Genomic DNA, 50,716 nt, shown 5'->3' with positions numbered 1-50,716 from the left:
CACACTTATGTTCATGGGCTCCCCATTAAGATAGTTACTGACTCTCTGGTGGAGGCCCTTAAGAACCGTAATGCTTCCACCAAGTTTGCCAGGTGGTCCATGTTTTTGGAAAATTACGATTATACCAAATGTTGGTATAATCGTAACCACTCACTCTCTCCGCTTGGTGACGCACAGACGTGGTTTTGATCGCTCCTGCTTATTCCAATGTTTTAACGCGGCTTGATGAATCGCCCTGTGGCTGGCAAAATTTTATCGCTTGTGACTTTTGCACACATTTGCTTTGCGATATCACTCGTTGTGTGCCTGCTTTCCAGTGTAACAGTGTTATCATAATGACTATCTGTGCAATTTGCTCTACGACAATTAATCCAAATGGTGATCCATTACACTTGTTGTGTTCGAGGGTATGTGGCCGTTTGTTCCATGCTCACTGTGCCGGTGTCTCTGAATCCACGGTAAGTGAATTGTTGGCAGATTGTGGTCTGTGCTGGCTATGCAAATAATGTGATGCCTTGCGTAAATCGAAAAAGCCTGTATTGTTTCCGGAGATTGAGATCACCTTGGTCAAATCAATGGATGGCATTTTCTCGTCTCTAGGAAACGCCATTAACTCGATAAGAGCGGATCTGCTTCACCGTCTTAAGCAGGATCTATTTAGTGAGAGTGCCTCGTTTGATTCTGCATATGGTAAGAGAGACGCACGATGCCCTCTCCGAACATCACTACCCCTCGATCTACCATCTTGTCACCTCCCTCCGGCTCCCTGGCCGGCAGTGCCTCCTGCGCCTGCAATGCAACAAGGAACGGGGTCGGGGAGTACATATGATCCAGTATTTGTGGCTCCAAGGCCACAGTCATTGTCGTGGATTTTTATGTCGCGCTTCGACACATCTGTAACGGATAAGCATGTCATTACCATAGTTGCTAATCGACTTGCGCTTGCTCCATCGGACGTTGTGGTGCGTCGTCTCGTAAAACTTGGCGCCAACGTTGAAACGATGTCATTCGTATCGTTTAAGGTCGGTGTACCTTCCAGCAAGCGCGAAGAAGCTCTCTCTCCGGCCACTTGGCCTCCGTCTCTCGTGTTCCGAGAGTTCATCGATTACCAAAATCGTCATCTCCCTGTAGTGTCAGTGAACGACACGCTTACAGATGAGTCGGCCAAAAATATCGATAGTGCAAGCAACACTAACACCGTTAAATCTATCGTCGCCCGATTGGATGCTCCCGTAAACAATCCATCTAACTTCGGCTCTCTGAGTACACCACGCTTGGCCAGCATGCCTTCTCAGAGTGCTTCTCTGCCTTCGGCTCTCTCTCATCCACTGAGTGACACCTGTTCCGAGCCTACTTCCGTGCTTCCTGCTCTTCAATCAACCTCGTCGATTCCGTCATCGTCTTCATCGGTGTTCATTCCTGCGAGAACGACTGGATCCTCTCAAAAACCTTCGGATCGGTCGCCTCCAGACAACCTGCCTGCCCTTGTTAAGCGTACCCGTGGTGATCACGCCAGACAACCGCCGTTGTCAAATGAACCAAATGAATAGCTAAGTATTTACTATCAGAACACTCGTGGGTTACGATCAAAATGTACTGATTTGAGGCTAGCGGCAGATGCTGCTGATTTTAATGTGATTGTTTTCACTGAAACCTGGGCTGATGATTCTTTACCCAATAGTATGCTCTTTAGTAGTGATAAATTTATCGTTTACCGTTGTGATCGTAACATAAATAATAGTTCTCGTACTCGCGGTGGCGGTGTTTTCATTGCTGTTTCGACCAGTTTAGCATCAGCGCCTATTTCTGTAAATGCCGCGCCGCTTGAGTGTGTGTGGGTTGTGATTAAAAATGAGTGCTTTAATATATATATATAGGTGTTATCTATGTCCCACCCTACTTAGCAGCTGATATGCGTACGTTTGAAAAACTTTTAGAATGCGTTCACGATGTCAAAGCCCGCTTGCGTAACAAGGATCAACTTATTCTTCTTGGTAATTTTAATCAAACTTCTCTGCAGCGGATACATTCTGTTAATTTAACGACACCTTTCCAGCACTATACACCTCATAATGCGTTGCTATGTCATGCACCTTTTGTCGATTTATTCAACGTTATGGAATTTTGTCAACTAAACAATATTCCAAACCATAATGGTCGTGTGCTTGACCTTATACTATTGTTTTATCTTACAGGGTTTCCCACGATTTATTGGTCGGTTCCCATCAATTTTTGGTGGGTTCCCATATTTTTTTGGTGCGTTCCCACGATTTTTGGCCGTTTCCCAGAATTTTTTGGTCCGATTGTATTGATATCAAATCTGAAAATACCAATAAATTATAGGAACGAACCAAAAATCTATGAGATACGACCAAAAATCGTGGGAACGCACCAAAAAATCATGGAAACTGACCAATAAATCGTGGGAAACCCTGTAACTTCACGCCGTGTTCCGTTTATGAGGCAGATCTTCCTCTTGTAAAAATTGATGACCTCCATCCTCCGTTTGTTTTTGAAATTGAATATCTATCCACTGCCAACTTACCTGTTTCTGTGCAAAGTGTTAATCTTAGTCCTATTAATAATTAAAAGAAGGCTGACTATGCTAGGCTGTAATTTTGTCCTCTATTGATTGGTCATTTTTGTTTGAATGTACGTCCATCAATGAGGCTGTAACACAGTTCAATGCTATCCTTATCACTACCTTAAACTCCTGTTCTCCTCTCTTCAGACCACCTCCTTCCCCTCCATGGTCCGACCGCCATCTGCGCTCTCTACTTAGGGATCGAAATCGGGCTACACGTGCTTACCGGACTTGGCGTTCACCGTACACGCGTAGGTTATTTAAATATGCAGCATCCGCTTACAGATCATATAACAGATATCGCCATAAATTATATGTTTGGGTCTTCAATCTCGTTTCCGTTCAAACCCTCGAGCATTTTGGAATTACATAAACTCTATGAGAAACAATAATGGTGATGTGCTTGCTACGTGCCCGAATGACATTCGTTCGCTTTTTGCTGATCATTTCTCGAGTGTCTATGAAAATGGTTTAAATAACTCTGCAAGCTTGGAGGCCAGTCTTTCATTCACCCCTTTCAATGTCCTGAATGTTGAATTTGTTTCTGTAAGCACTGCTTCTGTTTTACGTGCGTTAGGTAACCTTAAACCATCCTCAGTGCCGGGTCCCGATGGTATTCCTGCTGCTTTACTCTTTCATTGTCGTGAAGCACTAGCCCTTCCTGTTTCTTTCTTTTTTAATCTTTCTTTGTCCACGGCTACTTTTCCGAATATTTGGAAACAAGCATGGATCAGGCCAGTTTTTAAAAAGGGTGATCGTGGTTGCGTCTCTAATTGTCGTGGCATATCTATTTTATCGGCGTTCAGCAAAGTCTTTGAATCTGTTATTCGTTTACCTCTAATGGAAATGGTGAAATCGTGGATCATTCCAAATCAACATGGCTTTATGGCTGGCCGCTCCACCACTACTAATCTTATGGAATTTGTTTCCTCAGCACTCTTAAATCTGGACTCTGGCATGCAGGTTGATGCTGTGTATACCGATTTCAAAGCTGCCTTTGATAAAATACCCCATTCTCTGCTCATTGCTAAATTCAAGAAACTTGGCTTCTCTCCTTTCTTTCTTGAATGGCTACAATCATTTCTATCGAATCGTTTTTGCTGTGTTAAATTGAATGACGGTTTTTCTTATGAGTTTCATTGTTTGTCGGGTGTACCCCAGGATAGTGTCTTTAGTCTTTTACTTTTTATTTTATTTGTCAATGATGTCTGCTCTGTTCTTCCATCCGATTCTTTCCTTATGTTTGCAGATGATTTAAAAATATTTTGTCCTATCACTGACTCTAATTCATGTGTCTCTTCAATGTCTGTTAGACTCCTTCTCCTTTTGGTGTTCTGCTAACTTTCTCTCCCTGTGTATCGATAAATGTGCTTGTATATCTTTCTCTCGGAGCTTAAATGTGTTGTCTCATAATTATTCAATAAACTCTGTTGTATTAAATCGTGTTAATTTCATTCGTGATCTTGGGGTTCACCTTGATGCAAAGCTGTCATTCAATCATCATATTGAGCGTACCATTAAACATGCCAATAGTTTACTAGGAATGATTTGTGCTATGGCAAATGATTTGCGTGACCCTATATGCCTTAAAGCCTTTTTCTGTAGCTTAGTCCGCCCTATTTTAGAATATGCTAGCATTGTGTGGTGCCCAATCAGCTCGGTATGGATTGAAAGGGTTGAAAGTGTTCAACGCAGATTCACCCGTATTGCCATTAGGCGTCTTTTAGGGCAATCGGGTGCTTCTCTTCTCCCTTATGAAGTCCGATGCCTTATGCTTGGATTGATGACACTGCATGATCGTCGCTCTGCTTCTCAAGCTTTGCTTATCAGTGGTTTGCTTCGGAACGAGATTGATTGTCCTTCACTTCTTAACAGAATACCGCTGTACGCGCCTGCTCGCTTTCTTCGACGCCGCGATTTCCTTCAAATCCCGTCGAGAAGAACGCTGTATGGCACCAATGATCCATTTTTTCGATCCCTCCATCGCTTCAACAGTGCCTCTGGTGTGTTTGATTTTCATATTCCCCCTCAATCCCTTCGCCCCCTCTTCCTTCAGTTCTTTGACTCCCTTGTTGTTTCCCCATCCTAATTCTTTCATCTTACTTGTGTTGGCTGTGTTACAAATTACTTGCTGTCTAGTATATGTTTGTCTAGTTAGATTTAAGTATTTGTTTGTTATCATTAATTTTAAGTTTTAGTCAGTAAGTTTCCCTATATTTAGCCCTCAGAGGCAGATATTTGTATTGTAATAAATAAATAAATAAATAAATAAATGTCATCGCTCAAGCACTTCTATGCCCCATGTCGACGCACTGAGTCGCACCGAAGCTGTGGGTGCTATCGGTGAGAATGACCTTGACTTCCAGCTTCAAGAAGCTCAGACGCGTGACCCATCTATCGAAGCTCTTAAACATCGGTTAGAATCAGAAGAAGTTGACGGATTGCATCAAGATGGGCTGGTCTATCGCGACATACCTGATGGTCAACCTCAATTGTATGTCCCTTCGGAAATGGTCGACAATGTTATTAGACACACTCATGAACGAATTGGCCACCTGGGCATAAAAAAAACCTTCAGCAAAATCAGTCAGCATTGCTGGTTCCCCCATATGAAGCCCATTATTGACAAATTCATTAAGAACTTCCTCAAGTGCATTGTTTATTCTGCACCTTCTGCACCTATTCTGCATCATACTAATGCCCGGAACGTGTACAGCATCCCTAAAGAATCCTTACCGCGCGGCTACACGAGGTGAAATATGGAGCGAAATGAATTATTTGACAGTTAAAGCTAAAGGGTTGAGGGAAATACAACATCCGCTTTCGAAAATTACTTAAAAAGAGTATCTTCTTCAGCGGAACATTTACAAATGGGGAGAAATGATGAACTATTGGCTGAAAATTAACGAAATACTTAATATCGAAGTTTTTTAATGGATTTAGTTGCGATTTTGTACACGTTATTTGTTTACATTGCACATCAGCTGGTTGCTGTGATGCGTTATTTGGCAGATACACTCAGTCCAAAAAGTATTCGTCTAGCTGAATATTTTACAGAAAAAGGCGTATTATGGCCGCAATATGCATGGGGTGGTAAAAGTAGTCATGGGGTTTGATAAAGGGACCATCAATATACATGTTTTGCTAAAAATAAGCATTTAAATAGTGCAATAGCAACCAACATACATAAAAAACTAAAAAAAAAGTCGTTTGAGGGGCGCGCAAAAAGTATTCGTCCATCAGACGTTTGGCATAATATGCGTAAGAAAACAAACGTTATGGAATCAAAAAATGTCCTGATCGTGTTTCTTATTGCATTTATGACTATTGGTGACTATTTGCACAACGCAAGAACTGATTTGAACCTTTAAAAAGGCGTATTTTTGATCCACTTATCCTACAAGACTTGTTCCAATTATTCTCTGGTAGAAATATTGCATTTCCGGACTACGTGGCCAAGTTCCATTGAAAAAATGGCAACTGATATCATATTGAGAGTCTACTAAATCATTTTCATCAGTTTGGTTTCAGCTGGTTTGGCGTTTCGGGCAAATGACAATGCCCTGTATGTTCTCCAGCTCGACTGTTCTTGAAACATGTGATACATTTTAAGTAAAATTTCTCAGAACTAGGACTCAAAGTACTTAAAACCTGCCTTAATATTTTTCCCCATCTCGTCTCCTATCATTTTGAATCATTTTTCTAGCTCACCTTTCCTCACTGAGTCCTAGTATCATGACACCATGGTGCTACCGTTACACGAAATTTTGATGTTGCATCTTAGTAGACTGTTTTCGCTATGGTAGACGTCGGCCGTATGACCTTGGCGATTTAAACATGTTTTAAAATGTTAGTAGAGCCTAATTTGAAATAAATTCCTGAATTATTTGATGCACCTTAACAGATTTGGCCACTTTCTGTGTATGGTATTATTCAAACAAAACATGTTTGTAACAACTCACTCATTCAAGCTATTACATGACCAGCTACGATGAAATGCAGCATGACCCATCAACCAAATGTGACCCATCTCTTTTCCTGATCTTATTGGCCATCACAAAATGCATTGATTCCTTGGTAAATTTTTTTTTGGACATTAAACCGCTTCTTTCGTTAGATTAACCGTCAAGAATGGCTGCTTACATGGCAGTTTGTAACACAATTAGTGTCAGAAAAATGGCCAAACTCTGATCAAATGAAGGAACGAGGCCTCCCACACCTTTTGTAACCTTCAAAAATGAGAAGGATAGGTTATGCATAAGTTAAAGATACGATTTCGCCAACATGCTCCATTCATTTAACTTCCCCGCCTATAGTGCCTCTCTGGCCGCTTGAAGTGCAATTGAAACAACAGAAATGCATTATTTTAGAAGGAAGTCACCAAAAGATTGATAATAATAAATTTAATTCACGTCTACGTAGTGTTTGTCTAGCGTAAATAATTAAAAAGCTAGATGGACGAATACTTTTTGCGCGCCCATCAAACGACTTTTTTTAGTTTTTTATGTATTTTGGTTACTATTGCACTATTTTAATGCTTATTTTTTAGCAAATCATGTGTATTGATGGTCCATTTATTAAACCCCATGATTACTTTTACCACCCCATGCCTATTGCGGCTATAATTCGCCTTTTTCTGCAAAATATTCAGCTAGACGAATACTTTTTGGACTGACTGTATTTCAAATACTTCATTTCGCACCTGTCAAATAGTTCATTTTGCTGTATATTTCACCTCGTGTAGCCGCGTGGTTACTCTTCGATACCATCCATATCGACCATTTAGGTCCGCTCCCTAGTTCTCCCTTACGCAAGAAGTACATACACCTGTGGACATAAAAATAGGAACTTTTTTTCTGACCGAAAGACATAGTTCTTTTCAGCATTATTTGGTAGCCCTGAAAAGAGCTGTTTAAGTGGTGGTTGGGAGGTGGTGTTGCGGTGTTCCACAGAGCGAAAACATATTCTAACGGTCAATGTGTTGACCATTATTTTCTTACTGCATTACTGCCTAGCAGCGAGTAGCCATATCTAGGATGAGCTTCTTGCAGGTTTCTGAAGGTATGCGTTTCCACATTTCCTCGCAGCGTACCCATAGGTTATCCGCTGAGGATGCATGCTGGTTCTTGAGCTTGTCCTTAAGATTCGACCACAGATTTTCAATCGGATTGAGATCAGGACTCAACGCAGGCCACGGTAGAACTTGCACATCCTGGCCAAATAACATCTAACTGTTCGTGATGTGTGCTTTGAGTCGTTATCATGCTGAAAGATGTAATGCTCTTCGTCGCCGAATGTTTGTCGAGCGTATGGCAACATCTTACGACTAAGTATTTTTCTGTACCCTTCCGAGTCCAGTGTCCCGATAATACGGACCAAAGGATCCGGGCCGTGCCAGGAGAAGCAACCCCGCCCCATTACGTGACAGCCTCCATGACTTATGGTTTTTATCGTGTTTTTCGGATGATACGCCTGATTTGGAAGGCGCCAGACGTATTTTATGCCGTCCGAACCACCCAGATTGATACTGGACTCATCCGAAAAAAAATGAAAGGGTTCGCCCTGACCTTTTCAACAATCTGCGCGTCAACGTTAGCCGTAGTTTTTCGCGGACGACCGGTCGACTTACCCGTAGCCTCGCTACGAATGGCGTTGTCCACAAACGTCCGCCAACGGCCGAACGCCTTGCAGATTGTCTTTATTGGGACGTTCTCACGAAGCTCCCAAACTCTCAAAAATGGGAGTATATAAGGCAAAAATAGGCGATTGCAACTTCAGTACGCCTCGCACTCTTACCGATCTAGCGCATGCATTGAGCCAAAAACAAAAAACACACATTTTTTTCCTATTTTTATGTCCAACGGTGTACTTGTTGTATCGATGCTTTCACTAAATCAACCAAACTTTACCAAACCTCCTCAACTAATGCAAAAGAAGTGTGTTCTGCCCTTTCCCAATATATGTCTTACCACAGCCACCCTAGGCGGATTGTTAGCGATCGAGCTACTTGTTTCACCTCAACCTTGTCTGAGGACTTTTTGGAATCGCATAACATTAGCCTTGTCCTCAACGCCACCGGATCCCCACAAGCCAATGGACAGGTGGAACGGGTGAACCGTGTGTTGCGTCCTATCCTTAGCAAACTATCTAATGCTCCAGACCAGACCGATTGGATATCCAAGTTGCGGTCAGCCGAAGACGCTTTAAATAATACCGTCCACACATCTACGAACTTCTGCCCCTCTGTCCTACTCTTTGGTGTTGAGCAATACAGTAACGTCTAGACGAGTTAGCTGAATACCTAGATGAGAAATTCGGCCTCTAGGGACTTGGAAGCCATCCGGGCTAAAGCGTTAGAAAACATAGAAGAGTCTCAACGGAAGAACGAGTAATACTTTAGCAAAATGCACAAACCACCACAGTGGCTATAAGTTACACTGATACGACCGATAGTGGTAATTAGAAGCTCAATCCTAAATTCAGGGTACGTCCGTACGTCATCGTCTAATAACATATCTCATCTGAAAACGTATATTGGGCCACAAGCAATTTAATAACACAGACAATATAGTAGGGTGGCAGAGCTATGATGAGCAAACGAGTCACAGAACTGTAGGAAGAGGGAGCAAAGAGATTGAGGGAGGATATGAAAGTCAAACACGTCAGAGGCACTGTTGAAGCGATGAAGGGATTGAATAAACGCCCGCTGCGCAAAGCGATCGAAAAATTCTCAACCTCTCGCTCAATGTAGCTAGAGAGCAAGAACCAATATTGATAAAGCAAGGTGAAAAGATGGAGAAGAGGGGAAGGAGGGGAGAAAGAGAACGTGGGTGTGAACTATTTTTCGGCCACTATCATTTTTGCGCCATCACGGTCATGTACCGGAGCTTTTTTGTCAGAAAGAGATAAACACATACTGCGCGCTCTCTCGAACGACCGTAAACGCTTCGATAGATCAAGAGCTTCGATCGATTCTTCGGACGTTTCTGCTCGTTTTCTCGATCGGTTTCGGCGGAAAGCGAGCTAGAAAGCGAGCTCAAAAACTGCTCGATTTTGTTGTGCGGGCGGATCGTTGGAATGGTATAGCGTTCTTCTCGACAGAATTAGTAGAAATTCGTGGCTTCAGAAAGTGAGCGGTTATGTACAGTGTAATTCTATTAAGTAATGAAGGACAGTCAATCTCATTCCGAAGCAAACCACTAATAAGCAAAGCTTGAGAAGCAGATCGATTGATCGTTGGGGTCATTAAACCAAGCATACGACACCGAACTTCATATGGGGGAAGAGTAGCACCCGATTGCCCCAAGAGCCACCTAACGGCAATTCAGATGAATCTGCGTTGAACGCTTTCAACCCTGTTAATTCATGCCAGACTAACTGGGTACCAAAAATGCTCGCGTATTCTAAAGTAGGTTGGACTAAGCTACAGTAAAGGGCTTTGAGGCAATAGGGTAACGCACATTATGCATCATCAATGATTCCGACCCGCAAGTGCAACGGGTGTGCTAGATCGGAGTCGGAAACAAATCCGACCCTAGGAAGTAAGGACTTCGGGTTCACCCGAATGAATAGTAGTTGTAAGAAAGCATAAGTGACTCCGACCCGTTGGTGCAGCGAGTTTGGATCAGGTCAAAGAACCTACTTACCCGACCCGTACTCGATGCACCAATGGGTCGTAATCGTTTATGCTTTCTCGCATCTACTGGAATCGTTGCACCTAATACTTCTATTTACAACTTTCAAGTCGACCCGCACAACTCCGGGTGGCTTGGGATGGCTCCGACCCGGTAAGTTCCAGTTGCCCCGATTATCACAAGTGTGTGTATGGAAGAACGTGCGTGAGTTGTCGGATCGCTGACCAAGGAGTAGGAGAATGAGATAAAAGTGAGGGATAGCGATTAGACCACACGTGCAGAGAACTAAGGAATTAATGTTTAACGAGTCCGTTGTAACAATAATAATTGCAAATAAACTTCAAATTAAACTTAAAATATATTTGTGGCTTAGTTATTGGGTTATTGTCAGTAAATTTTGCCGTGTACAGTAAGGGATCATTGAAAAGATTACGCCGCACTTTTTGTAACAATAAAAACTAGTTGTTTTTCGGTAGCATGTATCAAATACGATTTTCCTCTATAAAGTTGACAAAATGCTATTTTCATAACTTTCGTCACAACAATTTACGCAATCACGAAATATTATATAAATAAACACTATAAACACTAACACCGCACCCTGCATCCCTACCGAAAGTACCTGCTTGATCAGCCTTTATCTGCCGTGGAAAGTGTTAAGGTCTGTCGTCATGTATTTAAAATAAGAGGTGGAAGAATGCACGCGAATAAGTTAACACATATAAAAACGTTTATTCACTATCATATTTGGAGGCGCGCCGGAGAGAGAGTGATCCTTCGGGGATCACGTCATAAGCCCGAACCTAACGGCATCTCACGAGATGCGTGCACTCATCAGTGAGAGCCGTGATGCATACAGGTTGGCTCACTAAGGCAAAATATTCACCATAACATCTCCCTCCTTAAAACGTTCGGTACACATCGAACCGACTGGGCGGTCTTCTGTTGCGAGAAGAGCGACGTGGTCCATGTTCCGAATCGATTGTTTGATCCGTTCTGCGGGATGTAGCTCTTCTTCGGGGACATTTGATGAGTGTTGGACGGCTACTCTCAATATTAAAATTACTAGATGGTACAACACAGGATGACACAGGCGCTGGCGGTGAGGACGGTTTATCAGCTTCTAGCTGGCCCGATGATGCAGGTACAGTAGGTGACCGCTTAACGGAGAGTTTAAATTTGTGAGAAAAATGAACATTTGCTGTGAATTTCCCTTCGTAAGATTCCGGATGTTTCATATTTTGACCTTTATGTGTTTTTTAAATGAGAATAACTCCAGTTAACGAACTTCCACTTAAAAAAAAAACTCCAGTAACACATCCAGTTAGCGGTCACCTACTGTACTGGTGACGGATTAAAGTGCCAAGCATCGAATAACAGATCCAAAGGTAGTGGTGAATGGGCCCGTGTTGTGTCCTTAAACGAACCGTCGCTGATACGCCGACGTAGCTGATTAATGTGTCGACGGAACGTCTTCCCCTCAGCAGTCCGAACCAGGTAAATGTATCTGCCTTGCCGATCGACCACCGTAGCAGTGACCCATTTCCAATCGTTCAGGCGGTACTCCTTAGCATAGATCGACTCACCGGGATTCAGCTCACGAACTCGTAGACCAGCACTCGGTTGTGTAGCTTGACGTGGCGGCAATAACAGCTCTAGCAAAGTCCTGGGACGCCTGCCTAGCATAATCTCGGCAGGAGTTTTCGAATTATTCAGCTGAGCGTTCGGGGTGGCCCGATAGGTCTGCAAGAAGGTGTCCAGAGCTTCTCGTAACGTGAGACCATCGGTTGACATCTTCCTCAAAGCGCGCTTAAAGGTGTCGACAAACCTTTCAGCCTGCCCGTTGGATTGCGGGTGATACGGCGCTGTCCTGATGTGCTCAACCCCATTTTGCCTACAAAAAGATTCAAAATCTGTGCTAGTGAATTGTGGACCATTATCCGACACAAGTGTTACTGGGTTGCCAAAACGAGCAAATATGTTACGCAGTATACTTATCGTTGCCGTTGTTGTTGTACTGCTCGTTGGAATCACTTCTGGCCACTTCGAGAACGAATCGACAATCACCAGGTACCATTCCCCGCTGAGAGGTCCCGCGTAATCGACATGAATGCGGAACCACGGACCTCGTGCTTCTGGCCATAAAAATAACTTCTGGCCATGGCTTTCATCCTATTTATTCCTGGGTGCCCGAGATGAACCTGTTTCAAGCAGGTGCGTTGCAATACTTTGGGGATTACCACCCTCTCTCTAAATAGGAGACACCCGTCGATTGCTGTAAGCGAATCTTTTCTGTCATGGAAGCGCGACAGTTCTCCTTCATAAGCTGCATTATTTGGCCATCCATGTTGAACGTATTGAAGGACTTTGGATAATAATCTGTCGGCTATGGTTTCTCTACTTATGTCGATAAATTAACTGGAACATGCTGAATAGCGCTAGTTACCAATGATTCAACTTCCGCCTCTAATGTAACACATGCTATCACTGAATCTTCGTCTGGCTTGGCGTGTGTGTGTATCAGGCGGGAAAGAAGGTCAGCGTTGCCAAACTGATCGGTGCGAACGTATTCTATTTCAAAATCATATGCCAGTAGGGTAAGAGCGAAACGTTGCAACCGATTGGCTGTAAATTGGGGATCCCTTTTTTCGACCCAAATATTCGCAAAAGCGACCGATGATCCGTTTGTAATAAAAACTTTCTGCCTAATATCATCTTATGAAATTTTTTTATCGTAAAAATTATGGCCAAGCCCTCGCGATCAATCTGGCTGTATGCTTTTTCTGCCGCTGTGAGGGCGCGCGAATCATGCTGGACCACCCGAATAGATCCGTCAGGATACTTATGGCTTATTGTCGCCCCGAGGCCAACTGATGATGCGTCGGCAGATACGATGATTGCTTGTCTAGGATCGTAATGTGTTAGTAGCAAATCGGAAGCCAATATCGTCTTGAAGCTCTCAAAAGCTTTTCTGCATTCCGACGTCCAGCGAAATTCGACTCCGGCCTTTAACAAATCGTCCAATGGATAGCGCAAATTTCTCATGTTGGGTACAAACCGACCGTTATAGTTTATGGCCCCTAAAAACGATCTTACTTCGGTTAAATTGGTTAGCTCCGGTAACTTGCGAATAGCTTCAACCTTCTGCGCATCAGGCCGTAATCCATGGCTGTCGATAATGTGGCCCAAATATTTAATTTAGTTAACCCTGAAGTGGCATTTTTCCGCTCGCAGTGTGAACCCGTAGTTCTGAATCCGATTCGATTACTCCATTGTTCGGTACAAGGGTCACTAACAATACTGCCATATTCTAACACAGATCGAACGTAGGCACAGTAGATGGTTTTTATGGTCATAGGATTACGGAAACCTTGCGTTGATCGAATAATCCAACCCAGTAGTTGGTTCCCTCTAGACACTATATTCTCTAGGTGATCGTTAAATGTTAAACGTGTGTCGAGAATGATCCTAAGGTCGCGGAATGTATCGGTGCGTTCAACGGATATGTTATCGATCTGGTAGTTAAATCGTGTGCAAGACCGAGAACGGTAAAAAGACAAAACACGACATTTTTCGATACATAGCACCATTGCATTATCACGGCACCATATGCTAAACAGGTTGATGGCATGTTGAAGATTGATGCAGTCATTGGTATCGTTGATAGGAGCGAACAGCTTAACGTCATCGGCAAACAGAAGAAAACGGTGTTTAGCTAGCAATTGCCCTACATTGTTTGTATAAAGAATGAAGAGCAGCGGGCCCAAATTGCTGCCTTGAGGCACCCCTGAGGTGCCAAGCACCTCTCTAGATGTATGATCGTTTACCTTGATCTTGTATGAGCGTTCTGTGAGGTAGGAATGCAACCACTTAACTATTTGTTCCGAAAACCCTAATTTGTGCAATTTGGCGATTAGAATGTCGTGTGAGATGAGGTCGAAAGCAGCTTTGAGATCGGTGTAAATAGCATCCACTTGACCTCCGGAGTCGAGATTACGTTTGCAGAAACTAACGAATTCAGTGAGGTTCGTTAATGTTGAACGTTTGGGTACGAACCCGTGTTGGTTATCCATAATATAATTCGATGTAGCGGAGAGCATAGGGCTGTAAAGCAGAAGCTCAAAAGCTTTTGACACCTCACAAAGTGATGTGATACCGCGATAGTTTGAAGCACATGAGCGATCCCCTTTTTTAAATATTGGTACCATCAACGAGGTCTTCCATAAGCGTGGGAAAATACCGGAACTCAATGACGTGTTGTATATGTTTGTTAATATAGGTGCTAGGGATTGATAGCATTTACTGATGATGAAACTCGGAATGCCATCGGGACCAGAAGCTGTAGATGGTTTAAGGCTTTTGAGGCACTTTTCTACTGTGCGTATATCAAACGTAGGAATGGTGTAATCAATCATGTTTAGAGGTGTGTAAGATGTGGCCCTTGAGATCACCGTTTGATCTACAATTGGGCAGTGGCGGGTCAAGCCTCTCCGAGGCCCTAGGCGTTTTGGTAGACGGGGCCCCTTCACCAAATCCATTGCGGGAGGGGGGGGGGGGGGATGGTGTACGAATCATACACTACAAATTTATAAGTTTGCTACAGTTACAGTTTTTACTGAAAGCTATTGAGTAATACATCGTACTGAATATCAGTAAAACAAATTACTGAAAATTTAGCTATTTATTCTGCCAAAACGACATGTCTGAGTTTCAAAGGAAAATATACTGCGATGCCTACTTGCTCGTGATGAACAAAAATTTGATTTGGTAACCGCTTACAGACACCCCGATAAATTTTAGGTGCGTATTCGGCTTGCGGGATTAACGTTTTGGTTGAGAAAAATCTTCACACCACTTTGCTGTTCTTGCTGAAATTTCATGATTACCGTGAGTGCATACCAAATCAACAAACTTGTTTCGACAAAATACAGTTCACATCTGTATAAAACTTTATGAAACAGAGATGAACATGAGCAGAAATGACTGCCACCCTGCGCATCAATAAAAACCTCAATATCAATACTTTTTTTGCCAATTTTGAATTGATATCAATGACTAAACAATCAGTAATATCAGAAAGGCTTTGTGGTATGTTAAAATTTTGAGTACTGTGGATACTGTTTCGAAGCGGACTTTCGACACTTGATTGTCTAGGCGATCATAAAAACCTGTAGGACGTTAGAGTTTAGAAGGCTTACCTTGGGTAGGAGGACATAAGTAAACTCCTCAAATGAGAAGTCGATAGATGATGGATGGGCTTAGTCCTATCCTGACAATCCGAACAAATCTGACCTGCCATGATCGTTGTTGTTGGTTTTATCTATACTCAAAAGAAGTTAAAGGTCGGAAAGTTATCGTTTTCGCTAAGCTAGTTACGTTTGTCTTTTATGAACAAGAACGATGGTTCTAAACGATATTTTCTTTCCTACTTTACAGTTTCCATCTCGTGTTTCATAATACGGACGATTTGATTTAAAATCGTCATCGTGAGCATAACATGAAGTTACAATGAATACTGAAGTACCGTCTTTCTTCGAATTACGGCCACTTCATTTTCAATCGGTCAGAGCGATAACTTCTTGCACGCGGGAAAAACAATATTTTCATTCGAAAGTAACTGGAAATACCTTGTATTGCAGTATGTTTGTCTCAAGTAATCCACGGACCACAGGTTGGAGACCACTGCTTTAGATCAGCGGCTTTCTGAATGATCGAGCGGTGAGGGCCAGGAGAATCCATTTGTTTTACACATACATTATTATATTATTACAGTTAATACACAAAATGATATGATATTTATGTTATTAAACAATGCGATTGGTTATTGGTTTTCTTACATTATTATATCATCCAAGCAAGTTTCAAATTCATTTTATTAAATTACAATAACCAAAATTGATTGTAAAGATTCTTCAATTAAGAGTCTGCAGCATAGTGTGCAAAAGTCATAAAAAGTTCAAAACAATTAAGCAAAATCGCAATATCGCTTCTTAATGTACCCTTCCTTCCATGTTTCAAATTGTTTTCTAGGATATATCTGAAGATGGTACAAAATAGTTAACAGCTGAAAAATTATCGAGACAAACGTACAATCGTTCAGTAATATTATGAGGCCACGGACAAGTAAGACCAGGTCAGACAAATTGATAGCGCATTTCTTTAAAATAAAGCTCCTAGAAAATCGTTGCATCCTTAAAAGCAAAAGCGTGCAACCATTGTTCTCGTAAAATCAACAGTCAGGTTTTTATGGAATCATTCGTTTCTATTTTCTAATTTCTCGTCAAATTTGACCATATTGATTGGTCCGACAATCCATGTTATGGTGATCAAATTTGGAATAGTTCAACGATATGAATTGTCATATTAAAATATGTTCAGTTAATTTTTAATAAATAGGATCTTCCTATCATTCCGCTTTCCGTCGAAATCGCTTTCCGTCGACCCTTCCAAATTTGGCCCAAACCCTTCAACAGCTTGCCTTTCCACCATCACTTCGTCCAGTCCACAATTTTGACTGGGCCCCAAAGGTTAGCCGGGGCACGAGTTCTTAGTTTTTGCGCGATAACATAGACACAGGCCAAATTAAAAAACTCACACATCGACATCGGAATCGATTCTTGAATGAAAACTCAACAGATAAAAGAGCGTGCTTGGTGTCAGCCAATTTTTCTTGCTTATTTCTACGGCTACGAACCGTTGTGTTGAGATCGGTTTCGGAGCCTTTTAATGTCGTATGTGCATGTAGTTTGCGTGAGGCATCTCTTGTGACGGATTTCGCTTTACCCAACTCGCGCGTAACGTTCATGGAATGCATCCAACGCTTTGGGCCAACGATGATGAAATGATATTGTTTTGAGCTGTGGGCATGTATCGCAGCGTTCTACGCTTCCAACTAAGGTGCACATGTTAAACAAAAATATTGCATATGTTAAAAAGGCAAATGTGCTTCTGATAAGTAAAATAAATATGCTTCTGATAGGCCTGGTAGTAATAGTAAATCTGATAGTAAACATAACCCTCGGGGGGAAAATGGGGGTATATTGGGTTGACTACATCAAATTGAAACGACTAACTACTTTCTTTTTAAAATTAAACCAATTATTAAATTATTTTTATTTGGTATTACGCCAAACCAACTAAAAACTTTATTGCACGAGCCAAAACTACCACCAAACCACCTGATAACCGTTACCAAAGTGCCGCGTCTTTTTTTCGCCATCGCGCCGCAAAACCGCTCGATCATCGTACCGCTTCGTCCGATCGCTCGCTCTCTCGGTTTTTTGGTTCGCTCGTTCTCCTCTCGCAACTATCCGCAATATTTATTCTCACGGCCGCCCCTTTAGCCGCAGCTACACGTAGCCTTATCGAAAACGGATCGTAGCGGGCAAGGTCGCTACATGTCATTACACTTTTTTTTTCGAAAGCAAGAAAATTTGCATATGTGCCTTCTATTTCAAGCCTGCTGCCTGCATATTATCAATTCGTTCAATTATCCTACCACTTCCGTCGCATAAACGTGTACCGTGCACCAGCAATCGCTTTGTCTCTTATAAAGGATTTCTTGCTTCTTGGCTTATTAGCATCTCTCGCAACCTAAGTATACGGATCGAACAACCTGCTTCGCTGTGCTTATTGTTTCGTCTTATTGTTTTAGGTGCTGTCTAATAATTTGCCGTGTGCTCGTTCAATCCTCTGCTAAGAGCAACCTCTGGGGGAGCATTTGATCAACTCTGTCCTATCAACTTCATCCGCTCAACCGCACCAGATCAACCTTTTAATTGAACATCGAATATTATGCCGCTATGCCATCAATTCGCTTGCTTGCTTTTCGCTTCCATCCGTGCGTGTAGCGTTCTACCCGTGCGTGTAAAGTGTATGTGTGTGTGTACAGTGGTGATGTGTGATGTGTGCCTCAAAGTGTTAGCCTGCTTAACGTTTTTTTTTTTTTTTTTTTTTTTTTTTTTTTTTTTTTTTTTTTTTTTTTTTTTTTTTCGAAATCCTTATTCACTAATTTTACAATTTTTTTTCTTATGGATATGCATAAAAATTAATATAATAAGCTTATAAATTGATAACATCCTAATTTTAAACCCGTTCAGCTAAATTTGCATTATTATAAAAATGTTGATGCATATCCATTTACATTATTTTTCTTACCCTAATTTTTACTTTTGCTTAAAGTAGCCCTAGCTATGCCCTATTCTCAATCTGCTCCGTTTTCCCTAATCTGCCTAATCTAAACTTAACCCTAGTGCAGGGCATTTCCTCCTTTTGCACGTGCCTTATCCCGGGCAGACTCGGTATTTTTTTTTTTATCTATTCTATTTTTTTTTATTTTTTTTTTTATTCATTAAACCTCTTCAACCTGTTGTTGTGGACCTTCTCTAGCCTTTTCCCATTTCTTATTACACATGTCTGATCGCTTGGTATTTCCACCACCTCATACGGTCCTCTCCAAATACCTTGCAACTTTTGCCCTACACCCGTTTGATTGTTCCGGACCAGCACCATTTCCCCCCACATGGGTTGCCACTCATTAGCGTTCTGGTCGTACTTTTCTTTTCTTTGTGTTTCGATTGTATAAGATTTTCCCTAGCAATCAAGTGCATCTCTTTTAGTTTTGTTTGCATTTCTTCACAAAAATCGGAGTACAATCTTTTCCTCTCGTTTTGATTATAAATTGATGTGGGCAATCTAGCTTTCCTCCCGAAAACCAACTCATATGGAGTGTACCCTGTCGAAGTGTTTATACACGTATTGTATTCCATAGCGAAATATGGTAATACTTTATCCCAAGATTTATAATTTTTCCCGACAAATTGTCTTAAATATATTTTTAATTCTCTATTGGCTCTTTCAACTATATTTCCTTGAGGGTGGTATGCAGAAGTATTGATTTTTTTAATTTTTAGTAGTTTACATACATCTTTCATGACCTGGCTCATAAAATTTGTGCCCTGGTCTGTTACTAATTCTATAGGAACCCCTACAAGGCAAATAACCTCCTCTACAAAGGCTTTGGCTACTGTTGTTGCCTCTTGATTTCCCATGGGTGTTACAATAAGATATCTGGAGAGATCATCTTGGATAACCAATCCATATTTGTTTCCTTTCTCCGATTCTGGTAAAATCACAATATCCATGTATACTTTTTCAAAAGGATATTTTGAGGTGGTTGTGATTTGCATAGGAATTTTGTTGCATCTTCCTATCTTATTGAGCTGGCACGATTTACAACTTCTTACGTACCCTTCGATATCCTTGTCCATCCCCTTCCAAAAGAATAAGTCCTTAATCCTTCTTTTCATTCTTCTGGTTCCTAAGTGGCCTCCTAATGGAGCATCGTGAAACTCCTGAAGAACGGTGTTAATTTCAGATCTTTCTATTTCCACTTTATCATCACCTGGTGTGTAATTTTGAAATTTTAATTTTGCTTTTTCTTTTAAATTGTTCAATTTGTCCCTCCTCTGTTTTTCTTGTTCGCTTGTTTCCCTTTCTAAATCCATTTTCATTAAATCTTCCCAGTGATTTGCCTGTTTGGTATCCATCATAGTTTGCCCACCGATACTTTCCTCTATTTCGTTATTTGAAATAAGGGTTTTCTTGATTTGTTGGCGTGTGATGACTGCTACCGTTTTAATTTGTCCATCTTCTTGTATTTCCCTCAGTTTAATTTGAGGAAGCCTTGATAAAAAATCGGCAACCACATTCTCCTTCCCTTTTCTATACCTTATTTCACATTCTAATCCCTGGAGCCTTAATCGCAATCGTGATAAAATTGGAGAATTTTCTTTGAGTCTCCATATTGACACTAGTGGTCTATGATCAGTGTATATGATAAACTTCTGTCCATAGACATAATGTTTAAAGTGCTCTACGGCCCACACGATCGCCAAGAGCTCCTTCTCGATTGGGTGGTATCGTTTCTCTGCTCCCACAAGAGTTTTGCTAGCATAAGAAATTGGCCTTTCAATGGTTTTCTCATTTGAAAGGACTGCTCCGAGAGCGTAATCACTAGCATCAGTGGTGATTACAAAAACATCATTATAGTTAGGACGTAATAATAAAGGCTCAGAAGTAAGAAGTTGTTTTAATTTTTCAAATGCTTGCTGACAGCCTTCATTCCAAACAAAATTTGTATTTTTCTTTAATAATTCATGCAATGGTTTGCGAATATTGGAAACGTTTGGAAGAAATTTCCCATAAAAATTAATGGTTCCCAAAAACGAACGTAGCTCCTTGAGAGTTTTTGGTATCGGCATATTTAAGATAGATTTAACATTAGCTAATGTAGGTTTAATCCCTTCCTCATTTATAGTGTGGCCCAAATAGTTTATTTGTTTATGAAGAATTTTACATTTTGATGGTTCAATCTTGAGGTTGTGCTGTTTTAATCCGTTTAGAACTTTCTCCAAATTGAGATTATGTTCCTCTTCTGATTCCCCAAACACTACAATATCGTCCAAGTACACGAATGCCTTAACGGGTTGTATAGCGTAAAGAACAGTGTTCATAAGTTTCTGAAAAGTTGAAGGACTATTTTTCAAACCCATTGGCATTCTTAAAAACTCATAATGTCCTTTAGACGTTGAAAATGCTGTTTTCGCAGCGTCTTTACGTGCTATCGGTATTTGGAAAAACCCGGATTTTAGATCAATTGTGGAAAAATATTTACTTTGGCCAATGTTATCCATTATATCATCTATCCGAGGAATTGGATAAATGAAAGGCTTTGTAATTAAATTAAGAGCTCGAAAATCAACAACAATCCGGTATTTTCGTTCCCCATCAACATCAGATTTTTTCGGTATGCACATCACGGGAGCATTCCAAGGGCTCTTACTAGGTCTTATAATTTGTTGCTTTAACATTTCCTCTATATGTAACTCCATAATCGTATTTAATGCTGCCGGAAATCTATATTGGCGTTTGTAAATGGGAATATTAGAGTTTGTTTCTATTTCATGTGAAGCTGCATCTGTATATGTTAAATTATCCCCTGGCAAATAAAATATATTTTTAAAATCATTAATGATATTTTTTATATCTTTCGCTGTAGTCTGTTCTAAATGATCAAGACTAATTTTTCTCAACAATTCCACATATCTTTCAGAACCTATCAGTTGTATTTCCTTACTTGTTTCAACTACATCACAATCTATTTCTTGTTTCTCAATATGTGGAAGTAGTTCGAAATCTTCTGGTGGGGAAGCTAAATCGCATTCAATGCTATCAATAGGTAATTTTTCAATATTACTCTCATTGACCTCTCCGTTAACTGGACTTTTTAAGGATATGCTTTGAAAGTATTTATCGACTTTTACTGTGTATTGCTTTAGAAATTCTGCCCCCAAAATTCCTGGGACATTAAGTGTTTTAATTATATAAAATTTTATTGGGTATGTTGACCTACCAATATGTAAGTTAATTAGAATTGAACCTACTGTGTCGGATACTATTCCATCAAAACTAGCAAATTTTATATTATCATTATAATCTATTGAAGATGCCCCAAGCTCTTTTGCCAATTCCAAACTTAGAAAGTTAAAGCAGGCTCCAGTATCAATTAAATAATAAATTTCTTTTGCTCCCATACATTTCGATAAAATTTTGGCCATTAATTTACCGTCTTTAATATAATCGATATTAAGCAATTCACTCTCTTCTACAAAATCGCTACATAAACCGTTATCATATTTATTCTGATGTTCTTGACATGAACCGAAGAAGAATATATTATTTTGGTTTGTAGGAACACTAGTGTTTTTATTAAGATTGACTAGTGTTCCTTGTTTTAGTTTTTTTTATTCACAGTCGGATTATCGGATTGTTGATGATTGTGTGAGCTGTTAGAGTTATTGTAGAGGTTGTTTTGAGAAGGCCCTTGTGTAAAATTATTTTGAGGTATTGTGTTTTGTGTGTTATTGTTTCTATATGGTGTAAAGTATCTTCTCGGGCGTGAATAATTGTTATTAAAATTAGGAGGATTAGTATTATATGTTGTACTGTTGTGTTGGGGTATCCCAAAATTATTAAAATGTGAATGGTTTAAGCTACTGTTACCATTATCGCAGCGTTTTCTACTATCAGTGCTACAATCTACATTAGGAGCAGTTTGGTTATTTGGATAGGTGTAATTATAGCTGTTTTGGCACGGGTTCATGGAACTCTCATTGTTGTAAGTTTCGAAAAATTGCGTGCGGTTTAATCTTTCCTCGATCTTTCGGATATGTTCGATTTGCACTACCTCTTCCTGGAGATATTCCAAAAGTTCATCAAAACTGAGATGCTTATTGGTTCTCGCAAGAGTTTTTAATTCCGGGTTCTTTAAACCAGCCAAGAAATGTATTTTTAAGTTTTTAAGTGCGTATGAATCTTCCGTATTTGCTCTATCGTTATTAATAATATGTTCTTTAAGTTTCATCACTCTTTCTTTGTATATGGAAAAAGGTTCATTGACCTCTTGTTGCAGCGTCTCGACTTGCTGGAAAATGGCTTCCAAGCTAAACTTTTCTCCAAACACTTTTATCAGATTCATTTTAACACTGTTCCACGAATCATCCAAAATTCGATTAAAAGAACCCGCAGCCTCTCCCTTCAATTTGAACATTACCGTTCGTATAAGGTCTTCTTCTGATTCCCCTTCAGGAATTTGTTTCGCAAAATACTCTATTTGATATAGAAAACCGTCCAGATCTTTTGCTGTTCCGTGATATTCCGGAATGTAAAGCATTGCTTTCTCTATCGGAAATTCGTACGCCATACTTGAAATTGTACCGTTTAACGCTCTCTCGATTTCGACACTTTGGTTAAGAAGCTCTGCTTTGAGGATCTGGAGGCGTTCTTTATAACTATATTCCTGATTCATACAGGATTCGCTAACAGTTGTGGAGTTTAAGTTGTATGTAGGTTGGAATGCACAAATATTAGTTAAGCTACCTGTATTAATTTGAATTGCTCTATTTCTAAGTGCTAACACCCTATTGTTCATCACCTTACGCCCGAAAATAAAATGAAGGATTTGGGAATAAATTACAAAGAGAAAGATCGTACAAACTATCTTAACTATTTATGTATTTTTTTCTAATTATATTTAAAACGAATTAATAAAAGATTCAAAAGAACTTATGTGTAGTATTATTCACTATAATTTAATATCACTCACTATAACGCTGCTATTTTCCGCCACCACTTACCCAAAAAAAAATTTCACCAGCTACTCCCGTTTTTTGCACACCAGTCAGAAATGTTACCTGCGCTAAAAATTTTGCGCTTTTCCGCTGTCACCACATGAAACGACTAACTACTTTCTTTTTAAAATTAAACCAATTATTAAATTATTTTTATTTGGTATTACGCCAAACCAACTAAAAACTTTATTGCACGAGCCAAAACTACCACCAAACCACCTGATAACCGTTACCAAAGTGCCGCGTCTTTTTTTCGCCATCGCGCCGCAAAACCGCTCGATCATCGTACCGCTTCGTCCGATCGCTCGCTCTCTCGGTTTTTTGGTTCGCTCGTTCTCCTCTCGCAACTATCCGCAATATTTATTCTCACGGCCGCCCCTTTAGCCGCAGCTACACGTAGCCTTATCGAAAACGGATCGTAGCGGGCAAGGTCGCTACAAAATGGAAGGGGCCCCTCAATCGACGGAATCATCAACGGGGCCCCCAAATGGCCGAGGCAATGGAGATTGTTCTTCGTATTATGGCTGTATGTAGATGCATCTGTAACGGTTTTGGTCTTATTGTATTCGCAAAAATTGAAATACAGGCAGTCCCCGAGATACACGGTACCTCTTATACGCGGATTCGGAGATACGCGGTTTTCCAAATTTGACAGTTCTTTGAGCAAATTGTACTGATTTGACACATCCATTGTGAAATACCAAATAATTTCCGTATTAAATGAATGTAAAATACTATTTTAAAAGGTTTACAATTGTTCAATTCAGTAGAAACATATCAAATAATTAATTTGGTGGCGAAAACCACCCCGTACTTGCAAAATTGCACGAAAATTAGTGATATTTTGGCTGGAAATCCCGAGATTCGACTTACGCGGAAATTCGAGATACGCGGTATTTTGCGGTCATTTTCGGTCCCCATTAACCGTGTATCTCGGGGACCGCCTGTAGTCGATAAAAACCATATATAAATGAACATGGTCCATAGGTTCCTTGAGTATTTTTATACCTTTTCCCCCTTCCTTCTAACTGAAACCTTTCCCATTTCCCCTTCTCTTCGGTCCACAAACTTGATGTGTTCGATTAGGGCCAAGAATGAAAATTTTAGTTTTTGCATTAAAAGACACACACAATCCACTATCCCAGGCCAGGAATGTGAATACCATTTTTCGTGTGAAACAGCCGTCTGCTTTTGACACAAAATCGCCAAGCGGTAACAGGGGCCCCGTATACAAGAACAGGACGGTTCATCCCAGCCAAGAGTGCACACAATGACATCGATTTAACCATTTCTCGAATGAAACCTCAACCCACTGAAGCACCGTTGACCAAACGACCTTCCTAGACTTTTTAAAGCAACGCGAGCTTGGTGTCAATTTTTCCTGCTAATTTCTCCGGCTACGAGCCGGTGTATTGAAATTTTGTTTAGGGGCCTTTAAATTTTTGTCTGTGTATGATTTGTGATTGTGGCTGTTTCAAGGGGTTTTCTATGTGGTTTAACGCAACGCTGTTCTGCGTTCCGTGCATTGGATTTTAGCAGCAAGTGTCTCCGCGTTTTTTTGGTGAGCTCGTGCACGGACCATCCACACTAAGACACCAAATGGACGGGGCCCCTTATTGATGGGGCCCCTTATAGACGGGGCCCCTTATTGATGGGGCCTCCTTACCGACGGGGGCCCTTACCGACGGGGCCCCTTCATCGAAGAGTTCACATAATCGTTGATGCCCCGTAAACCACCTTTGAGTTTTGGCTTCAGTATAGCTGTAACGGTTTTTTATTTTGTCTTCTCACAAAAAGTTGTATGTAAATAGTGATAAAACATCATTTTAATATTAACATGGCCCAGTTCCTTTTTGGACATATAAATACCACCCCTTCCCGATTTCCCCTATTTGTCAGTTGACCACAAAAGTTGAGTAGGGGAAGTCGGGGTTGGTTCGACACTGCGGGTTCGACACCTTGCCGTTTTTGTATTTATAGAACTTTTTGAAGACAAAAAACTTATAAATATTATTTATGTCAACTGTTTCGAATATTTGAGTCACATTTCACTGATCAGAAACCTGTCAATTGTCAAAAAACAACAAAATAAACACATGGTGGTTCTGATTGACAGCCGATGTAAGTTTTTACTTCTGGGACTTAAGGCATTGTGGCGTTATTTCAACAAAATTATAGTTTCCGTATTAATAGTATTGTTTTATAACAATTTTTATATTAAACTATATAATATAAAATGTCACTAAAACTTGTGCGGCCAATGGGGGTAAATTCGACACCCCACTTGGTAGTAGTGTAATGCTTATTTATAGCATGTTAACTTTTTTATATCGTAATTTGAAAGTGCATGTATTTTATACAGATGTCCCTTAACGATGTACGACAAACGTAACAATCAAGCTGAACAAACACGCAATTATAAATACCGTAGAAGCTTTAAAATTCAAGATGTCAATAAACCTAGGAAGTTATAATTATGGAATTTAGCTTTTATTCTCTCACAGAACGTTTGCCAAACTCGGACTCAAAACATGTACTTTGTATATGGTTTAGGCTTATGAAAATTAATATTGTTATGGCTTTGACCGTATTTTAGACTGAATTTAGGCCGGGTAGGCTTAACTGAAGAAAAACATAGTCGCTGGTTTGGAATCACATTGACCGATGTTCGCCTTTTGGCTTTCGAGTTGGCAGAGAAAAATAAAATTGAACAATTTTCGATTTTATAAATAAAGAAAAAGATTACTGGAAGATAGCTGCCAGGTTAATTTTTAAAGGAATCTTAACCAATCATTCCGTAAACCAGATGCTATCGCCGCAGCTTCTACTATATCGAGTATGGTCCGATGCTATTTGTAATGAAAATTTTGTTCTTGCTTGTAACTTCATTTTTTTCGTGTATTTCAATAATGTTTTGTGTCAATTTTTCATAAAATTGGTACGAAATACTTTGTTGAACTTCAATGAAAACTAAAAGCCATCAGAGTTTGTTATTTTAAAAGCTAAAACCAATGTGTCGAAATCACCCCCAAGGTGTCGATTTTACCCCATCATGGTGTCGAACTTACCCGCACTGCAGTCGTGACGTAACAAAAAACACACTTTTTTATTTTTATCAAAATGTTATCAAAATCAATCCAGGAACCTTAGTTTCTCTTGAGATGGTGCATAATACATCAAAAAGCTTTTTCGATGTCTACTAGTAAGTTTACATTGGCAAAAGCATTGTAATCAGGGGAAAACCTTAAGGTGTCGAAACTACCCCCAGTTCCCCTAGGACCCCGCGTGAAAATTTAAGGTTTTTCGTTAAAAGCAGGCACGCTCCACGATCTCAGGCTTGAGATGTGAATACCATTTTTCGCGTGAAAACAGCTGTCTGTTTTCGGCACACATCTGCAAAACAAGTATAGGGGCCTCAGACAAGCGCAGGCACGTTTCATCCCAGCCAAATTGAAAAGCGCACACATCGATATCGATGAAATCGTTTCTCGAATGAAACCTCTACCCATTGGAGCACCGTTGCTTGCTTGATGTTTGTCAATTTTTCCTGCTAATTTTACCGCCTACGAGCCGGTGTATTGATATTGTGTTTCGGGGCCTTTAAATTTTTGTTTGGGTGTGTTGTATGCTTGTGTTGTGTAACGGGTTTTCGGTGGTAGTTAAACGCAGCGTTCTGTGCATTCCATTTTAGCAGCAAGTTGCTCTGCGTGGTTTTGGGTTTGGGTGCTCGTGCACAGGCCACCCACACCAGCAAAAATTGATGGTTTCTCGCTCTGTCCAATACTTTGCGACAACGATGATGAGGTATTGATTTGAGCTGTGCGCGCGTGTCGCAGCGTTCTTCGCTTGCGACTTTGATGCAAGTATTGGTAGATTTCTTAGATCATTTAATGTGCTGCTTTGAGTAGTATGGGGCCCCGGTATTCCGGTTCGGGGCCCTCGACAAAATACAGTGAGTGAAGCGATGGGAAAAATGCATTAATTAAAAATGAGTCTTTTTGAAATAGATGGTAAAAGTCCCTTCAAGGGGGGGGGGGGAGAATCGATACGAAGCCGAACATCCACAATGACGGGGCCCCCTAGATCGCCGGGGCCCCTGGCGGCCGCCCAGTCCGCCCACCGTTTAACGCGCCACTGCAATTGGGGTGGAGAAGGCATCGGAAAATCGTTCAGCAAAAATGTTGCAAATATCTTCAGGTGACGTGCCCACGGAATCATTATATTTGATTGTGCTTGGAACTACGTTTGAGCGTCGTCTGCTGTCGATGAAGCGCCAAAATTTTCGGGGATGTCGGAGAAGGTACCTTTCGATTGAAGATATATATTGCTTATATCTTGATCGGTTATACTGACGGTATGCATGTATAGCGTTGTTACGATTTTCCCTAGTGATATTACTTCTCAAAAACGGTGTCGACTAATGGCTTTGTTTTTGGCTCGTTTGAGGATGATAAGCCTGTTATTACTCCATGCTGGAGAGCGTTTCTGGTGCATAATTGGCGTACATGATTGTAGAGCATCTTTCATGAAAATCGTGAAAGCATGAACAGCGTCGTCAACAGACGGAAAGTTGGAGCAGTTAAAAGTAGAACCGAATAGAAATATTCTTTCCTCCAGTTCGACGATATTAGCCTTTGAGTAATTTAATCGTTGCTGATATGTGTTGCTTGGATGGGAGCTAGACGCATGATGATCATAGTGACGTATTGACCATTCGAGTGCAGGATGATAATTATCGAGCTTGAGCAGGGCCGCTTCGGATTTAGATACGGCAGAACAGATCTCAGCGGCGTTGGAGTTAGCAAAAATTAGGTCGAGTTGTCGGTCCATGGAGTTTCTAACGTTGCTTAATTCATAAAGGCCGTTTGCTGCCATACCATCGATGAAAATATGATTATTTCGAGACTTAGATGACGGTTTATAGTGCATGAAAGTGGAGCGCAATGGTACATCCTCGACATCGGCTGGATTGAGTTTGGACCACGTAATGTCCCATTTGTTAAAATCTCCAGCGACCGGCAGAAGATCGTTATCTCTCATGCGTGATGAAATTTCGCGTATACTTTCCAGATGTTTGTTAACAATTATGTCGTTATATGCGTTGTACGGTGGAATATACATGGCACCGATATAAACAAAAATATTGCCCAATCGAATTTTGACCCACAACTGTTCCATAGTTCGATCCGTCGGTGTAATTTCGCAAGATGAGAGAGAGCGAGAGCAGGCTATTAGAACACCACCACCGATGGAGAAAGTGCTGTTAGTGGTGGTTCTATCGCATCGGTAAATAGAATAGCGATCGTCGTTGAGTAACTCATTGTTTATGTTATTGTTCAACCAGGTTTCAGTTAATATTACGATTTTGTATTCAGTTTCTGAAAGTACTAGTCTAAGATCATTCAGTTTTTTACGCAAGCCTCGAACATTTTGGTAATACATTGGTAGGTATGTTGTTGTTGTGTTGTTGATATTCAATTGCTATTCATCTGACGGACCGGCTTCCGCAGAATCATCAGTCCGTTTAGTGTTAACTCGTCGCGGTCTTTTTTTAGGAGCGGCTAAGCATTCAGGAGGAGATCTGATAGGTGTAGTGGTGACAAGCATTCGCTCGTTGAGATCCTGCTGTGGTTCAGTTGTAAACAAACCTGCATCTGTAGTGGTCATAGCAGGAGAAGAAATCGGACTAGGCTGCGAGTGCATATCTGTAGTGGTGTTTGATATCGGAGCGCTTATTCCGGACCGTGAGAGTGGATTGTGATAGCTGTCTGCAGCGAGTGGCAGGGTGATCGTGTGTGAGTTGATGTATCGAGTTAGTATCGGTGACGGCGCGTGTATTGGGATTGTTATTGTTGTTGTTCCGGTAGTCACGAAACTCTCGGTATGTTAGAGCGGAGGGCCATGTCTCAGGTGATAGAGCCTTACTGCATAAAAGTGGCCGGTATGCCCACTTTGAATGAGATGAATGAGAGTGTACTTGTGTTAGCGCCGAATTTCGTCAGGCGGTGAACAAACACATCCCGCTTGTCAAGCGCTAAACGTACCTGCACCATATGAGAAATTTGCTCAGTGGTAACTGATGGGGCGAAACGTGTAAAGAAAAGCCACATACGCGTATTAGTGTGTGGAATGATATCCAGTGTATCTGAAGCAAGCGGTGATCCCGATCCTCTTAGTAGTGGTGTTTGCAGGTTGTTAAGTGGTGTTTTGTTGATGTAGGATGTCGGTTTGATTGCACTTACACTAAGTGAGGTCGCCAAAGATGGAAACTGTGTTTGTGTTGGTGTAATGGTATCGGGAATATTGTTAATTACTGAGTTAAACAATTCGGGGTATGATGTTGCTGGATTGCGATGAATGGGTTGTTGAGCGGGTAAATCGGTAGAGGTTTGTGATGAAAGCAAAAAGGAACGCATCTCATCCTTCAGCACTTCGAGGAGATCGCATTTAATAACGGCAGTGATTTGTTTTGGCAGCTCACTATGGAGGCTCGCTTTAAGGTCGGCAATGCTGGACGATAAGTCGACAGTGGTGTGGGTGTAAGGGGTAGACGACCTAAGCACAGCCGAACGCGGATCTCTATGAAACTTTACACAAGCTTTACATGCCCAAAAAAGTTGTGCACAGGACTCTATACTAGCGGACAGTTCCTCAGAGAGTCCACTGCATGTGAAATGAAACTCGGCATTGCACCAACCCTGGCATTTCACAATTCGATCAGCAGGTACGATGTCGTTGGCACAAGCGGCGCAGATACCGGCCATTGTAAAATGGTACAGCAATAGTTGAAATGGGGTATTGATTGTAGAGCAGGAAAAATGATTGTAGGTGATTGCAGATGAGCAATTTCCGACTGTTAATGAAAACCAGGTCTTGAAGCAGTCAGCACTAGCAAGCAAGTTGCGTTATGGATAAGTTTTCACTGAATAATTTTATAAAATATCGGAGCGCAAAGAATTATCGACCAGTCACTATGACGTTTGACGTTTGAGCATTATGTCCATCAATTGCTGAAAGGCTGGTGGAGCTATCTTAATGCCAGGTGGAAGTCGGTTGTACGTATAGAGCCCTCGATGCGTATTTATGGTCAAAAAATGACGGTATTCTGGATCAATTTCCACTTGCAAAAATGCATCTGACAGGTCTATTTTGCTAAAGACCTTGCAATTTGCCAGCCTTGCAAAAATGTCCTCTGGTACAGGTAACGGGTAGTCGTGGGGGAATAACGCAGCATTAAGTCCCGTCGAATAGTCGCCGCAAATACGAACAAGTCCGTTTGCTTTGCGCACGACGACCACTGGAGCTGCCCATTCTGCAGTAGTTACAGGAGTGATGACATTCAACTCCTCAAGACGGTCGAGCTCACGACTCACGGTTACCTCCATCGCGTAAGCTACTGGGCGGCTAGGTCTAAAAACAGGACGAACATTATCCCGCAAGGTAAATTTTATACTCGCCTTTGTACAGAGTCCTGTTCCCGTAAACACCTTGGGAAATAGCTGCTGGAACGATTGCTGTCCTGCTACTGCAACGTGATTTCAGAACACATCCATCGGCACCGACCAGAGGGAGAAAACATCAATCAAATCGGCTCCCAGTAGTAGTAGGTTTGCTGCTCCGCATACGCTGAGTGTCGCCTGCCTCGTCTAGCTACCAACACTAACAGCACAGCTGAATTCACCATCCAATACCAGTGTAGCTCCCGATGCAGTTTTAGCTGTGACGGTTGACAGTGTTAACGGCGGGCTGCCAATTTTTCTCCACGTACAGCGGTCGATGACACTGATTCCGAAGCTGTGTCTAGCTGCAATCGAACAGCTGTTCCGTTGAGAGCGATGGACACGAATCTGCGGCGCTCTCGTATGCTTCGGACGTTGACCGTTACTACACGAGTGTTGATATTCCGTTGCCGAACATTGAACCGCTTCTTCATGCTCGCTGTGTTGCAGTGCCCCTCACGATGACCATATCTCCCACAGTCGAGACACTTGTGCGAACGGTAAGTGCACTCACGCACCCAGTGCATGTCACTACACAACCAACATGGCTTCGCTGGCTTGCTTGTTGATGAACACACAGCATCGTTTGCACGGAACGGTCGTTTGGTACGGTACGGCGTGAACCACTTGTAATTAGTTTGCTGCGCTGCTTTCTCATGCGATCTTTTCTCTCCGCTGTGTACTGCGAAAACACGTTCACTCGTCTCTCCGGCTATCATAGCGCTGTCTCCTTTCACACTTGTAATACGCTGACACTCTGCGGATAATTGTTCAAGCGTAACGTCGTTCCGCTCCTCTATGCGCGCAAGGAGTCTAGTTCGCAGGTCATTGTCAGCCTCATCTTTGAGCCCACACACCAGCATTAGGCACTTGAAGGTCTCTTCGTTCATGCTCGCAAACTGGAACTCGACGCATGCTCGGTTTACCCGACAGGAGAACGCGATCAAATCTTCCGTGCGCTTTTTACAAATCTGGAGGCATCTGTAGCGCTTACTAAGGAGAGATTCTCTACACCAAAAAAGTGCTGTCAGCTTATCGACGGTTTCCTCAAACGATAAATCACGTGGTGAGCGGGGTAAAATATAGCTTATATAACGGGCATGTTCTGGTGTTCCCAACTTACGCACTAAAAGCCTTACCTTAGCCTCATCGCCTAGCCGCGAAGCGTCTTTGGCAAACAGGTCCTCGTAGTGTGTGAACCAAGCTTCGAAAGTAACACCAGATTCAGCTTCATACCGGAACTCTGCAATGCTATTGGCCAAAGCATTGAGTATAAGTTCTGGGTTACTAGGGACGGCGGGCTGGTACTGCTGTGCGGGTTGTTGCTGGGCTTGCGGCGCGAATTGCTGCTGTTGCAACATTTGCGAAATTAACTGTTGCTGTTGCTGCAATTGCTGTTGCAGCAAGTGCAAGGTTTGGTCCAGGACGGCGTTATCCAGAGGTTGTTGACCCATCTGGCCATTTTGTACGGATGGCAATGGTGCTGACTGCGATGGCGCTGGTTGCGATGGTCCTAGCTGCACTGGCCTCGGTGTTAACTGCGCTTGCTGACTCACGTAGCCGCGCGATCCTGGTTAAACATGGGCCGGCGGATCGTACACGGAAGGAACCTCACCGGTTTGTCCGGACCGCCCACCGGAAGGCCCAGTCATTGCACGGTAATCGATACGGCCTAACGATGATCGTCGCTGGTCTTCATCCATCGGGACTTCCATCGCTCCATCTCCGCTGTTCATCCTGCGCCGCTTCGACGTGATGTTGGAGTTTTTTTAGAACACTCTTACACGTTGAAACACAGACTTTTACTTTACAGACACTAAACTTTTAAAACAAATTCTCGTCGCCACTGTTAAGGTCTGTCGTCATGTATTTAAAATAAGAGGTGGACGAATGCACGCGAATAAGTTAACACATATAAAAACGTTTATTCACTATCCTATGTGGAGGCGCGCCGGAGAGAGAGTGATCCTTCGGGGATCACGTCATAAGCCCGAACCTAACGGCATCTCACGAGATGCGTGCACTCATCAGTGAGAGCCGTGATGCATACGGGTTGGCTCACTAAGGCAAAATATTCACCATAACAGAAAGCACTCGTCTGGACTCGTCTCATCTGGAGATTTGTCACCTATGATGATGTGGTATCACAAATGCTTCTAATATCCTTTTCGCTCTGCTATTGTACTTGACGCAAGTTTGAACGTGGCTCGTGTGGCATGAATGAAATGGACCCTCGATGTTGTTTAACACTACTGCAGCTGCCGGGACGACATTTATCTCCCGATCTTTCGCTCTAGCACTTAAATGAAGCTGCACCCGAGGCGGCATGAATCCTCGACCCCCACATTCATTTCCTATGAACCGGAACTGTAACAGAAGCAGCATAAACGATCACCTTGAACCCGACGATTGTGACGAATCGGAATGGAGCCTCGCGGCTTCCCACACATCGCAGTAGGGTCGCATTCAGGACTGCATAATTTCTCACCCTTTTTAACAATGCTGCTGCTAGACTGCATAAACCCTCGTCCCCTGAAGCTGTGACTGTAATATTAAACCTGGAAAACAAATGGAACTGGGTAAGCAATGCGATGAAACCCTTGGCAATTTAGCAGAACTGTTAGAGATTTGCAGTGCCGTAGGGAAATTAGGAATAGACAGAAGCACGTGTGGTTCGGTTGAAGTAATGATGAAGAAGGAAGTTTTATTTGACACAAAATGGTCGGAGTTCATCCAGCAGAGGTGTGTAGTTCGGACAAGGGAAATTCAGATTTTGAGGTGTGACAGCTAAGGCTGCGCTCTGGCACCAATCGAACACGACATCCGACTCGAACAAGCCCATATAATCATATGGAGGTGCACTGTCAGACACAAACAAACAAACAAGACAAACATGTCAAATCCCATACATTTTTCATGTTCGATGTCGTGTTCGATTGGTGCTAGAGCGCCGGGTAACTGTCCTGCGTTGCACACAGGGTGGTCCTGTGTCCAACAAGAACTTACTCAGGCCAACAAAGAACAGGCCAACAAAGAAGTCGTATTCTATTAACGATGGAACGTGGTAGGGTGAAGAAAATTTGAAGCGCTAGTTTCGCCTTCTGCAATCTTATTTATGTTGTTTATTCCAAGCATCAGCTGACCGGCGTCGATTTTGACAGACAAATTGTAAACAAGGTTCACAAAATGGTGACCCCCTCAATGGCTCTGTTGTAACCTGTTTAGAGTCTAATAACCATGGTCGTAACATGTATAGAGTCTAATAACCTTGGAACAGACGTAAGCCACTGACTTTTGCGTTATAATTACTCGTGTGCTCCTCTGAAATTTGTGTTAAAACGTGTTGGGAGCCTGTGCTTACCACGAAATATGTGCATCTCATAGGTGACAGTTGCTGGTCACCTTGATGACGTGTGCACCGGGATGCTGGAGAGCGAACGGGAGAAAGCCTCTCTCCTGTACCGACCGTCGACGAGACAGTATCGCTTCCTTACCGTTTTAATACATCGTGTTGTTTATTTATATTATACTAATATTGTAATGTGTTACTTTTAGAAATATACGTTTTAACCAAAGAACACAAAAGTGGCGACGAGGAGAAGAAACGCCCTGACAACGTAGACTCACAAAACCACGTTAGAAGATACACGATGCTGAACTCAAATGACCCCAACAGTGACCAACAGCCATCGCGGAGCAGCCATGAAAGCCACCGGCAAAGCAGCGTCCCTGATCCGAATACCGCTTATATACATGAAATGTTCAAGCAGCAGCAGAGCATCCTACACCAACAGCAGGAAGCATTTATGAAGCAGCAGGAAAGTTTTTTAACCCGGATGATGTCGTCGATGAACGTGCGTGAGCCGAACGGGCCGGAGTTTTTAGTCGAATCATTGGCGAAACAAGTGACGGAGTTTCGGTACGATCCTGAGGAAAATGTTACCTTTGCTGCGTGGTATAGGTTCGAGGGGCTTTTTGAGAAGGATGCTGCTAAATTGCCAGATGATACCAAGGTGCGATTGTTGTTGCGGAAACTTGGAGTGGCAGAACATGAGCGGTATAACAGTTATATATTGCCGCAGAAAGCAAGTGATTTTTGTTTCGAGGAAACAGTAGTGAAACTGCGCGCGCTGTTTGGATCAAAAGAATCGTGCGTCAGCAAGCGATATAAGTGCTATCAAATGCAAAAAACGAGCTCTGAGGATTACGTTACGTTTTCGTGCCGGATAAATAAGGCTACCGAAGAAGCGGAACTAGCCGGGCTCAGCATAGAGACACAGAAGTGTTTGATTTTCGTGTGTTGCCTGACAGATGAGCAGGATGCCGATGTGCGCATGAAATTGCTGAGCCGTATGGAAGAAAAGAAGGATATTACTCTGGCACAACTAGCGGAGCTGTGTGAAAAACTAACGAACCTCAAAAGAGATACAACCTTGCTTGCGGGTGAAAATAAAGTCCAAATGATTGGCCAAGAAAAGTGTCGAAGCACTAAGGGAAAGTGGCAAGGTAGTCGGAAGCTACACCAACGTCCGGAAAAGCAGAGTAGAGTGCAATGTTTTTTATGCGGCGAAGGCCACTGGGCTAGAAAATGCACATTTAAGCATCATAAATGCAGCAAGTGTTTTAAGTTTGGACATAAGGAAGGATTTTGCAATGCAGCGTCTCGGTGGACGAACAGAATGAGGCAAAATCGTAATGTAAGAAGCGTGACGGTTAATACGGTCAGGAGTGGACGTGGATGCGTCAGAGTTGTCATCAATGGCACACCGTTGGAAATGATGCTTGATACAGGCGCTGATATAACGATTATTTCGCGTAGACTGTGGCATCATGTTGGAAAACCTGTATTGAAACCTTCAATGGTTAAAGCGAGAACTGCATCTGGTGATTTGTTGCACAGCTTAGGCGAATTTGCTGGTTCCATGATCGTAGCGGAACAATGCATGAGTTGCGTGATTCGAGTAACTACGGCGGATTTGGCACTTTTTGGGAAAGATGCCATGGATATACTCTTTTGGGATGTGCCGCTGACGTCAGTTTGTAATCGCGTTGGTTTGGATGAACCATGCAGTGCAATATTACAGAAGGAGTTCCCAAAACTTTTTTCCGGCAAGCTAGGTTGCTGCACTAAGGCGAAAATTCAGTTGGAGCTGAAAGAAGGTGCAACGCCTGTTTTTTGTCCGAAGCGGCCTGTAGCCTATGCGATGTTTCAAGCGGTGGACAAGGAGCTTGAACGGCTGGAAAACAATGGAATAATTTCCAAAGTGGATTATTCAGAATGGGCGACGCCAATTGTTGTTGTGCGTAAATCAAACGGAACTATACGAGTGTGCGGAGACTACTCGACGGGCTTGAACGACATGCTGCAACCTCAACAATACCCGCTTCCTCTTCCTCAAGACATATTTGCAAGTCTGGTCACCTGTACGGTTTTTAGCCAGATAGACCTTTCGGATGCTTTCCTTCAAGTAGAGGTCGAGGACCTTTGCCGGAAACTGCTAACTGTTAATACACATACGCGGTCTGGAGGTTTGTACGCGTACAACAGATTACCCCCAGGGGTGAAAACAGCACCGGGTGCTTTTCAGCAGCTGATGGAGGTTATGCTGGCAGGTCTGGGTGGCGTTGCTGTTTATTTGGACGACATTGTGGTTGGTGGACCAAATGAAGAAGCCCATAGGAAAAATCTTCGAGCTGTGCTTAAAAGAATTGAGGAATATGGCTTCACCATACGATTGGATAAATGTTCGTTCCAAAAGAAGCAGATAAAGTACTTGGGCCATTTGTTAGATTCGAAGGGACTTCGACCAGACCCTGCTAGGATTGAAGCTATCCTCAACTTGCAAGTTCCTACTGATGTAACAGGAGTGAGATCGTTCCTTGGAGCAGTGAACTAATACGGCAAGTTTGTAAGAAACATCAGTATGCTACGTCATCCGCTGGATAGTCTTCTTAAGGAAGGAGCGAGTTTTACGTGGACAAAACAATGTCAAGATGCTTTTGATCAGTTCAAGGCAATTCTTTCATCAGACCTGCTCCTGACTCACTACGATCTGCGTCAAGAGATAATAGTTGCGGCGGATGCCTCTTCCTTCGCATTAGGAGCGACTATTAGTCATAGGTTCAAAGACGGGTCGATCAAGGTTGTGCAGCATGCATCACGGACGTTGACCAAAACAGAACAAAAGTATAGTCAACCAGATCGAGAGGGTTTAGCTATTATATTCGCAGTGACCAAATTTCACAGGCTGGTTTATGGAAGGCATTTTCGACTACAAACGGATCATAAGCCGCTGCTGCGAATATTTGGATCCAAAACTGGTATTCCAGTGTATACTGCCAACCGGTTACAGCGTTATGCATTAACGCTGCTTCTGTATGATTTTCAATTGGAGTACGTGTCTACAGACAAGTTTGGTAATGCCGATGTGTTGTCGAGACTAATAGCTAAACATGAAAAACCTGAAGATGACTACGTGATCGCAAGCATTGAAATAGAAGAAGACTTACGATCTGTTGTGAACAGTGTGAGTAAAGCCCTACCGTTGAAGTTCAGTGATGTTGAACGCGAAACGAAAAATGATGCTCAATTGCGGAAGGTGTATGAATTCACTAGAAATGGATGGCCACATGCAGCAGTGAGAGACAGGACTTTGAGCAATTTCCACAGTAGGCGTGAGTCCTCATCTACATTTGGTGATTGTCTCCTTTTTGGAGAAAGGTTGATAATACCATCGTCGCAGCGATACAAATGTTTGCAGCAGGTGTAGCCATCCAGGGATAGAACGGATGAAGGCCCTGGCTCGAAGCTATGTGTACTGGCCTGGCCTTGATTCGGAGATTGAGAGCCTTGTTAAATCGTGTCGACAGTGTGCAATGGCAGCCAAATCACCTGTATCCAGTTTACCAATCTGTTGGATGAAAGCGAATGCGCCGTGGCAGCGAGTGCATGTGGACTATGCAGGTCCTATCGAGGGTGATTATTTTCTGCTAGCGATCGACTCTTTTTCAAAGTGGCCGGAAATCATCCCTACCAGGACAATATCATCAACAGCCACCATTCGCATTCTTCGCAATATATTTGCACGTTTCGGTATGCCAACTGTCCTCGTGAGCGATAATGGAACTCAATTCACAAGCGCAGACTTTGCAGAGTTCTGTAACACAAATGGTGTTGAGCATATCCATACGGCACCCTTTCATCCACAGTCGAACGGACAGGCGGAAAGGTTCGTCGACACCTTCAAAAGGGCGCTTAAGAAGATAAGAGAAGGGGGAAGTAGCGTATCAGAAGCATTAGATACCTTTCTATTGACATACAGGAGTACGCCGAGCAAACTGTTGGAGCAGAAATCGCCTGCTGAATTGATGTTCAGCCGAAAGATAAGAACTTGCTTGGAACTGCTAAGTCCACCACAAAGATTAGATCCTGTATCAGAAGGTAATCCGAGAAAATTTAAGATGAACGAACTGGTGTATGCAAAGCAATATCGTCGGAATAGCTGGAGATGGGTTCCAGGTATGATCAGCGGACGCATCGGTAGAGTGATGTATGAAGTAACTATTGAGCAAAACAGGAAGATACGTTCACACGTTAACCAGTTGCAGAAACGAGTTGATAGAAATAACACCAGTAAGGTCGCAGCCCAGTTGGATAACAATTCAAATACGTCGTTGCCTTTGAATGTGTTGTTAGATGCATGGAACATGGTTGAGGAAGTCCACTATCCAGACGCTTATCAAACTTCTAGTCAACATGTGGCCGAAACTGCAAAAGATTGTACGTCTTCTTCATCGTCATCGTGCCCAACGTCATCATCATCATCATCATCATCATCGTCCCCATCTTCATCGTCATCGTCATCACCATCGTCATCGTGCCCAGCTTCACCGTCATCGTCATCGTCTCCAGCCCCATCGTCATCGTCCCCAACTTCATCGTCATCATTATCGCAGCGGTCTGCAAAAGCGTTCTTGTCACCGACCTCGCCAGAGTTTGAAACGGCTGACAGTGGCACGCCTTCGCCTGTACAAACTCTACGTCGATCTTCGCGGGTTCGAAGATCACCTCAGTGGATGGCAGCGTACAAGCGAATCTAAAGAAGGGGGGGATGTTGGGAGCCTGTGTTTACCACGAAATATGTGCCTCTCATAGGTGACAGTTGCTGGTCACCTTGATGACGTGTGCACCGGGATGCTGGAGAGCGAACGGGAGAAAGCCTCTCTCCTGTACCGACCGTCGACGAGACAGTATCGCTTCCTTACCGTTTTAATATATCGTGTTGTTTATTTATATTATACTAATATTTTAATGTGTTACTTTTAGAAATATACGTTTTAACCAAAGAACACAAAAAAAAACGTATTAACCGTCATGTGTACAACCGCCTACCCGGGTAAGTTTCGCATCTTTATTCCAAAATAACTTTGGACTAAAAAATCGTATCGACTACAAATTATAAATAAGCCTCAGAAAAGAAGTTCTCTATCCATGTGCAAAAAATAAAGAATATCAAAAATGTTTTAATATTTTTTTAAATTATTTAAGTTTATATACCCTGTACATGTACAACCGCCTACACGGGTAGACCATACATTTTGTATAGAAGAATTATGTTTTTCGTGGTTAAAAGCGTATATCTTTTGAATTACAAGATAGATGTAAATGAAAATTGTCTTATAGGATCACAATAATTTATTAATTTATTAATTTATTTATTTATTTTGATACAAATATCTGCCTCAGAGGGCTAGATATAGGGAAACTTAATGACTAAGACTTAAAATTAATGATAACAAAAAAATACTTCAATCTAACTAGACAAACATATAGTAGACAACAAGCAATTTGTAACACAGCCAACATAAGTAAGATGAAAGAATTAGGATGGGGAAACAACAAGGGAGTCAAAGAACTGAAGGAAGAGGGGGCGAAGGGATTGAGGGGGAATATGAAAATCAAACACACCAGAGGCACTGTTGTAGCGATGGAGGGATCGAAAAAATGGATCATTGGTGCCATACAGCGTTCTTCTCGACGGGATTTGAAGGAAATCGCGGCGTCGAAGAAAGCGAGCAGGCGCGTACAGCGGTATTCTGTTAAGAAGTGAAGGACAATCAATCTCGTTCCGAAGCAAACCACTGATAAGCAAAGCTTGAGAAGCAGAGCGACGATCATGCAGTGTCATCAATCCAAGCATAAGGCATCGGACTTCATAAGGGAGAAGAGAAGCACCCGATTGCGCTAAAAGACGCCTAATGGCAATACGGGTGAATCTGCATTGAACACTTTCAACCCTTTCAATCTATACCGAGCTGACTGGGCACCACACAATGCTAGCATATTCTAAAATAGGGCGGACTAAGCTACAGAAAAAGGCTTTAAGGCATATAGGGTCACGCAAATCATTTGCCATAGCACAAATCATTCCTAGTAAACTATTGGCATGTTTAATGGTACGCTCAATATGATGATTGAATGACAGCTTTGCATCAAGGTGAACCCCAAGATCACGAATGAAATTAACACGATTTAATACAACAGAGTTTATTGAATAATTATGAGACAACACATTTAAGCTCCGAGAGAAAGATATACAAGCACATTTATCGATACACAGGGAGAGAAAGTTAGCAGAACACCAAAAGGAGAAGGAGTCTAACAGACATTGAAAAGAGACACATGAATTAGAGTCAGTGATAGGACAAAATATTTTTAAATCATCTGCAAACATAAGGAAGGAATCGGATGGAAGAACAGAGCACACATCATTGACAAATAAAATAAAAAATAAAGGACTCAAGACACTACCCTGGGGTACACCCGACGAACAATGAAACTCATAAGAAAAACCGTCATTCAATTTAACACAGCAAAAACGATTCGATAGAAATGATTGTAGCCATTCAAGAAAGAAAGGAGAGAAGCCAAGTTTCTTGAATTTAGCAATGAGCAGAGAATGGGGTATTTTATCAAAGGCAGCTTTGAAATCGGTATACACAGCATCAACCTGCATGCCAGAGTCCAGATTTAAGAGTGCTGAGGAAACAAATTCCATAAGATTAGTAGTGGTGGAGCGGCCAGCCATAAAGCCATGTTGATTTGGAATGATCCACGATTTCACCATTTCCATTAGAGGTAAACGAATAACAGATTCAAAGACTTTGCTGAACGCCGATAAAATAGATATGCCACGACAATTAGAGACGCAACCACGATCACCCTTTTTAAAAACTGGCCTGATCCATGCTTGTTTCCAAATATTCGGAAAAGTAGCCGTGGACAAAGAAAGATTAAAAAAGAAAGAAACAGGAAGGGCTAGTGCTTCACGACAATGAAAGAGTAAAGCAGCAGGAATACCATCGGGACCCGGCACTGAGGATGGTTTAAGGTTACCTAACGCACGTAAAACAGAAGCAGTGCTTACAGAAACAAATTCAACATTCAGGACATTGAAAGGGGTGAATGAAAGACTGGCCTCCAAGCTTGCAGAGTTATTTAAACCATTTTCATAGACACTCGAGAAATGATCAGCAAAAAGCGAACGAATGTCATTCGGGCACGTAGCAAGCACATCACCAAGTGACATACTAGTAGGGAGGCCATTATTGTTTCTCATAGAGTTTATGTAATTCCAAAATGCTCGAGGGTTTGAACGGAAACGAGATTGAAGACCCAAACATATAATTTATGGCGATATCTGTTATATGATCTGTAAGCGGATGCTGCATATTTAAATAACCTACGCGTGTACGGTGAACGCCAAGTCCGGTAAGCACGTGTAGCCCGATTTCGATCCCTAAGCAGAGAGCGCAGATGGCACTAACGCAGATTAACACTTTGCACAGAAACAGGTAAGTTGGCAGTGGATAGATATTCAATTTCAAAAACAAACGGAGGATGGTGGTCATCAATTTTTACAAGAGGAAGATCTGCCTCATAAACGGAACACGGCGTGAAGTTAAGATAAAACAATAGTATAAGGTCAAGCACACGACCATTATGGTTTGGAATATTGTTTAGTTGACAAAATTCCATAACGTTGAATAAATCGACAAAAGGTGCATGACATAGCAACGCATTATGAGGTGTATAGTGCTGGAAAGGTGTCGTTAAATTAACAGAATGTATCCGCTGCAGAGAAGTTTGATTAAAATTACCAAGAAGAATAAGTTGATCCTTGTTACGCAAGCGGGCTTTGACATCGTGAACGCATTCTAAAAGTTTTTCAAACGTACGCATATCAGCTGCTAAGCAGGGTGGGACATAGATAACACCTATATATATATATATATATATATATATATATATATATATATATATATATATATATATATATATATATATATATATATATATATATATATATATATATATTAAAGCACTCATTTTTAATCACAACCCACACACACTCAAGCGGCGCGGCATTTACAGAAATAGGCGCTGATGCTAAACTGGTCGAAACAGCAATGAGAACACCGCCACCGCGAGTACGAGAACTATTATTTATGTTACGATCACAACGGTAAACGATAAATTTATCACTACTAAAGAGCATACTATTGGGTAAAGAATCATCAGCCCAGGTTTCAGTGAAAACAATCACATTAAAATCAGCAGCATCGGCCGCTAGCCTCAAATCAGTACATTTTGATCGTAACCCACGAGTGTTCTGATAGCAATGTTTTATAATGTTTATAACATATCGTTACACAATTAGAATTTTAAAACTCCTATCAATATTTTTTTCAATCAAAAATGTGCTGTAACTCCAACACCCCTTCCGGCCTTGCCGTATGTTTTGAGAGGATGCTTGTGTCTTTTTCTTTTCTTTCAAATGTTGTATTACAATTGTGTACAGTTAAATTTTATTGCTTGTTGTGTAACAATATATTGAAATTAACACTAAAATCACCTCTTGTAAAATGATACCAACCACTACAGGCAAACGAAATATAATTGGCTGAAAGTTAACACACACATTCATACTTTTGTCATAGTGTTACTGCCAAATAGGAATGGGTGTTTTGGAGCGCACCAATGGCACCCACGGCTCCAGAGCCGGATCCACACCAACAGCTCCGGAGCCGGCTCCGCACCAACAGCCCCGGAGCCGGCGGCGAATCAATGGCTCCAGAGCCGGCGATGAATCAACGGCTCCGGACCAACGGCTCTAGACTAACGTTTCAATAGAAACGGCTTTGTATGATAGCGTAAAAAACGAATCTAACTTCTCGCAAGCGTAGAAGCTAACACCCGATGTGATTGAGTGATTGTTGAACTAAACTTATCGATTTTTTTATAGATAGATTCCTATAGATTCCTTTCAACATTATTTACTCAGCTAATTATGGATCTTCCCGGTTGAAACTTTATTGAAAATGATTTGGTGCAATCTGTAAAAACCGGCTTCGGAGCCGTGAGTGCAGAGTCGTTGGTGCGGAGACGGTTCCGGAGCAGCTGGAGCGGAGTTAGCTTCGGAGCCGTGGGTGCGGAGCCGGCTCCGTTTTGTTGGAGTGGAGGAGGTTCCGAAATTGTCTTGAGCCGGGCGGAGCTGGTTTTTAATAAAACATGATGAGCATATTTTATAGATCGTCAACATATATTTTTATACAACAAGCAAAACAATTGAAAAATGTATATAACTTTGAAAGAAACGTAAGTAAAACTTAGAAAAAGACTATTCATCCACTTAAAACATGTGGCCTGACCAGTTATGATAGTGGAGTTAGAACATTTTTTTGATTGACAAAAATCTTGATAACTTTTTTAAATTCTAATTTTACAACGATGTGTTATTAAACATTATTATGAACCTATAAGACAGTTTTCATTCAAATCTAACAAGTAATTCAAAAGATATACTCTTTTAATTGCGAAAAACATCATTCTTCCTTACAAAATGTATGGCCTACCCGGGTAGGCGGTTGTACGTTTACGTAAAGTTTTTTGGTCGTACACAAGACGGTTAAAATGGCCAATTAACCTTCCGCCACCCGTAAAACGCTTAGTCGTTACACAAGTGAGAATTGAGTAAGGTCGCAAATACACGACGCGCGTTTCCCCGACAATGGCGGTTGCCTCTGATTTTGTTCTAAAACTGAGATGTTGTTTTAGAACAAAGAGCTCGCAGAAAATTTGTCGCGGTACAAAAGTTAGTCGTCTAGAAGCAGTGTAATGGTCGTTGGTATTGATACCCACGTATCTGACCACACGACCATTCATATAGATTTTTGCTCAGAAAGTTAGAAAGCTACATAGGTCTTGGTTATATGAAGTTTGTCGAAACACATTGAATAGGAATGAATAGGACAGCAATATAATTGCAATATATAATTGCATTGAATAGGACAGCAATATAATGATGATTTGTAATACGCCATCTATTGAGCAAAATTTTTGAAAAATAGATGTAGATGAAAAATTTTGAGTGATTCAGGCCGAGGGGTATAGCTTGAGGAAGCAAGGAGAAACGTGCTGCGATAAGAGTTCGTATTCTGTTTTACACGCGCGCTTCACTAACACCAATACAAATACCGTGCTTTGACGAGCCGTCTGTGAATGTGTGTGTCTTCTTTCAGCGAGCTCAACAACTTGGATCTGCTCGTCACATCACGTTGTCTCGCTTACACTACAGCATCGAACCATCGCTCCGTGTGTTCCCCCTCCTACGCGTACAAAACCACCAGTACAGCGCGACGCTTTGCCGGAGATGGTTGTGCGCGTTTTGTTCTAAGTTCCGCGCGCAGTGTTTCTGCGTTGGTGCGTATTTCGCTCAAAGTCTCGTGCGCCGGTGTTTTTTGATGAAGTGTTAAGTGAACAAACAGTGTGCACAGACGCACATGCGGTGCGGGCATCGACAGGTAAGGATCCATTTATTAACAGATATGTGTTTGCTGGATTGAGGTCGTACTTAGCAGTACGACGACATGATGCGTGTTTTTGTTAGGTTCTAAATATGATACGAAAGTTTACATTAAGTTTCAATAAAGTGTTTAATGAAATTAAGACCGTGTTTGTGTTTGCTTTTAGAATTAGCGCGCATTTGCGATCGTGTCTATGCATGAAAGAAAACGAGAAACGAAAGAAACAACTATCTTTAGATGTGTTCGTAGCATGACTGGAAAGAACACAACCCTCCCGACAATGGCACTCAAATTTGCTCATTTTCTCATGCCCTCTCTGTCACATTCGTAGCTCGATCTCCCTCTTCTAGGACTAAGCGTTCCGAACGTGCGGTTTTGCAACGGCCATTTCGTGCCGCTTCGATCTCATCACCTTCTCTCCCCTCCCACCCCCCTTTTTGATCCACGCTTTGGGGCTTGCAAATTTTTGACATGTCAAATGAGAGTGAAGCCAAAATGTAAACAGCAAGTGTTTGCGTGTGCGGTGATTTTGTAAGTAGTAGTAGTAGTAGTAGTAGTAGTTTATTTGAATTCGAAGCATTATATGTAATTATGTTTTACAAATTTTCCTTGCGATAATGGGTTCGACTTTTAAGCTTTCCTCATTAATGTTTTCTGTGTAGCAATTGCTGGATTTTTCGATTTTGTTCTAATGTTGAGTAGTAGCGTGGGAAAAATTTACAAAAAAAACCCACAAATTTTGTTTTAGAGACTATCCTATCTAACTATGCTAACTAAACTAACTAACCTAGCTATGCAAACTACACTAACTAACTTTACATTAAATATTACAAACAAGACCATAACCTATAACTTAGCCTAACATTTAGCTAAATTATATGCTAAGCTACCAATTGATTTGATATGGGAATTTCGCTCGATTCACAATTATCGTGATATTTTCTATAGATTCTTTCAATGTATTCTTTAATTGTAGCCATATTTATAATCCTATGAAGCTCTCTTGTGTTAAACCATGGATGGACATTAATAATCATTTTAAGGATTTTGTTTTGCTTAATTTGTAACTTTTTATAATGAGACTGAGCAATTCCTTTCCAGGCTGGTGCAGCATATGTCATTACTGGCCGAAAAAATGCCTTATAAATAAGTAATTTGTTTTTTAAATTCAATTTCGATTTCCGGTTTAAGAAGGGATACATAGTTTTAACCATTTTGTCTAATTTAATAAGGGTATTCTCAGTTTGTGTTTTGAATGTAACACGCTGTTCAAAGTGCATACCAAGGTATTTTATACTCCTTTTCCATGGTATGTTTTCTTGTCTCATCACTAGATCTCTTTAGGGAAGTCTTCTCATACACGTATTCCTTGTGAAAAAGATTGCTTCTGACTTGGTACTATTGGTTTTGAGCTTCCAGTTTATACAATATTTAGCATACGCCTCTAGTGCGATGTTTAAGCGTCTAATGATTGTTTTAGGATTTTTCGCTGAGGACGATATAGCGAAATCATCAGCATAAAGGAAATTAGAACAATATCTTGTGTTTGGTATATCTGCTATGTAAATATTGAATAACAGAGGAGACAGCACGCTTCCTTGTGGTACACCAGCTACATTATGGTATGGTTTCGATTTGGATTTTCCAATGTGTACAGAGTTTTTCCGGTTATTTAAAAATGATCTTACTATGTTTGTTATGTAAGGAGGAAAATTAAACTTATTAAGTTTGAAAAGTAGTCCCTGGTGCCATATCGAATCAAAAGCCTTTTCATTGTCTAAAAGCACTAAACCAGTAGATTTTTTTAATTCCCTATTTTCAACAATACTATTTTTTAATCGATGGATCTGATGTGTTGTACATCTAGCAGTCTGAAACCCAAATTGAGATTCAGGTATAATATTATTGTTATCGACATGTTTTGGAAAAACTGATTGCTATCAGAATTCGCAAAGTTTTCCCAAACAACTTAGCAGACTGATTGGTCTGTAGCTTTCAGGATTCGTATGGTCTTTACCAGGTTTAGGAATAGCAATTATTTTAGCAATTTTCCATTCAGAAGGAAAATATCCTACTTGTAGACATGCGTTAAAAATAAGAACTAGATAGATTATGGCTTTTCTCGGGAGATGCTTAATGGTTTTGTTGTTGACTCTATCACAATCAGTTGATTTTTTATTTATTAAGTTTTTAATTAATCTCGTAAGCTCGCTTGGTTTAATAAGTTCAGATGAATGTGGTTGTTTTCTCATATTGGAAGTCAAATATTTTTCATTTTTGTTAACTATCCTATTTTCAATGGGACTAACATTATGATGTGTTATATTATGCGCATTTTGAAAATGATTTTTAAGAGCTTTACATTTTTCTGTAGTCGTAAGTAAATAGTGGTTGTGGTTTTTGAGTATAGGAATATTTCTTTGTTGGTTTTTTATAGTGCCTACGAGCTTCCAGAAGCGATTCGTGTTATTATGACGGGGATTTATACTTTCTAGGGTATTAGCCCATGCCTTATTCCGTTCCAGGGTTATTTAGTATTCAATTTTCCGTTTAAGAAAATAATAATTGTTTTGGTATGAAGGATCTAATTTGTGTCTTTGCCATTTTTTTCTAAATTTATTTCTAAGTTTTATCAAGGTTTTTATACGATCAGGTAGTATAATGTTAAATTTACCTGGAATCACTGTTGGTATGGCTCTGTCATGTGCTCTGGTTATGTTTGAAGTAAATTTTTTAATCATTTCATCGATTTGAGACACATTATGAATATTACATAAATGCGTTGAGGTTAAGTCAATAGATTGGTTAACAAGGGATTTAAAATTGTTCCAATCTGCTTTGCTATAGTCAGGGATTTTATACTCAGGGATTATATTTGCTCTAGAATTGTAAATTGTAAAGGAAATCGGTAAATGATCAGAAGTTAGCGCTGTGATTGTTTTTAATTGAGAAAAAAGGTTAAGGTTATTAGTTAAAGCTAGGTCAAGTATTGATGGCTTTCTAGAGGGATCTCTAGGGACGTAAGTTGGTTTATTTGGGTAATAAATAGAAAATTGACCTCTTTGTGATTCCTCAAAAAGGATTTTTCCTGCTTGATTACGAGAAGCACAATTCCCCATTTTGTGGCGAGCATTAAGATCACCACAGATGAAAAAATTATCTTTTCTTGACGTTAGTTTTATAATGTCATTTTTGAATGCCTGCATATTAATATTCGAGCCGGGATGATATGCAGTGATAAATGTTAAACTATTTTGCTCCGTGAAAATTTTAACTCCTATTGTTTCAATTATTGAAAGGTTTAAGTGTTTTATCAACTGGTGTTTAATTTTTTTTAGCCGGTCTCATGGTACAGTCGTCAACTCGTACGACTTAACAACATGCCCGTCATGGGTTCAAGCCCCAAATAGACCGTGCCGCCATACGTAGGACTGACTATCTTACTATGGGGGGAAATCAATAAGTCACTGAAAGCCAACCCCACAAGTGTGCTGGCAGGCCTTGACCGGCATCGGTTGTTGAGCCAAAGAAGAAGAAGTTTAATTTTTTTACTAACAAGAACCATCACTCCTCCTTTGGGGCCCGATAATCTATCTAGTCTATAGCTATTGTATCCTGGCATATTAAACACGTGCACCGGTTTTAGGAACGTTTCCACTAACATCATGATGCTGATGTTATTTTCATTTAAAAAATGGGACAACTCTGTTTTTTTATTGGCAATGCCGTTGGCATTCCAGTATGAAACTCGTACATTATCTTGGAAATCCATCACGGAAAACAAAACTTGGCAACCACTTGGAAGATTGCTGTTATCTGGTCTTGTTTGCTTCTGCATTGCTCCAGCTTTATGAATACTTCCTGAACAATAGGAATTATTTGTTCTGCGCTAAACAGCTCCTCATGAGCCTTAAATCTTTCACCCTGACCTATGCGCGTTGGTATCGAATTAGATGTGTGTTGTGTAGGTTTGTCAACTCGTGAATTTACTTTCCAACCCGGTATCGGTTTAGCTTGAGGAAGTGTAGGAAAGTCTCCTAAGTTCGGTCGATAGCCTTTCGTAGTGTTTGTAATGCGTTTTGCTACGACGGGACGTTTTGGGCAGTCCATATATCCCGCTGTGTGGTTTCCTTCGCAATTGGCATATTTCAGTTTATGTTCTGGTACTTTACCATCACTCGACGATGTCCCCGCGGTAAGAGGACATACCGATGATGCGTGTTCATCGGCGCATTTATTACATCTTTCTACGCGGTTGCAGTTCATTGCTCCGTGACCGTATAGTTGACACCTTTTGCATTGCATGGGTCCGGCTTTTTTGGAATAATATCCCCACTTTACCACACAGTAATCTAGAGCGGTGATAGTTCGTAGCAGTTGCATAGACACGCTACCCACACTAAAGTGGATTAGGTATACTGCGTGTTCGTCATAGCGTTTTTGTGTTAGTGCAAGCTTTTTTACACTTTTTGGAACTAGGTTTTCCTCTTTTAACAGGTTTTCTACTTCTTCATCTGGTAGTTCATGTAAACCATAAAGAACGATTTTAGTCGTTTTGTCCTCTTCCAGTTGGTACGTGTGAAAAGGGATATTTGTTTTTTTGAAGTGATTTACTACTGATCTAAAATCATTTGTATTGGTGACCTGAACGATCGTGCCGTTATACGTTGCTTTCGTATTGTAAAGTACTACTCCTGCTGCTAATACGGCTTTGTGTACAAAACCCACTGATGAACTTTTAACCACTATTGGTGGTAGTTTAGCGGTATCACTGCTTGGTGTATTTGACGTATTAGTGTTGGTCACTGGCTGAGATCTCTTACTCTGCTGATTAGGTGGCTCTTCTTCGTTGTCGCTAAGCAGAGCGAAACTGTTTTCGGATAGATCCGAACGACTGCGCGTATCGGTTTTGTCTATGTGTAGTTGTCTTGGTGGTGCTTTGGGCTTTCTGCCCCTTCTATCTCTTCCTCCCATTGCGAGAGAAGAGTATTTGCGTACCTTCGTATACTTTGTGATTTTGTGTGTTTGTACGTATTAGTTTTGTTATTCGGAGCTATCTGGAAGTACGTCTGTGCTTGACCAGAGCCGATTTGCAACTGTGATTTTGTAAGTATTTTATGCAAATTATATGATATTTATAATTAAAAACGTTTTGTTTTGTAGAATAAACATAAAATCAACCACGGAAGTATGATTTAGTTGTGGTGGAAGCGTGTATTGTCAGCCGAATGAAATTTCTAACCTTCACGCACGACGCCGCCGCCAGGTAAGTAAGTGTTTATGTGTAATTACGATCATTGTTTCATTTTAGGGTGTGATTTGTGCAATATAACCGTTCCTGGCGGGGATAGTCAATAGTCGATACCCTCTGCAGCTGTGAAGGGGCTCGCTACCACCCTTCCCACACTAGGACGCTTTTTCCGCGGATGAAAGATATGTTCCTGGTGGGTTGAACTTGTGTTTTAATTGAATGGTTTGTAATGTATGTGACCTTTCTCCCGGTAGGCTATATGCGCCAAATCTAACGGTGATCCGTATTGTGAAGGAATTGGCATAGGCGGTGCCGGGGACTTGCTGAAAATGGTACACAACGGCATCGAGTACGGTGATATTCAACTCCCGCTGCGCAAAGCGATCGAAAAATTCTCAACCTCTCGCTCAATGTAGCTAGAGAGCAAGAACCAATATTGATAAAGCAAGGTGAAAAGATGGAGAAGAGGGGAAGGAGGGGAGAAAGAGAACGTGGGTGTGAACTATTTTTCGGCCACTATCATTTTTGCGCCATCACGGTCATGTACCGGAGCTTTTTTGTCAGAAAGAGATAAACACATACTGCGCGCTCTCTCGAACGACCGTAAACGCTTCGATAGATCAAGAGCTTCGATCGATTCTTCGGACGTTTCTGCTCGTTTTCTCGATCGGTTTCGGCGGAAAGCGAGCTAG

The 50,716-nt window shown here is 41.4% G+C and overlaps 1 protein-coding gene, 1 long non-coding RNA gene and 1 pseudogene across 2 annotated transcripts; 2 read left to right on the top strand and 1 right to left on the bottom strand.

Annotated features, from left to right (window-relative positions):
• Positions 1-29,945: 29,945 nt before the first annotated feature.
• On the bottom strand, positions 29,946-33,634 carry LOC121600963. Its single transcript, XM_041929760.1, has 2 exons — positions 33,396-33,634; positions 29,946-33,274 (listed from the first exon to the last, which is right to left on the bottom strand). Exon 2 carries the CDS (start codon positions 32,359-32,361, stop codon positions 31,144-31,146), a length of 1,218 nt encoding a protein of 405 aa, XP_041785694.1. The 5' UTR covers positions 32,362-33,274; positions 33,396-33,634; the 3' UTR covers positions 29,946-31,143.
• Positions 33,635-49,491: 15,857 nt separating this feature from the next.
• Positions 49,492-50,464, top strand: LOC121600965. Its single transcript, XR_006005930.1, has 3 exons — positions 49,492-49,879; positions 49,937-50,217; positions 50,279-50,464. It is a non-coding gene; the product is annotated as an uncharacterized LOC121600965 (long non-coding RNA).
• Positions 50,465-50,690: 226 nt separating this feature from the next.
• Positions 50,691-50,716, top strand: part of LOC121600964 — a 506-nt pseudogene continuing 480 nt past the window's right edge.

The sequence above is a fragment of the Anopheles merus genome, unplaced genomic scaffold (genome assembly GCF_017562075.2).
Source record: "Anopheles merus strain MAF unplaced genomic scaffold, AmerM5.1 LNR4000014, whole genome shotgun sequence".
Lineage (NCBI taxonomy): Eukaryota > Metazoa > Arthropoda > Insecta > Diptera > Culicidae > Anopheles > Anopheles merus.
Note: the sequence above shows the minus strand (reverse complement) of the source record. Positions and strands in the feature narration are given on the sequence as shown.

Bases quoted from the DNA above. Each gene is read 5' to 3' on its own strand.
- LOC121600963 (XM_041929760.1), bottom strand. From the start codon at position 32,361: ATGGGTCAACAACCTCTGGATAACGCCGTCCTGGACCAAACCTTGCAC.